This window comes from Musca autumnalis, unplaced genomic scaffold, assembly GCF_047663935.1.
Source record: "Musca autumnalis isolate F117 unplaced genomic scaffold, ASM4766393v1 scaffold_2, whole genome shotgun sequence".
NCBI lineage: Eukaryota > Metazoa > Arthropoda > Insecta > Diptera > Muscidae > Musca > Musca autumnalis.
In genome coordinates, this window is record NW_027411755.1 from 245,211,606 (window position 1) to 245,283,694 (window position 72,089).

The 72,089-nt window shown below is 34.9% G+C and overlaps 2 protein-coding genes and 2 long non-coding RNA genes across 4 annotated transcripts in view; 1 reads left to right on the forward strand and 3 right to left on the reverse strand.

The window, feature by feature from the left end:
- The first annotated feature begins 29,594 nt into the window (after positions 1-29,594).
- Positions 29,595-42,696, forward strand: Reph (Regulator of eph expression). The gene is made up of 5 exons (XM_073971266.1): positions 29,595-29,985; positions 30,070-31,726; positions 31,857-31,953; positions 40,349-40,686; positions 40,766-42,696. Exons 2-5 carry the CDS (start codon positions 31,550-31,552, stop codon positions 41,327-41,329), a joined length of 1,176 nt encoding a protein of 391 aa, XP_073827367.1. The 5' UTR covers positions 29,595-29,985; positions 30,070-31,549; the 3' UTR covers positions 41,330-42,696.
- On the reverse strand, positions 37,392-37,760 carry LOC141395426 (uncharacterized). The gene is made up of 2 exons (XR_012410632.1): positions 37,646-37,760; positions 37,392-37,582 (listed from the first exon to the last, which is right to left on the reverse strand). It is a non-coding gene; the product is annotated as an uncharacterized lncRNA (long non-coding RNA).
- Positions 42,697-48,739: 6,043 nt separating the features above from the next.
- Positions 48,740-50,831, reverse strand: LOC141395427 (uncharacterized). The gene is made up of 2 exons (XR_012410634.1): positions 50,200-50,831; positions 48,740-50,079 (listed from the first exon to the last, which is right to left on the reverse strand). It is a non-coding gene; the product is annotated as an uncharacterized lncRNA (long non-coding RNA).
- An 18,165-nt stretch (positions 50,832-68,996) lies between these two features.
- The window catches only part of LOC141393380 (uncharacterized), a 5,615-nt gene continuing 2,522 nt past the window's right edge, over positions 68,997-72,089 (reverse strand). The window contains exons 6-8 of the mRNA XM_073966378.1: positions 70,605-71,008; positions 69,465-70,546; positions 68,997-69,400 (exon numbers count right to left, since the gene is read on the reverse strand). Coding sequence (XP_073822479.1) covers positions 69,222-69,400; positions 69,465-70,546; positions 70,605-71,008 — 1,665 coding nt within the window. The 3' untranslated portion in view covers positions 68,997-69,221. The remainder of the gene's footprint in view (positions 69,401-69,464; positions 70,547-70,604; positions 71,009-72,089) is intronic.

Here is a 72,089-nt window from a genome sequence, read left to right on the forward strand (position 1 = left end):
AATTCAAAAAAAAACCAAAAGATTTAAAAAAGCTTTAAATTCACGCCTTGAAATAAAAATATAATTGTTAAAAACCAAAAATGAAAAACATATTTACGAAAATCACTCTTGAAATCAAAATTGTTAAAACCCAAAAATAATTAAAAAAATAAATCCACGCCCGAAAACATAAACATAAAAAAAATTAAAAAAAACTAAATCCACTCCTTAAAATAAAAATTTAATACGTAAAAAATCCATGCTTTGTTAAAAAAAATAATATCAAAATTCGCACTTTTAGTTAAGAGACAAATCACACTCATTCATTATAAATCAAAATTAAGAAACAAAATTAAAAACTTCTAAAGAATCCACGCCTTAAAATAACAATAAAATGCTTAAAAATCCAAAATTTTAATCAAATTTGTAATATCTACTCCTCCACTCCAAAAATAAAATTCTTAAATATCGAAAACTAAAAAAAATCTCTGAAAAATCCAAGCGTTAAAATATAAATTCTTAAAAATACAAAATTAAAAAAAGTCTGTAGGAAAATCAAAGCTTTAAAATAAAAATTTATTTCTTGAAAATCCAAAATTTAAAAAAAAATCCGCGGTTTAAAATAAAAATAAAATTCTTAAAAAGTCCAAAATTTAAAAAAAAAACCTCTAGAAAATATTTAAAAATTCAAATAAAAAATCGAAGCCGTATAATAAAATTCTTAAAAATTTAACTTTTTGAAATGCTAAAAAAATTAAAATTCTTCAATAGTTTGTTTGGCTCGAGGTCAGTAATAAATCAATGATAATTTTGCTTTATTATTTTATTTTACTTCCGATATTTCGATCGTCTTTGACGATCATCATCAGGGAATTCTGATTTTAAATAGAACATAAAACAGAAATTACATCACTCATCATCAACTCTATTTATAAAATTGGTCGCAGTATTTATCTTAATCCTTCTAGGATGTTTAGAGTAAAAATGTATAAGTCTTCCCGATGCAGTGGTTTTTTGATACCAGTCTAAGAGGAGAATATTGCCTTGTATATGTATTACAGCGTCAAGTTATGGTAATTGTCAATTCCATTGTGAATTTAATCTGTTTATTAAATTGGTTCAATATCTCTAATGTGTTATCAATTTGATTTTTCTTTATGACACAAAATATGTCGTCTACATATTTTGTTTTAATTCTGGGTTTTACTCTTAATTTTTGCATCGATTCGTCAAGTAATTTTTCCATCACAATATCAGCAATGATAGGTGAAATTGGCGACCCCATTGGCATCCCTTTCAATTGTTCATAAATTGTATCATTATAGACAAAGTATCGTGAGTCTTTTATACATATAGTGATGATTTCTTCAAATAAATTCATGGGGATGTCCGTATATTCCTTGATGAGAGACAATTTTTCCTTTATAGTATTGATTTTACTGGTACATTAGGAAATAGCGGTATGACATCGAAAGAAATCAGAAGTTCATCGTCGTCAATATGTTCGTTGTTCAGTCTTGATTCAAATTCAATCGCATCTTTTATATTATATTTTGATTCTTTGGTAAGAGCTTTTAAAATAGATGCCATATGCTTTGACAACTCATATGTTGGCGAATTTGTGCAGGAGCATATTGGTCTTAAGGGTATTCCTTCCTTATGGATTTTGGGAAGTCCATAAATCCTGGGAGCCATAGACGTTTTGTTTGTCAATTTCATAAAAATTCAAAATTTTAAAAATAGTTAAAAATCCACGCCTGCAAATAAAAATAAAATTCTTACAAATCGAATAAAAAAACTTTACAATATTTTGCCTTAAAATAAAATTAAAATTGAAAAATCGACGCCTTGAAATAAATAAAAATCTAAAATTTGAACAAAATAGATCAAAAAATCCACTCCTCAAAAAAAAAATAAAATTCGTAAAAAATCGAAAATTTCAAAACACTTCAAAAACAAGTTAAAAAATCCAATAATAATAAAATTCGTAAAAATTCAAAAATTAAAAAAGAATTAAAAAACCTAAGATTTTTTGGTTGTTTACCTCGACATATATTTTAAATATTCTAATTATATTAATTAAAACGAGCTCGAGGTCTTGATGTTGTCACTGTTGTGACGAAACAGATGACAGCGGCACTAGATCGACGCTTGGCAGAAATATTTTTATTGTTGTAATAGCTTTAAACATTATTTATCATGTAGTGCGATTCTGTAACTCATTTTTTGAGTTACCGGCAAATGTCGGTAAAATTAAAATGTTTATAATTTCGGTAATTAACGATATTTTTCGGAAAGTTAGCGACGAATAAAAAGTAGTCGTAAAGTTCTACCGATAGCAAGAGTGTTGTCAACTTTTATTTGAACTTTTCATTCATGATTTTACGTTTTAATTTTACCGATTTTTGTCGGTAACTCAAAAAATGAGTTAGAGAATCCCACTACTGATGATGTATTTCGAAGAAAGACGAAATATTGAATAAATAAATAAATAAATAAATAAAAACAACAACATCAAGACCTCGAGCTCGTTTTAATTAATATAATTAGAAGAGTTAAAAAACTTTAAAAAATCCGCGCATGAAACTAAAAATTTAATTCGAAAAATTAAAAAGAATTAGAAAATATCCAAAAACTAATTTAAAAATCCACGTCTGAAAATAATAATAAAATGTGTAAAACTCCAACAATGAAAAAAGAATTAAAAAAAAAAAAAACTTTAAAATACCACGCCTTAAAATAAAAATAAAATTTGTAAAAAATCTAAAAATTAAAAAAAAATTTAAAATCTTTAAAAACGCGTTGATATAAAATTAAAATTCGTTAAAAATACAAAATTAAAAAAAAAAAACTAAATCCACGCATAAAAATAAAATACCTAAAAACATTAAAAAAGATTTAAACTTTATAAATTTACGCCTGAAAATAAAAATTAAATTCGAAAAAATCGAAATATTAAAAAGAATTAAAAAAATCCAAAAACGAGTTTAAAAATCCACGTCTGAAAAAAATAATAAAATGTGTAAAAATCCAAAAATGAAAAAAGAATTAAAAAAGAATTAAAAAACTTTAAAATACCAAGCCCTAAAATAAAAATAAAATTTGTAAAAAAATCTAAAAATTAAACAATAATTTAAAAAAACTTTAAGAACGTCTTGATATAAACTTAAAATCGTAAAAAATACAAAATAAAAAAATCTAAATCCACGCCTAAGAATAAAATTCGTAAAAAAATAAAAAAAGATTTAAACTTTATAAATCCACGCTTGAAAATAAAAATTAAATTCGAAAAAAATCGAAAAATTAAAAAAATATCCAAAAAACCAATTTAAAAATCCACGTCTGAAAATAATAATAACATTTGTAAAAATCTAAAAATGAAAAAAAAAAAATTAAAAAAAATAATCTTTAAAAAAACACGCCTTAAAATAAAATAAAATTTGTAAAAAATCTAAAAATTAAAAAAAGAATTAAAAAAAAATCTTTAAAAACGACTTAATATAAAAAGAAAAATTCGTAAAAAATAAAAAATTAAAACATAAAAAAGATTTAAACTTTATAAATCCACAGTAAAAAATTAAAACAATATTTAAAAATCAACTCTTAAAAATATATGTAATTCTAAAAAAATCCAAAAACTAAAGTAAAATTTAAAAAATCCACGCCCGAAAATAGAAAAAATGTTCGTACAAAATCCAAATTAAAACTGAAATATTTAAAAATCAAGGCCTACAAATAAAAATAAAATTCATAGAAACTGAAAATAAGAATAAAATTCGTAAAAAATGAAATTAAAAAGTAAAAAAATAAAGATCCACGCCTCAAAATAAAAATAAAATCCATAAAAATTCATAAATTAAAAAAAAAGAATTTAAACAAAATCGTAAAAAATAACTTTACCAAATCCACGCCTTAAAATGAAAATAAAATTCGTAAATAATCCAAAAATTAAAAAAGAATTAAACAAAATTAAAAATCCACCTTTGAAAATAATAATAAAATTCGTAAAAATCAAAAAAATAGAAGAATATTAAAAAAAAAATCGTTAACAAATCCACGCCCGAAAATAAAAATAAATTTCCTAAAAAATACGAGATTAAAAAAAATAAATATCCACGCCTTCAAATAAAAATAAATTTCTTTAAACGTCCAAAATTAAAAAAAAAATTAAAAGTCGCCCATCCCTTAAAATAAAATTCTTAAAAATCCAAAATTTAAAAAGGTCTTTAATTGATCCTCGCATATAGTCTTAAAAATCGCAAATTTAAACAAAATGTTATACCTTAATTTAAAAAAAACTACACCTTTAATCTATTTATGTACAAAAATATTTCCTTAACCCTTTGAACCCTGCAAAATCGAAAAATTAAAATGAATTAAAAAATATCCAAAAACAAATTTAAAAATCCACGTCTGAAAATAATAACAAAATTTGTAAAAATACAAAAATTAAAATAGAATTAAAAAAAAAAAACTTTAAAATACCACGCCTTCAAATAAAAAATAAATTTGTAAAAAATCTAAAAGATATCTAAAAAATCTAAAAAAAAATAATTTAAAAAATCTTCAAAAACACTTTGATATAAAAATAAAATTCGTAAAAAATACAAAATTAAAAAAATCTAAATCCACGCCTAAAAATAAAATTCGTAAAACAATAAAAAAATTAAACTTTATAAATAAATAAAAATTAAATTCGAAAAAATTCGAAAAATTAAAAAGAATTAAAAAATACCCACGATTGAAAATAATAAAATTAATAAAAAATCAAACAAGAATTAAAAAAAAAAACTGTAAAAAAACTGAAAAAAATAAAATTTGTAAAAAATCCAAAATTAAAACAATATTTAAAAATCAACTCCTAAAAATATAATTCTAAAAAAATCCAAAAACTAAAGTAAAATTTAAAAAATCCATGCCCGAAAATAGAAATAAGTTTCGTTAAAAATCCAAATTAAAACTGAAATATTTAAAAATAAAAGTTAAATTCGTAGAAACAGAAAATAAAAATAAAATTCGTAAAAAAATTAAATTAAAAAATAAAAAAAATCCACGCCTCAAAATAAAAATAAAATCCGTAAAAATCCAAATATTAAAAAAGAGTTTAAAAAAAAAATTAAAAATCCACACCTGAAAATAATAACAAAATTCGTAAAAAAATAACTTTACAAAATCCACGCCTTAAAATAAAATTCGTAAAATAATGCAAAAATTAAAAATTCTCCTTAAAATAAAAATAAAATTTTTAAAAAATCTAAAAATTAAAAAAGAATTTAAAAAATCTGTTTTTCAAAATAGTCAGGCTTAATCCCATAGTCGTTGTTTTAATATTTTATTAAAACAACTTTAATTTATTAGTGGGAAAAAATTGGCGATGTTTACCAAGGGGTAAGGCAGGGAATACTATAGTTTCAGATCTCGCCACAGATCTTCATCAGTTCCCTTATTTCTTGTTTTTCAACAAGAAACTTTTTATACCCAAGCGTCAATTGCTAGCTCAAATAGATACGTGCGCAAAGAAACACTCTGATCGAGAATTTCTTTGGCACTACCTAAACTCTAGCAACTTCACTTGCAAACAAATCCAAATTTTTCCCACTGCTATGCGTTCGCCGATTCTCGACGAAAAAGCACATAACTAGTTTGTTGGTATTGCATACTACAGCAATAAACAACTATGGGATTAAGCCTGACTATTTTGAAAAACAAAATAGAAGTCGTCATCCCAAACAAAAAACGCCAACCCTCCTAATTGTGAGACCGGGCACCGTCAAAATGTTGTTTATTGCTGTAGTATGCAATACCAACAAACTAGTTATGTGCTTTTTCGTCGAGAATCGACGAACGCATAGCAGTGGGAAAAATTTGGATTTGTTTGCAAGTGAAGTTGCTAGAGTTTAGGTAGTGCCAAAGAAATTCTCGATCAGAGTGTTTCTTTGCGCACGTATCTATTTGAGCTAGCAATTGACGCTTGGGTATAAAAAGTTTCTTGTTGAAAAACAAGAAATAAGGGAACTGATGAAGATCTGTGGCGAGATCTGAAACTATAGTATTCCCTGCCTTACCCCTTGGTAAACATCGCCAATTTTTTCCCACTAATAAATTAAAGTTGTTTTAATAAAATATTAAAACAACGACTATGGGATTAAGCCTGACTATTTTGAAAAACAAAATAGAAGTCGTCATCCCAAACAAAAAACGCCAACCCTCCTAATTTAAAAAATCTTTAAAGACGCCTTGATATAAAAATAAAGTTAAAAATTAAAATCGAAAAAACAAAATCAACTCGTAAAAATATTATTCAAAAAATCCAAAAATTAAAAAAGAATTTAAAAAAATTAAAAATCTTCAAAATAAAAATAATATCCGTAAAAATTAAAAAAGAATTTAAAAAAATAAAAAATCCACACCTGCAAATTATAATAAAATTCGTAAAAAAAGAACTTTATAAAATCCACGCCTTAAATTAAAATAAAATTCGTAAATAATCCAAAAATAAAAAAAATTAAAAATCCACCTATGAAAATAATAATAAAATTCGTAAAAATAAAAAAATAGAAGAGAATTAAAAAAAATCGTTAAAAAATGAACGCCTGAAAATAAAAATAAATTTCTTAAAAAATCCGAGATTTAAACAAAATATTTATATCCACGCCTACAAATAAAAATAAAATTCTTTAAACTTCAAAAATTAAAAAGTCCATCCATTAAAATAAAATTCTTAAAAATCCAAACTTTAAAAAAGTCTTTAAAAGATCCTCACATTTAGTCTTAAAAATCGCAAATTTAAACAAGATTTTATACCTTAAATTAAATTTACTTATCTACAAAAGTATTTCCTTAAAAACATGGATTTTTAAAGAAGCCTTTTTAAAGATCGGCAGATCGTTGGTCATTACCTTTAAAGAGATTATTCTCATAAAATCATCGTTTCATAGTATGGTGGTCCTTCAAAAAGTCCAATCTTTTTGATCTGAATATCCCTGGAAATATATTCTCCAAGAATCCGCATAAAAAGTCTCTTCGCTTTTTTCAAAAATATTATTAAACATCTAATTCGGTAACCAAATTAAAAAATCCATCATTTAATTATTCCCAGGGTGCAGAACCCCAACTACCAATACCAACCAACGATTAACACTGAGATGATGACGTTGAACGTACGTTGGAAGTACATCCTAGCAAAAGTTGTTGCAAAACCCTTTTGGCTTGTTCTTATTAATATTGTTGTTGTTGTTCGCTTTTTCTCTGATAAGCTTACCCTTTTAAATCTATGGCTTAGTAAAAGAATAGGGAAAAATACTACAACAACAACTCCTTTTACTACAAACACTTAAGTTGCCATTCGTCTAACGTAAACGCCATACTTACCGTGCCACCTACCGACCAACCGACCGCCCGTCTGTCCGTACGTCATCAAACGTAGCAAAGAATAAAAAATCAAAATACTCGCAAAACACACACTCTCCTATATTCACTTAAATATACATACGCAGACACTTGAAATAAGAATGAAAAAAAGGCATTTGAATATAACAAAACAACAACAGCAGCAACAATAAAATAAAAGGAATGCTGCATTCATGTGAAATGGCTGAGAACTGATGAGGCGATAGCGAGGAGCAATAGCAGCAGCAGTAGCAGGGGTTTCTTGGTTGGACAACAAACAAACAGCACAAAGCTATTAACGAAGGGGGCGACGAAGATGTTGCCAGGAGGGAGGACACGACAAGTGAGGCAAAACTGACTGTCAGGCCAGGATAAAGATGTCGTCTATTTTTACATATCCTGGGCCTGTTATGTTGTAGTTTTTTCCTTTTTGTGTTTATTTTTTCCTTTTCTGTATGTTTTTTCTATTTTTTTTTCTTTTTTGGGAGGGAAAACAGCTCACGACGAACAACGGACGATAACCCAAAATAACAACAAAGCCAAAAATGCTGGTAATAAAAATCATAAACACTGAAGCTTAACTTGGCTTACACTCGTACTCTTCCATATATCCTTTCATTCTTCGTCCTGGGTGTCCTGTTGAAATAGCCAGTCAGTCACAGCACAGTTTCACTCACTTCAGCGCATGGAGAGGGTTCCTTCCTTCCAACTTAAGTATTGTGTAGCCAATATTGTCGTAGAATTTTTTCCTCCTGAATTTGCAATTTTGTTGCTGTTGCTGTCGTTGTTGTTGTTGCTCTGTTTGGATTTTTGTGAGTTCGTTCGTGCATCATCATCGTTTAACTTTATTTACTATACAACAACACGCGACATAATACCTTTAAATATTTACTATAAGCTAACATATACCACCACTTGAACACGCACGTACACCTATAAACAGACACACACAATCGCACACACACAGGCACACACCCGCGCACACTTATGTTGTGTGCCAGGATATAGAAACGAACACTCGGGCTGGTAATATGCATAGCATAGCTGTAGTCTAGTACAACACAAACACACCCACGCACAGGACAAACAACAGCAGCAACAACAACAACATCAAATCTTGCCAAAGGGAAATCTATCCAACCAATTTATCCTTCGTCTCTATGCTGTACTGTGTGATGTACGTCGCACGATGTTGCCTTGCATTCTTCGTTTTCAACGCCCCCACATGCAAATCGGTGTTCGTTCGTTCCAAACTAACGATGTCGTTTGTCCTTTGAACGAATTTTGTTGCACACCCACGCTTATTTTTGGCTTGCACTATGTCTGCTCGTTGTTATTTTTGTTGTGCCTCCTGCAAGCGTCCTTATGTTTGTATCCTTGTTTTCGTAACGTAAATTGTAAAGCGCATGTTTCGATGCTGTTTTCTCACACTTTCCTCTTTTTCAATCGCCTTGCATTTAACTACTCTCTGAGGAGCATCCGAAGTATAGTTCGAGAGAGAGGAAGCATTTTGAGAGAGAAATAATTTGCATATAGAGATGGAAAATTTTTGTTAAAATGTACGTTTCTGTGCTGTTTTAAAACTACGCTTATGGATAATATAATTATCCACCATTTTGCGGATAATATAATATTCTCGATTTTGTGGATAAAATAATTGTCCTTGTGGATATTATTATCCACGCTTGTGGATATTGTTATCCACACGTATGGATATTATTATTATCTACGCTTGTGGATATTATTATCCACGCTTGTGGATATTATTATCCACGCTTGTGGATATTATTATCCACGCTTGTGGATATTATTATCCACGCTTGTGGATATTATTATCCACGCTTGTGGATATTATTATCCACGCTTGTGGATATTATTATCCACGCTTGTGGATATTATTATCCACGCTTGTGGATATTATTATCCACGCTTGTGGATATTATTATCCACGCTTGTGGATATTATTATCCACGCTTGTGGATATTATTATCCACGCTTGTGGATATTATTATCCACGCTTGTGGATATTATTATCCACGCTTGTGGATATTATTATCCACGCTTGTGGATATTATTATCCACGCTTGTGGATATTATTATCCACGCTTGTGGATATTATTATCCACGCTTGTGGATATTATTATCCACGCTTGTGGATATTATTATCCACGCTTGTGGATATTATTATCCACGCTTGTGGATATTATTATCCACGCTTGTGGATATTATTATCCACGCTTGTGGATATTATTATCCACGCTTGTGGATATTATTATCCACGCTTGTGGATATTATTATCCACGCTTGTGGATATTATTATCCACGCTTGTGGATATTATTATCCACGCTTGTGGAAATTATTATCCACGCTTGTGGATATTATTATCCACGCTTGTGGATATTATTATCCACGCTTGTGGATATTATTATCCACGCTTGTGGATATTATTATCCACGCTTGTGGATATTATTATCCACGCTTGTGGATATTATTATCCACGCTTGTGGATATTATTATCCACGCTTGTGGATATTATTATCCACGCTTGTGGATATTATTATCCACACTTGTGGATATTATTATCCACACTTGTGGATATTATTATTCACGCTTGTGGATATTATTATCCACGCTTGTGGGTATTGTTATCCACGCTTGTGGATATTCTTATCCACGCTTGTGGATATTATTATTCACGCTTGTGGATATTATTATCCACGCTTGTGGATATTATTATCCACGCATGTGGATATTATCATCTACGCTTGTGGATATTATTATCCACGCTTGTGGATATTATTATCCACGCTTGTGTATATTATTATCCACGCTTGTGGATATTATTATCCACGCTTGTGGATATTATTATCCACGCTTGTGTATATTATTATCCACGCTTGTGGATATTATTATCCACGCTTGTGTATATTATTATCCACGCTTGTGGATATTATTATCAACGCTTGTGGATATTATTATCCACGCTTGTGGATATTATTATCCACGCTTGTGGATATTATTATCCACGCTTGTGGATATTATTATCCACGCTTGTGGATATTATTATCCATGCTTTTGGATATTATTATCCACGCTTATGGATATTATTATCCACACTTGTGGATATTATTATCCACGCTTATGGATATTATTATCCACACTTGTGGATATTATTATTATTATTATTATCCACATTTGTGGATATTATTATCCACATTTGTGGATATTATTATCCACATTTGTGGATATTATTATCCATGCTTGTGGATATTGTTATCCACTCGTGTGGATATTATTATTATCCACGCTTGTGGATTCTATTATTATCCACGCTGGTGGATATTATTATCCACGCTGGTGGATATTATTATCCACGCTGGTGGATATAATTATCCACGCTGGTGGATATTATTATCCACGCTTATGGATATTATTATCCACACTTGTGGATATTATTATTATTATTATCCACGCTTATGGATATTATTATCCACATTTGTGGATATTATTATCCATGCTTGTGGATATTGTTATCCACTCGTGTGGATATTATTATTATCCACGCTTGTGGATTCTATTATTATCCACGCTGGTGGATATAATTATCCACGCTGGTGGATATTATTATCCACGCTGGTGGATATAATTATCCACGCTGGTGGATATTATTATCCACGCTGGTGGATATTATTATCCACGCTGGTGGATATTATTATCCACGCTGGTGGATATTATTATCCACGCTTGTGGATATTATTATCCACGCTTGTGGATATTATTATCCACGCTTGTGGATATTATTATCCACGCTTGTGGATATTATTATCCACGCTTGTGGATATTATTATCTGCGGTTGTGGATATTATTATTTACGGTTGTGGATTTTATTATATACGGTTGTGGATTTTATTAATCACGCTTGTGGATATAATTATCTACGGTTGTGGATTTTACAATCTACGCTTGTGGATATTATTATCTACGGTTGTGGATAATATTATCCACGCTCGTGGATAAAATTATCCATGCTTGTGGATATTATTATCCACGCTTGTGGACATTATTATCCACGCTTGTGGATATTATTATCCACGCTTGTGTATATTATTATCCACGCTTGTGGATATTATTATCCACGCTTGTGGATATTATTATTCACGCTTGTGGATATTATTATCCACGCTTGTGGATATTATTATCCCGCTTGTGGATATTATTATCCACACTTGTGTATTATTATTACTTTTACTTATATATATATTATTATCCTTGTTTGTTGATATTATTATCCACGCTTGTGGATATTATTATCCACGCTTGTGGATATTATTATCCACGCTGGTGGATATTATTATTCACGCTGGTGGGTATTGTTATTCACGCTTGTGCATAAAATTATCCAAGCCTGTGGATAAAATTATCCACGCTTGTGGATAAAATTATCCATGCTCGTGTATAAAAATATCCACGCTTGTGGATAAAATTATCCATGCTCGTGGATAAAAATATCCACGCTTGTTAATAAAATTATCCACTCCTGTGGATAAAATTATCCAAGCTTAAAGATTAAATTATCCACTCTTGTGGATAAAATTATCCAAGCTTGTGGATAAAATTTTACACGCCTGTGGATTGAATAACCCACACCTGTGGCTAAAATTTCCCAAGTCTGTGGATAAAAATATCCACGTCTGTGAATAAAATTATCCACGCCCGTGGATAAAATTACCCACATCTGTGGGTAAAAATATCCACGTATGTGGATAAATCTATCCACGCCTGTGGATAAATTAGAATTATCCACGTCTGTGGACAAAATTATCCACACTTGGTGATAAAACTATCCACTCGTGTGGACAAATCTATCCAATCTTGAGGATATATCCTACTCATGTGGATAAATCTATAGACTCTAAATATATCCACCCTTGTGGATATATCTATTCACTCCTGTGGATAAAATTATCCACTGCAGTGGATAAAGTTATCCATTTTTTGTTGAAAAAGTTATCCATTCTTATGGATAAATTTATCCGACTCTTTTGGATAAAATTATCTACATACTTTTGGCGATTAAACTGTTCACTCTTGTGTATAAAATTATCCATTTTCGGGGATAAAATTATCCACTTCTGTGAATAAAAATATCCACACTTGTAGATTAAATTGTCCATGCAACGGATAAATTGTACAATTGTAATAAAACAAGTAAAAAAGTATCAGTCGGCTTTGCCGATAGAGATATACCCTCAGCCTATGTGAATTGAAACTGTGAGCCAACTTTTGGACCAAATCCGTTGACCACTTCGAGTGCTATAGTGCGCTCCAGCCACTACACATGGTGTCATAGGGATTTTTACAACTTTCGGGCTATTTTCTCAGAAAGTATTTACTTGCCCTTTAAAAAATTGTAAGTGGGTCAGTGAATGGAAGTTGCTTCAACAAAACTCGAAGTGATTATCCGAAATTTTGTGTGGGAGGTACTCGAAGGAGTGGATAAATATAGTCGAAATTCGAACCTGATCTACACCTGCCAGATATATTAGGATGTGTAAAGTATGGACTAAATCGGTCACTCCCTTCAAGGGTTGTCGTACGCACAATTTTCCCGAACATTTTTGAACTTTTTCTGGAGGAGGTACCTGAAGGAGTGGACCGATATGGCTTATCTTCAAACTTAAACTAAGTTTGCACAAAATATTGCGAAGGCCAAATGTTGGACCGAATCGGCATACTTGGAGTCTAAACCCATTATTTCGATGAGGCACATTTTTAGTCGTATCAAAGTGTAAATACCCTCTTTAGCTTAAAGGCTGAGGGTATAATTATTAACACTTGTGGATATAATTTATCTACTATTGTGGATAAAATATCCACGCTAGTGGATAAATTAATCCACGCTGTTGACTTTAATCTACTATATATTGGACCTGTACATGGTCCGTTTTTCACAATCCTTTCCTTTACCCATCACTGATGCAAAATATTAGAGAACTTAGAATTACAATTGGAGAGAGAGAGAGAGAGAGCAATCAGAGAGTAGTGTTGCAAGTATGACGTATATTCGACTTACCGTAATATTTTTGTTTCATCCATCGTCCTTGTTCAAGGTATACACCGCAATTGAGTATTGAGGTATAGTAAGTTTTTACGTGCTACAACTTTTGTTGTTGTTCTTGTTGTTGTTGTATTTTGTTGTTGTGGCGTATTTTCCGATTGTGTTATCGGTTTATCTCAGAGACGACATATCGTTTTTACTTGTTTCTTCAATTGAATGGAAAATTGTTATCGATTTTGAATAATGTGGATTTTGTTTTCAATTGAGGAAAATTTATGGGAAAAGGAGTTAAAAACAACGCATAGCCGGTGGAAAGATCTTGAGAACCATGAAATAATATCCAGAACTGCAAGAATCTGCTAATTTTGAATATATTCCTGTTTCAGAACCTGCAAAAATCTACACATATTACTTCGATAAAAATGTTTCCTTTATGTTATCGAAAAAAAAGTTAAAATGTATAGATTCTTGCAGTTCTGGAACAGGCATAATGTTTTTAAGGCTGATAAGGCGGTGATCAATTACAGAACCCCCATTGGAGGTATTTATCAAAGTCTTAGTTCTTGAGGAATGACCTGCAAGAACCTACAAATTTTACTACGATAATAATTTTTCCTTTATGATATCGAAAAAATAGTAAAAGTTAGTAGACTAATATATAGCTCATAAGCTTTAAGTCTATATGTATTTCTGTCTCCTTTGGACCCTTTTTGTGATATGGACTCGAGCTGAAATAAACACAAAGATGTATTTTTCATTTTCAAAAAATCAGTTCCCTTTGATGCTAGTCTGGCTCATCACTTTCCTTGCTTTTTTTGAAACATTCATAAAATTCTGGTTAAGCCTCAGCAGCACTTCATTCAAAAAAATATTTGAAAAAAAAATACAAAAACAAAATATTGGTGGTTCAGTCACTGGCTAGCTACCACTAACAGCAAACAGCTACCCAATGCCGATGATGAAGGTCGTTATCATTAAGAATAGTAATAATGATATGTTCTTAACCTTGCATTTCGATTGAAAACTCATTCAAGGCAGCCAACAGCGACAATGGTTGGTGATGGAGATGATGGTGGCTGTCGACAAAAGCAGCAGCACCAGCACCATTCGTAGCAGAAGTCAACGTGTGAAACACCACAGCTCCACCATAAACACCAACTAACAACTACATAAGCTGCAGCCAGCCAGCAGGCCAACCAACCAAACAACCTACCAGTGTGCAGGCCAGTCATTCATTGAGTATCCCGAACAAACTTTTTGGCGTTAAATAACCCCTTACCCGATGTCATTGCTGCAATCAGACCACTCACTCCCACCCTCCCTGACTGCCAACATAAATATGTACTCGTACATGCATGCTTACGTACAAGGCAAGCAATAACCGCGTCAACTTCATTCTGTGTTTGAAAAATTGTGCTAGGACTACTAGCGGTTTTCAATTTCCCCCCGCCCGCATTGTTATTGTTGTCGTTGGTCGGTTGTCCGTCCTCCATGTGATAAGGAAATAAGTGTGGAGAAGCAACATTTCATTTTTTGGCGCTCATTCTCTGGTTTTGATTTTTGTTTTACTACAACACATCACAACTACTACTCAATTAATAGTGTTGTATTGGTGGTATCGGCAATGGTTGTTGTTATTTCTGTAAGGAGTCTGCGCCAAAACAAGGATATGCATTTCGAGAGAGTGGAGAAAATAAAAAGAGATTAAAAGTCGTAAAAAGAGAGTTTTTATGGAGATTGCGCATAACATTTTACTATAAATAACGGTAGATATTTTTTGACAGATATTTGAGAGATATTATTTGAGAAAGGGAGAGAGGGCATAATGTAGAGAGTTTCCATAATGGTGAGAGAGGACCTGCAATTGCATTGGTTGCATTAATTATGTTGCTGATAATAAAGTTGCTAACGAAAAATTCTTTTAAAATTTGTCTACAGTTTTTTTTCGAACGTTGTGGGAATTTCTACTAATTACTTAGAGGATTCTTTAAAATCCTTTAGATTTGTATTATCAGGATTTTTCTGTTATCTCTTTTGAGATGCAATTCTCTCAACTTGGATAATGTCAGTGATGGCAAATTAGTTGGAAATGTACGGACATGTCTTAAAAGTAGATTCGTGGAAAATCCACTAGAGATTAACTGAAGTGGCCTATGTGTTTATTTTGGTGACAAAAGAGTAAACTTTAAGGGGTTTGTGGGGTAGGGTGGATCTAATTAATTCACAAGCAGATCCAATCAACACAGTCTACATCCACAGCATCAAATCCATAAGGCTTCATATATACAACAAGATTGCCACTTGGGCGCGGGTTTTGGAACTTTTGGGGTATTACCAAAGAAAATGTGGAGACTATACTACAAAGACTACCTGCGGAGACTACATGCGTGGAAGGTGTAGGATTCATTGGTCCTAAATATTGCGCCATTTCGGGGATAATACATATCACGATAATGACCACCCGTCATTAAAATTTCAACACGATTGAAAAATAAGTTTTAAACTTTTCCGGAGGTACCTGAAGCAATGGGCCGACGGAATCCACCTTGGAACATGATCTCCATTCGATAGTTGTCTTGTCCATCATTGATTATAGTCGGTAATCGTAGCATTTTTTAAAGCATTGTTGACCAGCAGATGCAAATTTGTGTGATTAGCGCTGGCGCAGCTTGTGTTAGTAGAGTTTGCATGTAAAACCAATGGTGGTGGTGGTTTTGTGTCTGCTGCTAATTGCGTAAGGTGCTATGTCTTGGCCAACAGGGTTTTAATTTTAAAGCTTTCGGGACAATATGTTAGGACGAATGATCTAGCCCATAAAATACATTATATCGCTATAAACAGGACCACAAGGACTATCTTCATTACAAACTTTAAATGGATCCTCGAACAGTCTTAAAACTACACTTAAAGGAAAAATTTTAAGATGTTTTTATTACACTATGCAACCGGAAAATGCAACCAACTTCTAGTATGCATTTTTATAACCTCCACCATAATATGGAGGGCAGGGACGTAGCCAGGATTTCATTTCGGGGGGGGGCCCACCTGACCAAAATTTTGAAAGTTCATGTTAGCGAAAATGTCTTATTTATCAAAGACGTAAACCTTATTTTAGACTTATATTACTGATAAAATAATGTTCATTACTATATTTTAATTAAAATGACGTAAGACTTCTTGGCCAATGTCCCTTGTCTTTTTGACAATATATCAGAGTTAACACATGTTCCAAACAATGGATATATTAATAATCGCATATATTTTTGGGTGTATCATTTATCAAATAACTCACAACTACAGTGAATGTTATGTAATTCAGTGATATCACTTCGGTAAGACCAAAATAAGGAGTATACAATCGGAAACCCTAAGAAATATCTTAAGGTTTAACTCTTTTGTTTACATGGAATACTGAGGACCTTTCCTTTGTTTCCTACTTCACAAAAGTTCAAAATCACGGCCTTAATTTTCTACTCCAATTTTATTGAGTAATTTATGGAAGGAAAATGAGATTAGTAGAGAATTGATTTATGCAGAGGGAACGTTCGGATATCATGACGTTATCCAGTAGTATTTTTTATATTCACAGGTATATTTAGCAGTTATATAAATAAAGGAGAAAACGCCGAGACACGTGTCTTCTTCTTTGTCTTTTATCACGCTGCCGTGTCAGAATATGGTCAATTTCGGAAATTCAATCGTTGCTGTTGTCATAAAGAAACCGATTGTACTTATTTGGTGTCCAATCGTAGATCTTATCGCAAACAATTTCTGAAGGCTGATAGTGGTTTTCTTGATAGAAAACTAATGCTGAGCAATAGCGAGTCTATCCATTATGAAATTCTAGCACACAATCTCGGGACAATCGTCGGACTTCTCTTATGGAAATTCTGGTTTCCTATCGTGGATCTTCTCATAAGTTGATCAGGAACTAGGAAAACCCTCGCAACCAGTCTATACATGTATACATTATTTTAGCAAAAATCCATAAACACAATTATCCCCAATCTACATTTGTTATACTCTCAGCCTTTAGTCAAAATGTGTCTCATCGAAATAATGATTAGAAGGGCAAAGAGTGTTTGGAAAAAGTGTGTTTCAGAAAATTTGGAGTCCACTTAGCTATGTTCGTCCATCTGGGTGTATTGAGTAATAAAACTACAACCTTCTCGTTGGGTTGTAAATTCTATTCTGATTTTATTAATGTTAAAATGAACCTTAAGAACTAAGTTACAAAATAATTTTTAGCCTAGACTATCACTAATTCTTATCTCTAAACCCTTCATTGACCAAACCAAACAATCCGTTGATCAATGAAGAATTTTCCAACATCATGTGTGTCATAAAAAGAGCCATAAAACCTTAAGTGCGACCGCTCGTAATGCACACACAACACTAATGATAGCAGCTCCCGCTGCATGTGGTATCTTAAACGCTATCTTCTAAGTGCCCTGAACATAATTTACCACTTATGACTAGTGCTCATAAGAATATTTATTGATTTACTTAGGCTGCTGGAAATTCTAGTGAAAGATTTATTTTTAATTATCAAATTTTCCAGCGCCTCGAAATGAGCCGAAAGTATGTACAAAAGTTATTTGTACATTCTCGCGGCCGGCTAAAAAAATAGTTTGGAGTTTAATTATTAGTATTGAGATATGTCTGTATAAATACATGAAATTAAGAAATTAAAGATTATTTGTGCACAGTTTAACAATTAGAAGAAATTTATGTTTAAGGGTTAAATATTCTGGGGCGGGCCTTAAAAGTAAAAAATGTTGAAACAGATGTAGAATAAAAAGATATGATATAAAAATTAAAAAAATATATATGGATAATAAACTACGTGAAAAAATCTGCCTCTGCATTTACGTGATAGCACCTGTCAATCGCTGCAACCAGCTCTCCAAGGAATCTCTGCTGCGTATCCCTTCACTTCTATCGGTCAACCTTATTCTGCAGGCATCTAAATTTGTCGGCCCTTTTTCTTTGCAAGATTTAAGACCGTCATACCTCTCTGTCTCGTTGCTCAGCGCCCGTTGTCGTCTCAATTTTTCACCAACATCCGCTCTGCTCACTTCACGTCTCGGCATCCTCTCGTTTTTAGAATTAGATTTGATGGTATCGTCTTCTTGAAATTGTTCTTGATTCTTCGTCAGGGTAGTAATGGAAGCTGTTGTTACCGCTGTTGATGATGCATGCTTTCCTTTCTTGCCATTTAGATTATTTGATGTCTCATTGAAAATCTTATCGGAAATAGCCTCGAACATGTTACCGTTGTCAATATTACTTCCCTTGTTGTTGTCACTATTCAACGACTTTTTTTCAAGTGCGATTTGGGTAATTTTCAAGAACTCATCTTCGGGTTTATTATCGTTGAAGGCGTCCGACATCGTATATGCCACTATGGATTCTTGCCATTTTCCATTATTGCAATTCTCCTTCTTTACTAAAGTGTTCGTACATTTAATGGAATCATCTTCCTCAGGCGATAAAGTTGAAAGATGCTGGTCACTTGTTGCTGCTGCCGCTGATTCATGTTGTGATGCTTGCTGTCCCATGGGTTGTTTTAGATGTTGTTGCATCGTTGTTGGACTGTTGTTCGTAGAATTCAGGTTCATATTGAGTGTGGGATTCTTGCTCTCTGATGAAATTTTTCGTGCTTCGTTTACTGACCACTCCTGCACTTTTTCTTCCACCATGCAACTTTCGTTGCTTATTTCGTTAGATTGATTACTGCACATGGATGATGTTTCCGGTGCTAGTGACCAGGAGTATCTTTGTTTCTTGCTGTTCCCATAACTAAACGATTTAGATGATGTTTCAGCTGCTTGTGACCAGGAGTATTTTGGTTTCTCCTGCACTTTTTCTTTCACCATGCAACTTTCGGTGCTTATTTCGTTTGATTGATTACTGCACATGGATGATGTTTCCGGTGCTAGTGACCAGGAGTATCTTGGTTTCCAGTTGTTTGACTTCCTCTCGAAATCGGCATCGAATTCTTTTAAAGCACCTAACTTTCTCATTATCGATCTTTGTTTCCAGTAACAACTTGCTCGTGCTTGTTCCAACTGCTTTTCCATAAAACTGTTTCCTCCTCCTTGACTCAAAATTATGTCATATGTGTCCTTAAGTTTCTCCTTATAGCGATCCAAGGAATTATATGTTCGTCTCGTTGCTTCCCCTGATTGTTTTTTTCTCGACGTCGATCGTCGCAGGTTTTTGTTTTTCTTCGTCGTTCCACTTTCTCCGTACGTTCTTTTACTCTTTCGTTTCCTCCACCGGTCTCCTTCGCCTTCTTCGTCGTTTCGCTTCTTCTTCGTTCTCCTTCGCTTCGTTTGATTTTTCCTTGACGTCGATCGTCGCAGAATCTTCCTTCTTCTTCGTATATCGTTCGTTTTTCGCTCCTCCGTATTGTTTTTCCGTTGCCCGCCGCTGGTTTACCCACTTTCACAAAAGTGACGGTTTGAAGGACCAAATATTGAGTAATAAAACTACAACCTTCTCGTTGGGTTGTAAATTCTATTCTGATTTTATTAATGTTAAAATGAACCTTAAGAACTAAGTTACAAAATAATTTTTAGCCTAGACTATCACTAATTCTTATCTCTAAACCCTTCATTGACCAAACCAAACAATCCGTTGATCAATGAAGAATTTTCCAACATCATGTGTGTCATAAAAAGAGCCATAAAACCTTAAGTGCGACCGCTCGTAATGCACACACAACACTAATGATAGCAGCTCCCGCTGCATGTGGTATCTTAAACGCTATCTTCTAAGTGCCCTGAACATAATTTACCACTTATGACTAGTGCTCATAAGAATATTTATTGATTTACTTAGGCTGCTGGAAATTCTAGTGAAAGATTTATTTTTAATTATCAAATTTTCCAGCGCCTCGAAATGAGCCGAAAGTATGTACAAAAGTTATTTGTACAGGGTGGCTGCCTGGAGAACACGATAATTCTCGAACAGATCAACCGATTCTGTCCAAAATTTGGCCATCGTGATATTTTGTCAAAATTTCGATCAACTTCGAATATGGACAATATCGATCCACTCTTTCTATATCCTTCCACTGAGTATTTTTAAATTTTCAGAGAAGTGCAGTTTAAGACCTCTCTGGGTAATTAGTAAATATGGTTTCACTTCCTTTATGCTAATAATTTAGTTATAAGTAAAAATATGAAATAAATAAACGCTTTGCTTTTTTGCAACAAGCGTTCTCGGGTCCCCTATTACTACAGTACAAGTTTTTTCAGGGGCAAGTCCATACTTTCAGAGAAAATGGCCCGAAAGCTGTAAAGATCACCAACGACACCTACCATGTGCACACGACAACTTTCGAACTGGATACTGTGTTGGTCCAAACATTGTTTATCGCGATATTTCTGCGAGCCTTATATAAATTTCGAAGATGGTGATTTTCGGTCAATCCTTCTGGTATTTTCCCGCAAATTTCAAGAATTTTATCTAAATCGGTATGTGCTATTTTTCTTGAATGGGGCAACAGATTTGGACCAAACTTTGGATTTAGTAATATTTTGTCCACATTGGTGAATAACTGAAATGACTGGTGGGCGCAATATCTTTTAAAAGGAAATATCTACTTCCAAAATAAACTATGTTGGTCCGGTCCATTTCTTCAGGTACCTTCTCCGCAACATTTGTGATCAATGATGAAATCTATATTTTGTTGGCAAGTTTATAAGTCGCAAATGGCTACACAATTCTGAAAATCTCCTAATACATACCTTTGGGTTAAGGGATTTTGGTTGTGTAGCCGTTGTTCGATCTGGCCATAATTGAAAGTTTCAGTTCACACAGGCTTAGGGTATATTCCTGTCCGCAAAACCGACTGATATTGTTGAGATTTTGACGAATAAGAATCTGTTTCCGACCAGTTTTTTTATACCCTACACCACTATGTGGGGAGGGTATTATAAGTTGGTTTTGGCCAAAAAGTTTGTAACGCATCGAAATAATGGTCGTAGACCCATACTTATATACATGAATGTCTCGACGAGCTGAGTCGATCTGGCTATGTGTGTCCGTCGAAACGTCCGTCTGTCCATCTAAACCTTTTAATCACGCTACAGGTCGTAATTTTGATCGGATGGTCACGAAATTTTGGTTGCTTTTCGTCACAAAGTCCTTTGCCGAAGAAGGAAAACGGAACATTTCTAGAAATGTGTATCCATTGAAAGTACTTCCCAAAATACAATTCAATGAGTAATCGACAGAAAATCCCTAAAGATGAAATTCAATGTAGTTTCGAAATATTGGAAATAATATGCAATAAATAAAATATAAACTTTAACCTCAATAATCTTGATTTTATTATCATTCGAAAGGTCGAACAAAACATAAAAATACGAGAGAAAAATCCTTTTTTTTACAATAGGCATTTACTAATTTGTAGCAAGAGACCAGTTTCAAATAATCTCAACGGGCGACACTGCGGTAGAACTGAATTATATGATAAAAAATTGTTGATATAGTTTTTTTGCAAATTTCAAACATAATAGAGAATTTGTAATTGTTATGATGTTCAAAATAGTTCATTACAAAAACGTGTTAGAAACTATATACAAAAATTTAAAACCACAAAACTAAGCAACGATTTTATCTTTTATTGTTGAATTGCTCTTATCAAAAATTTCAAAAACAAAAGATCGCAAGAATGTTTTTTCTAGATGTTGTTTATAAGCCTAAGTATTGGACGTAATATGCAACAAACGTTTAACAAATACAAATAAACATCTTGTTCTGAACTCAGTAACACATGCAGTCAGCCTAAAATTACGAATAAAGGCTTAAACAACACCTTAAAATTTAACAAAAACTATGCGGGAAATTGCTCAAAAAGTCTAACGTGTTCATTAGTCTTTATACTTTCAAATATGTTGGACAATAAGTATACCAATGTAGTTAAATTATTCTCTGTAATACTTCCTCCAAATACTTTACATATTTCTTGAAACATTTAAAACATTTTAACATTTTATTCAAAAATTAAAAAATGTGTAGCATAAGCTAATATCCTATGGGACCGAAAATCATTTCGGTGGGCCCGGGCCCCCCCCCCTGGCTACGTCGGTGATGGAGGGTATAACTAAATTTGTCATTCCGTTTGTAACACATCGAAATATTCATCAGAGACCCTATAAAATATATATATTCTTGATCAGGGTAAAATTCGAAGTCTATATAACCATGTCCGTCTGTCCGTCCGTCCGTCTGTTGAAATCAAGATACAGCTCGCAATTTTTAAGATAGAGCTTTGTAATTTGGTATAGAAGTTTCTATTACTTCTAGGATGTTTGGTATTGCAAATGGACTATATCGGTCCAAATTTTGATATAGCCCCCATAGAACGCTACCACCCGATTTCCGGTATTTTTAAGCTGTTAGCCTCATTATTACTCCGAAATGGCTGAAATTTGGTATTTAGTCTTCGTTTGAAGAAGTTATTGAAAAATAACTTCGGTGGAGAATATCCACAAACAAGAAACAAAGGAGCTGATGAGATCCAGTGGCGTGGATCGAAACTAGTCTTCCCTGCCTTACCCCTTGGCGAACAATGCCAAACCTTTTCCACTAATAAATTAGTTGTTTTAAAATAACAAAACAACAATGGGATTAAGCCAGACTATTTTGAAAAAACAAAATTGTATTAGCTATCCCAATAAAAAACGACGCCACCAATGTTCAATTATGATCAGTATCAGCTAAACTATTGGGAGCTGAACCAATTAACCCTTTGCAAAAATATTCTAGGCAATTCTTCAGAACATTCTAAAACTGTAAAAAGCTTACTTCATGTTATTACATCCGTATTTTGCATAATATCTTTTACAACACCCATTGGCCACAAATAAAAAAATAAATTTCAAAATTTTGGTACAACGTCTGGCAACACTGACAGCTATGACATGGATCTTTTTAAAAATATGTTAGTTTTTGTTTCATTCGAACGCGATCTTCTTAAGAATAGCTTCAAAAGTCGGAACATTTGACTAATATTTTTGTTGTGAGTACAACCTATATTTTAAGTGCAAGTAAATATATTCAAACTATCGCGAAACTAATACGTATAGCAAAATATTATAGTGGATTTTGGAGGAGGTAATAGCTTAATTTTCATTAAAAATAGTGTTTTCTTAGTGTATTTTGTAATGCCAATTCGATCATATACTTAAATTTGACCTAAGGTTTTAGTCATGATGCCCACCAGTGCCCACCTCGGGAATAATTTTCCAAAGTAGCTCATGGGTTTAAGATTATTCAGTATTAAAATCAGCTGCCATCTAGTGACAGACTATAAATGGTGGATCGCTGACTAAAGTTGCCCTAGAATAGGGTTTCTATGGATATATTAGCGTATAACTCTGTTATCTGACCACGTACATTAACATAATTGGCATCAGTGGCAAGATGAAGAAATCTTCTTCCAAATTTGTCTTAAGTTGGCGGTACGTGCCTTCCAGGAAGAACGCTATAAGATCTATATTAAAAAATTTACCAATTTTCAGACAAAAATGTTGATTTTTTAATCCACTAAATTGGTTGGATTTTATGTTGTTTTGGAGATTGTTTTGTTTCCCCAAGTCTATTTTTGCGTCATAAGATAATCGGGACCTTTGTTCATGTCATTTTGTATTAACAGCATAAAGCAATTCTCATCGTATACCCCTTCCAGAGGGGAAAGGGGGGGATAATCTTACGTTCGTGGTTTCTTAAACACTCTTCGCAGCAGCACAAAGCTGTTACCGGCATATTGGCTTGATTTTTACACTCTAAATATTTTTGGCCACTTTCTTCATACAAGTGGATCCACTGTGCTACAGTTTATTCTCGCATTTTTGATTTCACCACATTATTGACATACATATTTACTAAATCGTCGTTGAAAAATATACTGAAAGCAACGTGAAAGAGCCATTCTACTACAATGCCATTCTGCAGAGTTGTGAGTTATACTCCAGCGAATATTTTTCCAAAAGAAAGAATTAAGAAAAAATAACGGTTTTGGAGATATGGTGCGGAAGGTATATAAATTATGACAATGTTCGATATTTTATAAAATTTGAGACAATAAATGTCGTTTTTTGAGCAACTCTTCAGATGATTTAACCACTTGTTCCACTTAACTTTCAATGTCAGCTCCCTGACTCTGGAGTCACTGGGGTTGGCACGACAAAGCTCATCACGCTCATTCGCTAATCCCGTCGCCTCTGCTGGGAAGTTTGGTCTCACTTCGGGTAATCGACCAGCAGGTATATGGCGTACGGCCGCAGCATTGATGATGACATGAAACGTTCTTTCTGCTACCCGAACATCAGAAGGGTTGGGTAGATCTCTGAATACAGCTTTCCCACGATTGACGAAATACTGCGTTCAAAGGTGATGAAATACGGCGATCTGCTGATGGAGACAATTATGGGGAGATGGTATGAACCAAGAGAAAAGGCTGATTGCCAGGTGACACGATGGTTATGTCTGGCGAACTGTGACACTGTCCACTAATTTTGGTAGAGGCATCCTTGTCGACAGTGCAAAAAAATAGAGCTATCAATCTGCTCAACCAGCACTATACCCCTCTAGTCGTTTCCGAACACTGAATGCCATAACGGTTATGACCATCCAAAAGCGGGCTAATGATGGTCCTATAACCTGGAGAACATCTATTTATCGGCGGGATGTATACATTCAGCGAGTCTATCTCGGCAGTATTACACCTGTAGTGCGATTCCCTAACACATTTTTTGAGTTACCGACAAATATCGCTAAAATTAAAACGCAAAATTATGAATCAAAAGTTCAAGACCACTGTTGCTATCGGTAGAACTTTACGACGACATTTTATGGGTCGCTAACTTACCGAATAATATCGTTAATTACCGAAATTATAAGCTCTTAATATTTAACGATTTTTGTCGGTAACTAAAAAAATGAGTTAGAGAATCGCACTACTGACTGCTACCCTCATTCATTTCACGTACGAGCCATTAGAGTCAGAATCAAGCGAGATAGGCCAGTATTAAACAGACTGGTGCAATATGAAAGCCACATCCACTTCTGGAGCGATCCTTCCTCAGTACATTGTAGCCATCACAACACTGTAACCAGGGGCTCAATTCTTGTTCTATGAAAAATTGAAATGAAAAGTTTTATAAAGGGAATAAATGTCAAATGAAAAATTGTATAAGGCAAATATTTTTCATTTCAAATTTCCATAGAACAAGAATTCAGCCCCTGCAGTTGTTATTGAGCTTGGTGAATGAATTCAAATATTTCCTCGATTGCATTTAAATTGCAAAAAGGATATACAGTCGCAGATTGAGGGTATTGTTTTAGACGCCTGCACCTGTTCCAGTTTCCATCTTAGAGCCATCGGTATAAATCTCTACATCATCTAGAGATGGGGGTATTGTAGGTCCAGTCATCTTCGTGGCTTATATGCACACTCATTTAAGGTAGTATCATGGTAGAATTATTACAAGGTAGGACATAGCCATTTCAACAGGTTCTGAAATATTCGACATCATATTCCTTGGAATCCTTGCATTTTAGGTATAAAATGTCTTTGGCAATATTACTGACAACAATACAGGGTATCTTTTTATGTAAAAAATTAACCCACATGCGAATCACTAAAGGGGTCTTTTTCGTGCATTTTTTCAAAAAAGTTTAAAAACTCCTTTAAAATGAGATCGTATCAAATCAAAATATTCCACAAAATTATTTGTCATAAAATTTTACTATAGGTCCCCGAATACACCAAAACTCTAAATCGTACCTAAACGCCAGGAATCTATCAAAAGTAAAATCACGTTGTAGGGTTAATGATGTACTTTATCTGAGTTTATTATGTTTTGTCCCACAAAACTTCATTCTAGATAGAAGACGTCAAAGACAAAAATATTCTCCATCAAATTTCAATATAAGTCGCCAAATAAATGAAATATGTATTTACAATATATATCAAGATAATGTATACATCAAGCTTGCCAACAAAACACCCAAATATTTTTTGAATAAATTTTATTTGTTCTTTTTTCGAGATGGTGCATGAAAGTAACATGAAATTTAGTTCCAGACTAAAATATTCCAGACTAAAATATTCTATATTAAAATATTCTACACAAAATTTCACTGTAAGTCCCAGAACAAACTATATATCTAAGTAAAATACTTTGTTCAGAAAATTACGTTACAAAATTAGATATTATATAGGTAGAAATTATTTGCTAATCATAAGAAATTATTTCAGAAGATTATGCGTTCTCGATCCAAACTGTGTATTTTACTTAGACATATAGTTTGTTCTGAGTCTTATAGTGAAATTTTGTGTAGAATATTTCTTCTTTTAACACCTTTCGTCTAGAACTAAATTTCATGTTACTTTCATGCACCATCTCGAAAAAAGAACAAATAAAATTTATTCAAAAAATATTTGGGTGTTTTGTTGGCAAGCTTGATGTATATATTTTTTGATATATATTGTAAATACATATTTCATTTATTTGGCGACTTATATTGAAATTTGATGGAGAATATTTTTGTCTTTGACGTCTTTTATCTAGAATGACGTTTTGTGGGACAAAACGTAATAAACTCAGATAAAGGACAACATTAACCCTAATACGTGATTTTACTTTTGACAGATTCCTGGCGTTTAGGTACGATTTAGAGTTTTGGTGTATTCGGGGACCTGTAGTATAATTTTATGACAAATAATTTTGTGGAATATTTTGATTTGATACGATCTCATTTTAAAGGAGTTTTTAAACTTTTTTTGAAAAAAATGGACCCCTTTAGTGACTCGCATGACGGTTAATTTTTTACATAAAAAGATACCCCGTATTGTTTTCAGTAATATTGCCAAAGTCACTTTATACCTAAAATGCAAGGATTTCAAGGAATCTGATGTCGAATATTTCAAAATCTGTAGAAATGGGCGGAACTTGCCACGCCTATTTAGGTTACTTCCCGACGTAAACTTTCAAAACGCCGATACACGTGTCTTCTTTTTTTCGGTCCTCTTTCATAATCTGTGCGGGGTTTCTTATAATTTTAAAAAAGTTCAATTTTGTTGTACAGTGTTATTTATATTTGTCCCAATTTACATTAGGCCATTTTCCTTGCAGCAATTGCCAGTTTGATGTAGAGAGAGGTGAGGCATATGGTAACCCTTTGCCTCTCAATACCCTCTCTCACCTACAAACTGACAATTGCCGCAAGGAAAATTGCCTAATGTAAATATGGACTTTATTACAACAGAAGCTGACTCTGTAAAGAAAACTTAGCCTCCCACTCATTTTTCGCGTTTTTAGTTATTGATCCAAAAATCAAATAAACAGTACAACCTGTTGCATATTCAGTTATGGTTATTCTGACAGAATAAGCAAATACACCCAGGCCTTGCTTTTCACAATTTGTTCGAACCTGACCTACCTTCCAAATTATTGTACCATGGGTAGTATATTATTATTACTGATTTGGTAGTTCCAGTCGAAGTTGGAATGCATATTTATGTTTAAATCTTTTAGCCGAATTGAAATCTTGGATACCAGTTCCTGCACTACCAAATCTGGTATATCATGAAGTCGCCTTATCAGTCTGCTATTAAAATTAGTATTCGATACTCTCTAAATATTGGACATATGCCGATGAAGTGTTGCGGAGGTTGCAAAGCGTACAGTTATTTGAGTCTGATTCTGATATAATACGACTTCCATTAAGTAAGATAAGGTCACACCTAGCCTTAAATATCCAGGAAATCACTTGGCAACTGTAGATCTTATCAAAATATAATACTCCTCGTGTTAGGTCTAAGTTCTTATAGATACAGAAATCACCTTAAACCACCTGTAAATCTTTAGCTTTATTATTTTCAATTAATCGATCTATTAAAGTTGACTCCATAATATTCCAATAATTTTGTGAAAGATACTATTCTACTGTTTGCATTTGCACTGTATTAAGGAGATTATTCCATTTGACCCAGAAGATTTGCTTCCGCAACAATATTTTGCTCAGTTTACAAGGTAATCTGTCTTGGGTATATCGGAAGTAAGTCCTCCATATATATATTATAGATGCAATTTGAGCCCTGCCTCTAGGCCTGTGTCGATTGAAAGGGCATAGTTTGGTGTCAATCTGGTAATTTAAAGACGCGTTTGAGAAAGAAACGTTGAAGCCTATCCACCTCATCATACTTGCGCCGCATACGATTGAATTGCTCTACAGACTGCTTGATAACGTTCCATTTCTGAGGCAATCCAATCTATTTTTTTACTGTTACTTTCAATACACTCTTTGCTTGCTTCCAAATAGTTTCGAGACCGAAAAATTTTCATCCATTGATAGATATATTTCCAATATTTCCTTGTTTGAAATAGTTTCTTGGAACTAGTTAGTTCCGGAACTACACAATTCTAGTCGAAAGTATTATTTAAACAGTTCGATATGATATATTTTTACTTATTTTTAGTTCCTGGTTATTAAGTTCCTTTACAACCTTCCAGCATTCTTTGCCATTCCTAATATTGTTAATTTTTTCATTTATCATGGAGTAATACCTGTTTTTGCATATCTTAGTCCCAATTTACATTAGGCGAGTTTACTTGCGGCAAGTCCCAGTTTGTAGAAGAGACACGTAAGGGAATGGAAATGGAAAAAAACTGCTCGTACCGGCAATTTTCAGGCAATTCATTTTATATTTTTCGTATTTGACATTATTTTCATTGTTTTGAAAACAAAACTTGTCGGAACAGAATTGCCTTTTATAAACGCAAGAGGAAAGTTTAAAAAGGAACGAGAAAAATTGCCGCAAGTAAACTTGCCTAATGTAGTTGTTCAAACACTTTTCTAGCCCAATGATATGTTTCATTCATTGTGATTGCTTTATCCGATGCTGAAACAATAATCCCGACTTTTCTTGATCGATTTTCGTAGCAACTGTTCTTCACACTATCGAGAGAGCGATATACACGATAAACTCTAAAATTCTTATTAAACATTTGTATCCTTAGTACACTGGTACATTTTGTTACACCTTCAACGTGCGTACTTGTCCCATCACTGGCATGTGTGTATTTGGTTACCATTGCTGCTTCTTCCTTTAGCTGATTGAGATGTTGTTACTCACAGTCGTCGTCGTGTGAAATATTTCACCGAGAGAGCGTCATTAGTTTGTGTGAAACGTTTGCCGGTGACAGGCGAAGTTTTGTAGTATTTTTAGACAAGCCACCAGATAAGAAGAAAAAAGCAGGAAAGAAATTTTGTGTGGATACAAGTGAAAGAATCCAGAAAGGATTTGTGGAAAAAATGGATAACAAATTTTCAAGATAAAAAGTGGAAATTCTGAAATAAAAATCACAAAATCCTGATAACATTTTACTAAAAAATATTTACGACTCGGTTACGGATGTGGTAAAACGTCGCCGCTAACGAAAATAACAATTCATCCAACTGGGAAATGAAATGAAAAATGTCTACTAATTATAAAAAATACTGCCTAAAGTGGTCGAAAAACTTGCCAAATTTGTAAGTGCCGCAAATTTTATGTCTTCCGTGGTGCGGATTTTTAATAAATTTATGGAAATTTTCGTGTTTTTTGTGTTGTTGTAGAATTTTGACTGCCAAGTAAGAAAATCGATAATTCAGTACTGTATCTTACGGTAAAGGTGATCTGAGGCTGCTTGCCTTCCTGCCTGCCTGCCTTCCCGATTGCTGCCTTTCACAGCCTTCTTGCATTCAACACAAAACGAGAGGACGAGAGGTTCCACGACAAATAGCACCAAGCACCACCAACCAACCAACAGCAGCAACAACAATTAGTGACGGCAGCAACAGCAAGCTGCTGCAATCACACGGACACACACACCAGACACATACTTCTAACCCGATACGGCGGTAAACATTGTCGAAAAAATTCGCTGTGGAAAACCATATCGTTGTCGTCGTAGTATCTCTTAGTCGGTTCGTTAGTTTGAACCGCCTCGGTTTAGTATTTTTAAGAATTTTTTTCCTGCTGCTGAACAAGTTACTGTGTATTGGTAGTGTGCCCTGTGTGTGGGAGAGTGCGTGTGAGTTTTGTCATTTATTATCCTGTTTATGGGAGAGGAATTGTCACACAATTGTTTATTCTGCAGAGAGGTGTTTTCAAAGGATTTTTGCTGTCGTCTGCACCTCTTTGTCATTCATCACCACAACCAGCAGCAGCAGCCAACAACATCACTGTCATCATAATCATCACTTGTTAGTTTTGCATTTCCACAGAGAGAGAGGGTGAAAATATCTCTCCAACAAAATTAACAATAAATCTGTGATTACTCTCAGCATCATCATCGTTTACTCACATTTAAAGTGAGCGGAAGAGAGTTAATTTTGACAGAAACGTTACAAGTAACAGAAGCAAAACAAACGAGATATTGTGAAATCTCACATCGAATGAGAGATACCAAAAATACAGAGAGAAGGAGTGAGAGAAATCAAGTGTTAGTGTGATTAATTTATGATGCCTACACAATGATGAAATTTCATTGTGGCTGAGCGTAACTAGAAGGAAAAAAATACTACGAGAATACTCACTCAACGTACTCTGTTTTTGTTGTTACTCGTTGTGTCGCGTATTGCCCGTTACTACTATCGGCAATTGGACATCATCGTCGGCAACATTTACTCCCGGTATTGGGCTTTAATTCCTACTTCAACTCTTCTTATTTTTAATCATCGTCATCATCATCACCGTTATCGCCCTCATCAACATCATCGTCATCATCATTATAATCCAACCAACCAGCCAACCTACCAACCAAAAAACGACGACGAAGAAGAAGCAGCAGCAAAAGCGAAAAAGCCGAAATAGAGATACAAGAAATTGTCATAGACAAAAGTGTCTGGCTTTTTCTAGGATGTGTATTTAAGAAAAAATTACTGGATATATGTAAAAATTTGAAGAAATACACAATTTGCTTTTCAAAAAATATTGAAAAAAGTCCCCGATTGCAACATCAACAACAAAACAGGTTTGTCTCTCCTCTCTATAAGCGGAAACAAAGTTTTCCATTCATTTACCAAAATCACTTTTTTAAAACGTTGGCCAATAATGATAAAGTTTGTCAAACATAAGCAGCATCATCAACAACGGCAACAACTACTCCAGCACCAGGAACACCAGCAGGACCAGCAAATAACTGCATCACCACAAGAGACACACTTTTCTTCCACCTTTACGTCGTACTCTTCCTCGTATAAATCGGCCAAGAATTTTTTCAAGAAAAAGGTTGTGTTTTAGACAAAAACAACACCCCTTCCCCTCCTTTTAAACATTTTGAAATTAGTTAAAATATCCTCCCATTTGCTTAGATTTGATTTTATTAACCAGTGTTCCTTTTTTCCTCATTCTCTTACAGGGCGAATCAAATGACTCGGGTACTGAATCTGATGGCGACATCTTAGATGTGGATACAAAACATCATCAACATCACTTAGAGTTGGATATGGAAACTAGTAAGTATGACGAGTTATGTCTGTGTAAACCAATGATGAAATTGTGCAACAGAAACATATTGGTATTGAACGTGATTATTGCATATTTCCAAGTCCTAAGTCCAAATTCCGTAGGTGGATAACTTACCTTAATATAAAAATTGTTCCATAAACATACCAGAAGGGAGGATAAGGGAGACTTCTCTCATATCAATAAGTGCAACCTGATTCATATTAAGCTCAATGATATGGGACATACTGTTTATCGCCGATTCCGAATGGCATGTCTTACGACACCACTTGGCTGAAATACTCAGGAAATATCGCTAACATGCCACCGTTAAACATTTGATGTTGCCTGGCCTGGGAATCGAACCGCCGTCCTTATGAGTGCAAGGCGGCAGTGTTGTTGTTCCAGTGGCTATATTTCAATATTTCCACACTCTGAACGATTTATGAAGTTATTTTCCTTGTTGCATTCACGTTGGGCGCCATCGTTTGCAATTGTTGTTGTTGTTGTAACAGTGTTTATTATTATGTTTGTATGTTCGTTCTTCTGTTCAATCTGGCTCTGGGTCTATCTCCAGTTCCAGAAAAGTGGCTGCTTCGATGGGATGTAACCATAGATCCACTGGAGTTAGATGAGTAGGTTTGGCTGGGCAGTTGAAAAGGTGTTTTGTGTCGTGCGGGCCCATGCCAAATACTGGACAGATGTCTTGCACGGCGTGGTCGATTTCCGCCCAATAAGAATTTAGGCGACTGCAATATCCAGAGCGTAGTTGAGCCAAAACTACTCTAGTTTGTCGTGGCAGCTGATGCTCCTCAGCTGCTATAGATGCGGTATGTACTCCGAAGACTTTACTCACACTATATTTGCTTATGGCCTTAGCAACTCCATCTGTGTGAATACTATTTAAACCTGCTTGATATGCCTGTTAATCTGGGGATTCTCTCCTATATTGTTGGACCTCCCTCTCTAGAGCATGAATATCCTTCCTGATCTGCCTGATTGTGTCGGGCCTACCCATAAGATGGTGATTGAGATGGCTCTCACGGTAACACCCAAGCAAGTACTGCAACGAAAGCATCTCATTGTGTTGCTTTATTGGAAGAAGCTATGCCTCCTCATGTAGATGGCCCACTGAAGACTTGTGGAGGCACCCTCAGGGCGGCATTCTGGCAGGTTTGAATCCTTTTCCAATTCGTATCACATAATCCCGGGGACCAAACTGGCGCCGCATATCTTACCACATTCCGACATATCGCGTTATATGTGGTCAACAAGGTTTCTTTATCTGCACCCCAAGTGCTGCTGGCTAGGGAATTAAGGACCTTGGTCCTACATTTCAATTTGTCCCAGATACCTGTGACATGTCCGGACGAAGTGTCAAATGTGACCCCTAGAATTTTGGGACAGTTTGTGGTCGACCACGACATTCAATTCTCTTCCAAACTGTGCTGTCCATGTGGTGAACAGAGTGGCTGTAGATTTTGTGGCGGAAATCTGCATATTCCTGGCGGGGAAAAAAGTGGTAAGATCGGTTACATAGGAGTTCAGTTTATCGCAGATGACATCAGGATAAGTACCTGACGCCAGGATCGTACAATCATTCGCATACGTTACGATCTCGATGCCGTCTGAGGGGGCGGAATACAGGAGAGGTTGAGGTTAAACAGTTCCGGGGGACTCCCTGTTTCACTCTACGGGGTTTGGACTTCTTATTCCTGAATTCCACGTACGACTGGCGTCCACACATTTAGTTGACTATCCAACGATTCAAGCTTGGCCGAAGGGTTGTCTGCTCAATGTCCTCAAACAGCGTGGAGTGCCTGACTTTATCGCACGGTCGTCTCTGGTTGAGTCCTTGACAGATATATGTGGTAATGGCGTGCAGCGCTGTTGTCGTGCTCTGCCGCTTACGGTATCCATGCTGCTGATCGGCAACTTGATAGCTATTTCTGATACTGGGGACGAGCAAGGCCTTAAGTGTCTTTGCTACGGGCGACAATAGGGAAATCGGCCTGTACGATGCACTTTTACTGGCACCCTTGCTTGGCTTCCGTAGTGGGACCCCCCTGCCCATTTTCCAGACTTCGAGAACAACGAGGGTGGCTAGCGACAAGTTGAGAAATTTAGTGAGATACTCCACTCCCGGCTCATCCAGCTGCTTCAGCATTATCACGGAGATTCCATCAGGGCCCAACGCTTTGGATGATTTAGCGTTTCTGATGGCATTGGCAACATCATCCATTGTAAATTGCGGTGGCTCATCCTCGGCAGGAAGAGATCTGATGCGACGTAATACTCTTCTCTTCGCCCTGTCACTCTCGGGATGCTCGACAAACTGTCGATTGAAATTACTTGCGCACCTCTTCGGGTCAGTCAACGTAACGTCGCCAAACGTGACTGAGGTCCTATCTTCCATCCTTCCAGGGTTCGAGAGTGACTTAATCGTTGCCTACAATTCACTTATACCGGCTCCAATGTTGCAACTCTTCTTCTTCCCCCGATACCTTTCTCGTGCTACTGATTGTAGAGTAGTCCTATGCCGCATCGGTTCCTTCGTGGAGGTCTCTGGTATCCAAGTATGGATTTTGCGGCTGTTTGCATGGAGTGGGCAATGTTTTGTCACTGTCGGGACGAGGAGTGCTTTCATTAAGCAATTGGGCTAGTTGAGTGGAATATGCTGTGGCTATCTGTTGTTTTTGCAGCCTATCGATGTCCAACTTCCGCTTTGTATCTATTCGTGCTTTATTTGCAACGTTTAGAAGGGGGCCGTACCTTTGCTGCAACAAGGTAGTGGTCCGAATCTATGTTGGCGTCTGACCCGGAGACAGCCAGGTACCCTTGTGAATATCGAGATGCTTTAATCTGGTACTGCTAACTACAGTTGAACCTCGATTATCCGGGAACCTCCATTATCCGTGATAGAAAAGAAATGTTGGACTTTTTTCCATTTCTTCTATTTTTCGTTATAAACTTCATTACCCGGGTGTAAAAACACACTTTCCAATTAATTTGGTTAAGCAAACAAAAGGTAAAAAACGAAAACTGGAAATTCTCCCGTATTACACAATTTGTGTATTTATGGTATCACAAAAACCATGGGACAAAGTCAATTCAGATGAATCTGATGATGATGATATTATGTGTCCTTCTAAAATTTGGTGGATTGCCGTAACAAATGTAATAAAAATTGTATATTTTCATATTATTGTACAATATTATGCCATTTTTACTTCAAAATATGTTCAAAAAATGCATAAAAGCATTGCCTCCATTATCCGGAAAAATCGATCGAGGTCCGACTGTACCATGTTTTTTGCCGCAGCAAAGTCTATCAGCCTCATTCCGTTGACAGATGCTGTGGAGACTGAGTTTCCCGACAATTGGGCCAAAGATATTCTCCTTTCAAATTTTGACATTAAAATCGCCTAGAATAATTTTAATGTCATGGGCAGGGCAACGGTCATAAGTTTCTTCTAAGCGCTCGTCCTTGTCTTCAGTAGGAACATGAGCGCAAATAATGCTGATGTTGAAGAATTTAGCTTTTAATCGAATTGCAGCAAGTCTTTTATTCACTGGGGTGAAGCTGGAGACCAGATGTTTTAACCTCTGACCAACTACAAATCCGCAACCAAACTCATGCTTTGTGTCATGGCAGCTATAATACAGTGCGTCACCTTTAGCTGTTGTTGTGACGCTTTTCCCAATCCATCATATTTCCTGTATGGCAGTAATGTCAGCCTTGTACTTTTCAAGTACATTTGCCAATGCGTAAACAGCACCTTCTCTATAAAGAGTGCGAGCATTCCAGGTGCAGATTCGCAGACCATGGTCCTTAAAACGTTTGCGGGGTTCGTTAACTTTAGAGGGGTTTGTTTTTCTTTTCTTTCGTTTTTTTCATAGTAGGCTGCTTTTTCTAGGGGAGGGTTACTAACCCGACGCCCAAACCCAAGTGTTTAACGTTCTTATGGGTGAACGCGCGGCACATGTTAGCTCACTAGCTTTAACGGGTGTTAAAGGCAGCTCCCCAGGTGACACCACGGGGAGGTTAGTGTCCACTTTAGGTGAAAGAACATATGTAGCGTGTCGTGTGGTCCCGTGTGCAGGACATGTGTTGGGTATCATGCTATCAATTCGGACCCAATACGAATGGATGCGTATGCATCATCCGAATGTTAATAGGCATTGGCAGCTGTCTTTCTTCTTCGGCGCTGACTCCAATACGAGCAGCCTTGTGGAACTCTTTGTTTCAAACGACTGACTTCCACACATATATTTGATATTTGGAAGGAATTTGTATCTATGTCCTACAACAACTTATCATGGTGGACGGGATCGAAGGCCTTCTATAGATCAACAACCACCATGACTGTTCGATCGCACAAGCTGTTCCTGTTAGGTACTCGACTAATATGTGTGGAAATGGCGTGTAATGTTGATGTGGTACTTTGCTTTTTCCGGAACCCATGCCGATTTAGAGAGATGTAAGGATCCGCCTGTACGATTTCCCTCTGCTGGCTTCCTTGCCTAACTTCAGTAGCAGAACCACTCTGTCAACTTTCCAGGCTTCTGTAGTGCGATTCTGTAACTCCTTAACGACAGAATTAACGACAAATGTCGATAGTTAACGACAATTTTCGTTAAGTGCTATTCTGTATACCAATTTTAACGATTTTTGTCGGTAAATTTTGTCGTTAATTACCGAAAATGATTGTTAAGTTAACAACCAAAAAAAAGTAGTAGTTAAATCTTAACGACAGTACATTATTGCAATATTTTGCTGAATTCTTTTAACAACGGCGTTTTTATATGAACATATGTTATGTTAATAAGGAGGGGACACACGGTAAATTCCGCCTTATTGAGAAAAATCTTCTTAAGGCATTTACATAAGGGTTAACTATGTAGGATAACATGGGGCAGCTTCGCCACTGTTGTGCTTTCGCCAGCGCCGATTTTATTGAAGCTGCATAAAGATCACCAAAGAGAAAGTTGTAGATCTTCGATTAACTCATAACTTTCCCTTGGACGATCTACATGTAGCATCGGCGCTGGCAAAGGCGCAAAAGTGGCAAAGCTGCCCCATGCTACCCTATCCTTATTATTAAAGGCAAAAAACGTTAGCTAAATCTTCAAAAGAACTCAAGTGTGGTACTGTTATATAAGACCTATACCAATGCCCTTAACACCATCTTTCTGAGAGGCCAAAACGTGTATAGTATTCCTATAACCTACTTGGTTCTGTGATAATATTATAGATTTAAACTCAGCATCACTAATAACCAGAATGCTAAAAATGGCGTATATGTTTCCGAACTTTTCATAATCTCCGCTATAAGAAATTCTATTTGATGTGGGCGTGAGTTGAATATATGAATATATAAACTCAAATGACGGTAACGTGGATCCACGTACATCATTTTAGGGGCTTAAGTAATTCCAAAACTCAATATTCATATGGCAAAATTAACTCTTCGTTTTATTGCGGTGTTAAAAATGTCTTGATCTGTACATGCATAATGACACAATTCACTCCAAAGTGACCTTTTGACCAATGATTCTGATTACACTGTCCTACCCACTCCAAACATATAATGCCTTGTCGAGCTATTACTTGGATGCGAATGACTGTTTATTCATATCCTGGAATAAAACCACGAAAACCTATGAGATTTATTTGACTCCTAGAAGTTCATACATACATACACACTTGACGTTTTAGAAGTTGAAATAATACTTGTGTTTCGCATTGTTGGGATACTTGCAGATACTTATGTTAGCGCATTTCTTCAAAAAAACTGACCTTTTTACCTCCTTTACGCGTTTTATGCCTTTATTTGCGAAGAAATAACATTTTTAATTCAAAAATACATTAATAAATATCAAAATATAATATTTGACAATTTGCCTTTCCATCGATATTCGTCGGTATGTGCTAACGATTTCTACAATCGTTAACATAAAGTTACAGAATAACACATTCGTTAACTCAACCGAATATTTTTGTTAACTACCGATGTCGGTTCGTTATTAAAAAAAGTTACAGAATCGCACTACTGATGCAATATGAGTAGGTAACGACAAATTGACACATCACTAATCATAGGTTGTGGTGGCACCTCCTCGGCTGAAAGGTCTCTTATACGGCGTAGCACACTCCTCTTCAGCTTATAACTCTCTATAAATTAAATAAAAACAATAAATATCACGAGCACCTCCTCGGATCTGCCACAATCATGGCCTTGAAAGTAACAGAAGTTTTATCATCCGTCATTGTCGGATTCCTAACTCTTCGGCCTTCACGGTTCGTACGACAAATCTCATCACGCTCATTTGCTAGTGCAGTCAGCTTTGCTGCGACATTTGGTCTAATTTAGGGTAGTCGACCAGCAGTTACATACCTGCGGCTGCAGTTGTGTCTGAGTGTCTGAGGGAGCGGACAGGCCTGAAGTGGAGATTGGTTAATTCTCTGAACCCTTGCCAATCAGCTTTTCCATGGTTCAGAAAAGTGTGGCCGTCAGATATTCTGATAGGGAGGTGGTTTTAACCAAGGAAAATGAAAGGTTGACCAAGGAAAATGAGGGGTTAACTATTCATTGGCTGTACCACACTTTACTGCTATTTCCATACATGGAATGTATGTGTCACTATATATCAGGTCAAGTTTGTGTTTGTGTTATTTGGTAACGGGTAGGACTATTTTTGCGGCGCAATCTCAAGCTATGTTGTTGTAACCCCTACAGGTAATGTTGTGTCGGTAGTAAAAGAAAAGAAAAAAGAAAAAGAAGCAAAATTGAAATTAATAAATAGGCATCTAAGCATCCACATCCAGCCCCAGTAAGCGGGCCGCTTAGACTGAATGTGTCCATAGTGACTCCGGTGTCAGATCCGTCGGATTTGCAGGACATGCGAAGAGGTGTCGTGCGATTAGCCATATTTTGGAAATGTGTCTGTTATCTTAGAATTCAGAAGGGAGAGATAGCCGAAGTTGGGGTAGTATAGTTCTGGTCTCCCTAGGTAGTGTCCTCTTATCCTCACTTATGGGTGGGGGTCTCCCGCCGAGCACAACACTGCTTGTGTAAGATAAGATATGGTCCTCTACCACCCTTGTATCAGCCTGCCTCAGGGCAATGTGAATATCATCATTCGTTGGGTTTTTGAGGGATTTGAGGAAGGTTTGGGAAATCCTTACGAAAGTCGTGTCTGATCGGCACATGTCTTTAAAGGGAGGTCTGGTGTAACTTCCGTTATTTGGGCGGTCCCGTTTAATTGCGCTTTGTCTTGTTAATAGTGCATTGGGACCGGGAGAAGCTTTGCTTCGTGGTTTTCGGGGACCTTGGAGTGGCACCCTTTGGCGATGCGCAGATTTCCCCATTGTGTGTCGCTTAGTCCTGCTGACCACATCGGGACTACGTAGTCAATAAGGGAAGACCTATGGCTTTGTAGGTGGTCAGGATGGTCTCCTTGTCTTTTCTCCAGATACTACCAACAAGCGCTTTGAGTATTTTCATTCTTTGAAGTGAAGTACGGTAAGAGGATGGACTCGAGGACCTTCACGACTGGCCATAGAAGAGTAATGGAGCGGTAGGAACTGCCTACTTGGACAGGTTTCTCAGGTTTTGGAACTGGGACTATTTTTCCGACCTTCTACATGTCGGGGATCTCGAAGGTGCTGAGGCAAAGGTACAGGCAAGATTTTCAACATATTGCCCAATGTGTTTCGGCATCTTCGTTGCCAGGCCATCCGGACCAATTGATGTATTTGGTCTCAGAGCACGGGAAGCTCGGCGTAGTCTTCTTATATCGCGGGTTTGGTGTTGGCAGGTGTTCGACGAATTGTATGCAAAAGGCAGCTGCTGTCTTCGATGTCGTTTTTGGTGTGTTGTCGCCAAAAGTTATTTTTATGTTGTCTTTGCGCCTGGGGTTTAAAAGGTTTCGCATCGTGTTCCAGAGACGTTTTGGGCCTGGATCCGATTCCTCTAGCTGTTTCCGCCATATTTCTTTTTTGTGGCTAAATTTGGAGGCTTCAGTCGGATAATATGGTATTATGTTTTTCATCCGCCCAGTTGATATGCAGCATCTTCCCCCAGCAGGTGCCGAGGTCGGTGGAGGAGCTTGTGAGAACTCGGCTTCTGTCAGTCTGATAAATAGCTCCCAGTCGGCCTCGTTAAAGTTGACGAAAGTTCTGCGTGTGAACGTTTTTCGTGACATTAAGACCACTTCTCGGATCGTGTTAAAACTTTAAGATGCGATCACAGTGAAATTTTTCGCAAGGGGAAAACTAATACTTTCCGAGATATTGCCTCCGAAATATCCAAATATTTACCACTCCATCGTACACAACATCTCATTGCAAATTTCCTGTTTGACTTTTATACTAATTTCTCCTCCTTTTGCTTTTGTTCACAGGTTTTAGTTCCTGCACAGATGCAAACTCTCCGACCGATACAATTTGTTCATCAGAATCTTCTGCGATGATGTGTAAATCCCACCTTCAGTACGATCAGCATAGTTCCGAAGAAGAACTTGAAGTTATTAATGGACCCTCATCTGTAGCGGCTGCTGAAGCGGCGCATGCCGCCAGTAATGTATTGACAGTGCGTGGCACATCATCACTGATATCAGAACGTGGGACCTCGTCATTGGACCCCGATGAGTTGCAGGGAGAAGCAGCGGCCTTAAAAAGGTCCAGTTCAACATTAGTAGAGAATCGTAAAAGATCACTGGCACACAGTTCCGATGATGATGTAAGTACTTGTGAATTTCCATTAATTCCTTTAATTATTTTTTATTCTCTTCTTCGTCTTCCGCATGCCTTGGATATAGTTACGAAATTTCTTGGAACCGATTTTAACGCCTGTCAACTTTCGCACATCACCGCCTTTGGAGGCTTTCAAGCCGAATCGTAGCCACATGTATCGTTCGACAACGCCACTCATACTACAGGAGGCGCGATGCGGCATTGAAAATATTAAGTTATGTGATAATAGTGTTAATGATGAAAACGGCGGATCATCCGCCGTTGGCAACAATGGCGACTCCTCGAATTGTGCCATGGGCACTGAGGAGGAGAATGCCGAAAATAATGAGGGTGGTGGTGGTGGTAGCAGCAGCATTATCAAAATGAAAATGAGCGGTTCGACCAGCAGTCATCACATTTATCAACCTCAAGCCAAGCATAATTTTCATTTTAATAGTTCGCGCAGTAGTCCTGCCTCCACGACTGGTCTCGATGTTGAGGTACGGTCGGTTAGTCCACCGGCGAAACTCTTCCATTGTGCAATATCACCTAGACGCCGACCCATGCGCACACCCCACAATTCACAGCGGCTGCAGAGACCGCACAGGCCATGTTTAGATTTTGATAAAATGCAGCAGGTTAGTTTGTAATGTAGCGCCAAATCAAAGACAAAATTTCAGAACAGCAACAACAACAACAGCAGTAGCAGCAGCAACAAAAACTATCACTATCATCATCATCATCATCGTCGCCACCACCAACAACAACACCACTACAATCATCACAGCCACAATAATAACAGCAGCAACAACAATAATTATCACCACCAACAGCAGCATTACTATCAACAACAACAACAGCAGCAGCAGCAAACAATGTCAAGCGGGAGCATTTCTGCTTCTTCTAATTTTCATGGAAATCTCACTGAAATAGCAGCAGCAACAACAATAGTACCGGATAACAACTACAACAACTATAATCACAACTATTTCTATTTCTACAACAAGACTACAACAACAGAAACAACAGCAGCAGTATCTACCGCCGCTACAATAACAGAATCACCAATAACAACAGCAGCAACAATCCCATTTGTGGCCACCCACAAACTTTCAATAGAAAAATCCACAACAACAACAGCAAGCGAATGTGTACCTAAAATTCTGCAAATGCATACAGATGCAACATCGTCGTCGCCATCATCATCAGCATTGCCATCAACAACTGGTGCAGCAGCAACATTTTTTGGAGCAATCAAGGAAGAGGTTGGTGTTTGACAACCATTAGAAGGAAAGAAACGAAAATCTTCCTCCAACAACAACAATTCACAACAATAGGATCAAGAAAAAAGCCCGAAAACATTTTTAAAATTTCTTTATTAGGCATTTTGAAAATTCATTCTACTTTAGGATTATTATAATGCCGATAGATTCGAATATTCTAGGAACTAAGACGTAAATTTTGTATCCTCTTTGAGCTGTTAAATTGATGATGAGTATGGCAGGTAATAGGAAATATGGAAATATTACTGAGTAATATTAGCTCATATGTATGTTTACAAACATAAATTTGTAGAAACACTAAGGCACACAAAGAAATTGGAAAGGAAAACACTTTTTTGAGAAACAGTTGAATATGTTATTGTAACAAACGGATTCCGATTGTTATATCTCAATCAGACTCTTGGGTTTACACCCACTTCAACTGTTATTTTTCTTTCATTTTTGTACAATTTGAATTCTTGTTTAAAAATTTCTTCAACAAATTTAACTGTTTAAAAAAAACTAGGAATATAAACATACATATTTCAATGTTTAAGTGAAAATAATGGATTATAAATCTAATACATAATTCTAATATACATATATGTAAAAAAGCATACATACATAAACTCACTCACACTTAGTAAGGCACTAAAATGTTAATTCAAAATCCAGAATATTTCACATTTCGCCCAGAAAACAAAATCAATTTCATTTAAACAAATTACTGTGATTTTATAGATGCTAATCTTAAAGAAGAATTTAAAATTGGACTTTAAGTAAAGAACTGGAGACGAATTTAAGGAAGATTTATACAATGCTCCTCTTTTAATGGTCCCAAAAAAATCTGCCCAAAAGTGTGATTTAAAATATTAATTGTGATATTTTTTTGTTCGATATGAAATATTCTGTGAGATTTTGAAATAACATTTTATTGCCTTTATTTGTTTTAAGTAACATTTAACAAATAACAAACAACAAATTTGATCTCAATTTATAATATTATTTTAATGTTTTTTGTGTGTGTACAAAACGTTTCAATGTTTTAAGAACTTCCCCTATAGGTGACATGAAAATGAAACACTAACCGACAGGCTAGGAGGGCAATTATAAAGTGATTTTAGATATTCCATTAACATATCTTTTTTAGGCTAGGAAATGTAGTCATTGATGACAATGAAGACAGAAATACATTTTGTGGCCATTTCGTTTGAGTACGTGGCTTAATACAAACTTTTCACTTGGAAAATGTTCCCCCACTGAACATGGAAAAGATTACACTGTACAACACAAAAAAAATACAAGGTAATTCGACCAGATTATGAAAGAGGACCGAAAAAAAGAAGACACGTGTATCGGCGTTTTGAAAGTTTACGTCGGGAAGTAACCTATGTAGGCGTTGCAAATTCCGCCCATTTCTACAGTTTTTAAAATATTCAACATCAGATTCCTTGGAATCCTTGAATTTTAGGTATAAAGTGTCTTTGGCAATATTGCTGACAACAATGCGGGGTATCTTTCTATGAAAAAAATTAACCCTCATGCGAGTCACTAAAGGGGTCTTTTTGGTCCTTTTTTCAAAAACGTTTAAAAACTCCTTTAAAATGTGATCGTATCATATCAAAATATTCTACAAAATTATTTGTCATAAAATTTTACTATAGGTCCCCGAATACACCAAAACTCTAAATTGTCAATTCAGTCAATTTTATCAGTGCAGGAGTAGCTGCCATCATTATAGTATTTAGTACCATGCCTAAACCATGGATGTTAGGACTCGTATGTCAGATATATATTCACATGTGTCTTCTTTTTTTCGGTCCTTTTTCATAATCTGTGCGTGGTTTCTTGTAATTTTAAAAAAAGTTCGATTTTGTTGTACAGTGTTATTAGTCGAGATTTTCATTAGCCAATGTTCCTTACAGTAGTTGTCAGTTTGTCGCTTTAACTTTTCCATACTTTATAAACACATTCTGTTCTTTCAAAACACAGTGAGTTAGATGACATTTGCTTTGACATAAATCAAGTTTTTTTGAGGTTATGAAACACTAAGACACTTCCCATCATGAATGATCTTGAATTTACCACTGATATTGGTAAGCTCGCCTTGCACTCTGTATCCCCGGGTTTTGATTCCCAGGCCAAGAAACAGCACATTTTCAACGGTGGCAAAAATAACCCTCAGTGCAATATTGGCGACATTTCTTGCGTATTTTAGCCATGTACATAAAACTTCTCTACAAAGTGGTGTTGTAAGACACGCCGTTCGGACTCGCCTATAAAAAGTAGGTTCCATATCGTTGGGCTAATATGTATCGGGTGAACTCATTAATATGAAAGAAGTCCCCTTGTCCCTTATTTCATATTTTATTTTTTGAGCAAAAAACTTTTTAAATTGTAATGTCATCTTTAAATTGGCTACATAAATCGCGTTTTCTGCAAAATCGATTTTTGGAATATAACAATCTTTGAACAATGTTTGTGATGTTCTTCACAGGAATGAACCTGTGACTTTCGGTGTACAAAGCTGAAATGCTAAACATTGCTCCAGCTGTCCTGAAAGTTGGCCAGAGTCTATAGAAATTATGCAAAGGTCAGGATAGGTTGTAGGATGGGCAGCTGTCGTTATTGTACACCGCTACACAACCCGATGACCCAGCGGTCCATTCTGTTCATCCTGACAAGAGAGAGAGAGTGATATAGGAAAACGGGGAAGGAGAAGGTGTGGAAAATGGAAATTGGACAGATAGAATAGTCAAGGAAAAATTGAGAAAATAATAATCGATCTTAATAAAATATAAGAAGACCCGCTTCACAGCTATTTAAGGCTCCCGCATTATATGCGGTTTCTTCAGAAGAGAAGTAATAGAGTGATATAATCTCAAGTGCACCAAACAGCCTGTGTCTTTTGTTCACCATACAATGACACCGGTAGAAAAGGTGTTCGCTCGACCCAGCCCCTCGGGTCCCTCCCCCACAAAAGTTAAAAATGCTTACGCAAAAGCTATGCGCACGATAACTCTCAAAGGGACAAGCCGATTTGATGCATACTTTGAACATCGTAATATTTCTACAAGACATATATTAAGTTCGCATAAGGAATATATCGATCCACTCCTTCGGGTACCTCCCACACAAAATTTCTGAAGAATGCAGTTTAAGACCTCCTCTCGAATCGTTTTGATTTTTGTTGTAACAACTTGTATTCACTGCCCCTATTACGATGGTACAAGCTTTTTTCGGGGGCAAGTGCATACTTCCTGAGGAAATGGGCCGAAAGCTTTAACTCTCGAACGGATAAACTGATTCGGTCAAAAAGTTGCCAGTCTTAATATTTTGCGCAAATTTAAATAAAGTTCTATGATGGGCCATGTCGGTCCATTCCTTCGGGTACCTCCCACACATCCTCTCGAATCGTTTTGATTTTTGTTTTAACAACTTGTATACGCTGCCCCCATTACGAAGGTACAAGTTTTTTCAGGGGCAAGTGCATACTTCTTGAGGAAATGGGCCAAAAGCTTTAACTCTCGGTGTATCGATTCGGTCAAAAATTTGCCACAAAAACTCAAAACTTTTCACTAAAACTGTTGCTGTGCGCACGATAAGTGTAGAAGGCATTAACCAATTTTATCCATACTTTGTACATCGTATTATTTCTACGAGACATATATCCGGTTAGAATATTGACTATATATAAATCAGCTCCTTCGGTTACCTGCCACAAACAATTTTCAAAAAGTGCAGACTAGGACCTCCCACTCAAATCGTTTTGATTTTTGTTGTAACAACTTGTATTCGCTGCCCCTACTACGAAATTACTCCATCGGCAAAGCCGACTGATGCTTTTTTTACTTATTAACTTCTCATTTCCCTTAGCAGTGTCCTGATACCCAACAAAAACTTTAAGAAGTCTACAACATGTTTTTAAAACGGATCTGCAATTTTGAACAGTTTTATATTTTATGGCGAAGAACACGTATAAAGGGTTATATCGGGTCTGCGTAGACAAACCATATTGGTCATATTGGTGATATACTCTTTGATAAATAAAATATTTAAATAATGAGTTTAATAGGCCGTTTATATATAACAAGGTTAACCCAGTGGGTCTGGGTTTCAAATGTCATTTCCATTGTATATACTTCAAACAAATCCTCATAAAGAAGGTTAACCCTGCAAAAAACTATAATATAAACGCCGTATAAAACCAGCATATGTAAGGTAAAATCTGTTTGAGACAATTTTGAGTCAATCTAAGTTTGTCCGTTCGTCTGTCGCACGATGACTCTCGAATAAAGTAATCGATTTGTTCAAAATTTGAACATCGTAAGTTCGGAAATGGGCACCTCTCACACAAATTTTTTATTAGGTACAGGTTAAGATCATCTGTTCGATTATCGTTTTGACAATTTTCATCGTATCCTTGGTGTCGTGTTCATAACGGAATATTATTCGGGTATGTTCTGAGACACACTTCACCTCTCACTTCACGCCTCAAGCATTTTGTTTACGCCATTTACTCCATTTTTTGCGAATTTATTGGGGCTAAGATTCATTAGGCTGTTTAAAAAGAAGAGTACACCCTAGCCCCTCCATAAAATACTCGAAAAATAAGCGAATATATGGTGAACAAAATGCTTGAGGCGTGAAGTGAGAGGTGAAGTGTGTCTCAGAACATACCCCATTATTTTCGAGGACACGTCCATACTTTCTTCCCCCAACTAACATGACTTATGTGCACTAAAACTCTGAGACTGAATGCCCGATTTGGTCCAAACTTAACACATCGTAATATTTCTTGCAGACTTACACTAAGTATCCGTCCACAACTTCTGGTACCAATCCCTCAATAGTTAAAAATTTTCGCCTAAGTGCAGTTCAGGGATAGTACAATTTTCGCCGTAGTTAGAGTCCTTGTTAACGTGTTCACAACGGAATTTTATTTTCGTGCACTTGTCTATACTTTCTTCCCCCATCTAAAATGACTTATGAGCACAATAACTCTCAAACTGAATGTCCAAACTTCACGCATCGTAATATTTCTTGCAAACTTACATTAAGTTCCCGGATGGTCAATATCTGTCCACAACTTCTGGTACGAATCCCTCAATAGTTACAAATTTTCGGCTAAGTGCAGTTTAGGGATAGTATTAAATTTTTGACTGAATGTAGTTCTTGCGATTCTGATTACAGTGGTATAATTTGATTCGTGTACTAGTCTATTTTAACTGACATTATGGCATGCAAGTTCTAAAAAACCCTATCATGACCAACTTAAATTATCCAAAAACTCCGCCCGTGTGGTGATAGATTCAGCAATTTGTTCGTGTAGACGGTGTAGATTGGATCTGTCAGTTGAATAATAAGGTCCACACTTCATATAAATGCCCGATCTAAGATAACTTTGAAAATGTGCACCATTTGTAGTCCAGCTAAAATATATTTGGTCATCTACGCAAATTAAATTAATTTCTTAAAATTAGGGATCTTTTCACAGCAAATCTAAAGCCGATTGATTCGTTTTTACTTCCACATTTTGTAGCATGTTTGGCCGCCATAAGCCAATTTTCCAAACGAATAAGCTTCAGCTTCTTGTTTTCGAGTTCCTTGTGGACAGGAAATATCTTATTAAGGGATTGTAGTTATTGGTCCATGAGGCTTTAGTTATTAGACGATTTTAGCCACATTTTTCAAACAAAAAAACCTATCAAATTTGTTGACAAAGGTCCACATTTATTCGTCGATATAAAGGCACTAAAAGTTCCAACAACCTGTATTTTTTCGGCAAATTCATACTTCCTGAAAAAAGCTACAAAATTCTCAAACCCCCTTAATTCTGAAAAGCCTCAATATCTTAATAACTCCTTAAATAACAAGTAAGAAAGTATCAGTTAGCTGTGCTGACGGAGATATACCCTAAGCCACTGACAAAAAAAAAAAAACATTTTGGAAATTTTTTTTTGAAAAGTTTTAAAGTAACCTTGCACAATAGCCATATGTGCGTGCCTACAGAGTTTTGGAGCCTTGGGTCATTACCGTAGAATGTATTTATTTCCTCCCGAAAAAAATTGTATCGTTGTAAATGAGGCCGCTAGAAAGAAAAAAGAATCAAAACGATGCGAGAGGAGCTCTTAAAGTTCACTTTTTTCGAATTTTGTGGGAGATACCCGAAGGAGTGGACAGATATAGCCCAAATTCCAACCTGATAGATGACTGGATAAAACAATATGATGTGCAAAGTCTGCACCAATCAGAAACTCTTGCGAGAATTATCTTTCGGATTTGCCTTTTTGGTTGGTGCCGTCAAGGTTTCTTGGAACATTAAGGCCATTATCTCAGGAAGTATGGACTTGCGCAAGAAAAAAATTGTACCGTCATAAAAGGAGTCGCAAGGGCAACTTGCTGAAAAAATAATCAAAACGATGCGAGAGGAGCTCTTAAACTTCACTTTATCCGAATTTTGTGTGGGAGGTACCCGAAGAAGTGGACCGATATGGTCCATATTTCAACCTGATACATGACTGGATAAAACAATATGATGTGCAAAGTCTGCACCAATCAGAAACTCTTGCGAGAATTATCTTTCGGATTTGCCATTTTGGTTGGTGCCTTCAGGGTTTCTTGCAGCTTTTAGGCTAATATCTCAAGAAGTGTGGACTTGCGCAAGAAAAAAAATGTACTTTCGTAAGAGGAGCCGCAAGGACAACCTACTTAAAAAGGCTGAGCGTATAAAAAGGATTTCTTTCTCCTACGAAAACGGTAAATGCTGGCTTAAATTTCGACGAAATTAAATGTAAAAAAACACATTAAAACACTCCAATTATGTATGTCGGATAGTGTTTTCTTCATTAGAATGAATTCGGTAAATGTTATACAAAATGTAAATGATAATTATTACAAAAACTACATACAGATATATGTAGATCAAGTGTCTATATGTTGTAAATCACATTACGCCCACCCCATTCATTCACTGACTATCATCATGCATTCAAAACCATAGAAATATCATCTCAAAAAAACTGAACAGAACTGGCCAACAAACTGCAACAATAACAAAAATTCAAAATCTAAACCGATAACCAAAAACAAAACAATGGAAACAAATATGGAAAAACTAATCCAATAACGAAAAGAATGAAATATTTTCAAAAAATGAAACATTTTAAAATAAAATAAAGAAGAAAAAATACCACAAAAAAACACATTTTTACTTAAGAAATGAAAAACGTAAGGAAGGATGGAAAGGAAGTATATCTTGGTGACGAAATAAGAAATAAACAAAAAACCAAACACCTCTATTCAAAAAACAAAAAAACTAAAAAAAATAATAATTTTATAAAGAAAAACGAAAAAAACTGATATGAGGAAGGAAGGATACGGAACAAAACAAATCATTATTTAAATACAACTCGTAAAGAGAAAGACAGTCGACAACCAAAACCAACCAACCAACCGATATTTAACGGAACAAGGAATGCAAACAAAAAAAACAACAAACAAACAAACCATAATTACAAACAACAATAATAACAACAAATAAAAATCAATAATAAAATAAATTATGCAAAAAATAAAATACAAATAAAAAAATATTAAAACAAAACAAAAAATACTAAGGAAAACAAGTAACATACAATACAACAAGAACAACAAACAAATTTGTTTTTACACAGAAGAAGAAAAATTAACAACAACAACAAATAACAACTCATACCAACAACAAACTAAAATAACAACAAAAAAACATATTTTTTCACCATTATATAAAACAAAATAACAATAACAACAAACCAAAAACGAAAAAACAAAAACAAAATATAATCAATAACAATAAACATATATTTCACATACCGACCACCACCACCCATATTCAAAAAAATAAAAAAACATAAAAAGAAATATAACAAAAAATACAACAACAATATCATCATTATAAACCAAAATCCAAAATCATCATCAATAACCAGAAAACACAACCACTCACACACACACACTCATATACATATGTATATTTTGTCCTTTCTGTTTCATTTGTTTCAATTGTCCTTGGAAGAACAAGAGGTGTTGCAGTTTTAATTTTTCTGTAATTTATAATACATGATCTGGGAAGAAGAAGATGAAAACAGGGTCTAAAACTATGTTTATATTTACGAAATCCACTCGATTTCAATTGTCAATTCCATTACTCAAACGTTAAATGAAATCCAGTCGATGTCAGATGAGTTTTCATTTGACGTATAGGCAAAGGAATTGACATTTGTAAACATAGTATGTATAATAGTTTTTTTTGAGATCTTCGAAGAGTTTGAATGTGGAGACTTTTTCCAAAAACCATGGACTGATTCCATGTAACGATATTTGATTTGAATTTTTATGTATCATTATTTTTTTGAAAATTACTAAACTTATCACACTTTTAACACAACCTCTAAAGATACAAACGTGAAATCCTTACATCTATTCTTTTTTGAGATAAATCTTTGACTTAAATCCCTTAACTTTTTAGTCCATGTATTATAAATCTTAAAAAAAAACTCCCTCCCTCCTCCTCCAAGGAAAACAATTTGTATGTTTCTTTTTTATCTTCTTTAAAAAAAAACTAAAACAAAAAATATTACACTAAACCAAAAAAGTCTGTGGTGTCATGCTGATGAACAAAAAAACAAATAAAATTTAATTTAAAAAGAAATACAAATGAAAAATATGCCAGAAACTGAAGATGTATAGGAAAGGGCTCAAAAAAATCCCCCCCGCCCATTCCAAAAAAGCAAAAAAAGAAAATTATGAGGAAGAATTAAAAACAAATAACAAATTATATTTAAATTTTAAGTAGTTGTACATATTTGTGAAAACAAAATAAAAAAACAAATCGAAATAAAAAAATATTCAATAAAGGAAACAAACAAAAAGAGAAGGAAAGAAAACACACAAGAAAATCAATGTAATTTTAATTTATATTTATAAACACAACAGAAAAAAAACAAGAACAGCAACATAAAGGAATTTAATTTCTTTTAATTTTTCAAAATCAATACCTTTTTAACCTTACAAATCCAATTTACAAATTCTGTTTAAAATTGCAATTAGCTTTACAAAATGTTTTGTTTTATGAACAAAAAGGAAAAGGCAATAGAATAACACAAAAATCCATAACCCTACTTTTATCCTTTCCAAGGCCATAAAGTCCCATTCTCGAAAACATATACTTTTTTTAATATTTACGGATAATAAGTCCCTATTTACATTAGGCAATTTTTCTTGTGGCAATTGTCAGTTTGTTGGTAAGAGAGGGTGTTGAGAGGCAAAGGGTTACAACATGCCTCACCTCTCTCTTCTTCAAACTGACAATTGCCTCAAGGAAAATTGCCTAATGTAAATATGGACTAAATTTAAAACACAGTGGTGATCATAACTGTACACAAAATTACCAATTTAGATATTCCCTTTTTGGAGTAGAGTCGAATGTTCTATGATTTTTTTGCAATGATTTCCGCATTTTTACAATTACCCTGACAACACAAAAAAATAATTACAAGATAATTCGGCCAGATTATGAAAGAGGGCCGAAAAAAAGAAGACACGTGTACCGGCGTTTTGAAAGTTTACGTCGGGAAGTAACCTAAATAGGCGTGGCAAGTTCCGCCCATTTCTACAGGTTTTGAAATATTCGACATCAGATTCTTTGGAATCCTTGCATTTTAGGTATAAAGTGCCTTTGGCAATATCACTGACAACAATGCGGGGTATCTTTTTATGAAAAAAATTAACCCTCATGCGAGTCACTAAAGGGGTATTTTTGGGCCATTTTTTCAAAAAAGTTTAAAAACTCCTTTAAAATAAGATCTTATCAGATCAAAATATTCTACAAAACTATTTGTCATAAAATTTTACTATAGGTCCCCGAATACACGAAAACTCTAAATCGTACCTAAACGCCAGGAATCTGCCAAAAGTGAAAATCACGTTTTAGGGTTAATGTTGTACTTTATTTATAGTATTTAGGACCATGCCAAAATCATGGATGTAAGGACAGGCGACTTATATTGAAATTTGATGGAGAATATTTTTGTCTTTGACGTCTTCTATCTAGAATGAAGATTTGTGGGACAAAACTTAATAAACTCAGATAAAGTACAACATTAACCCTAAAACGTGATTTTACTTTTGGCAGATTCCTGGCGTTTAGGTACGATTTAGAGTTTTCGTGTATTCGGGGACCTATAGGAAGATTTTATGACAAATAGTTTTGTAGAACATTTTGATCTGATACGATCTTATTTTAAAGGAGTTTTTAAACTTTTTTTGAAAAAATGGCCCAAAAAGACCCCTTTAGTGACTCGCATGAGGGTTAATTTTTATCATAAAAAGATACCAAGCATTGTTATCAGTAATATTGCCAAAGACACTTTATACATAAAATGCAAGGATTCCAAGGAATCTGTTGTCGAATATTTTAAAACCTGTAAAAATGGGCCGAACTTGCCACGCCTATTTAGGTTACTTCCCGACGTAAACGTTCAAAACGCCGATACACGTGTCTTCTTTTTTTCGGTTCTCTTTCATAATCTGTGCGGGGTTTCTTGTAATTTTAAAACAGTTCTAGTTTGTTGTACAGTGTTACCTTACTTAGGGCCCTACAACACAGGTCCGTTCTTAAAGCCGATTTAAGTGAATTTTCCATGGAACGTCAATATTTGAAGTCGAACGTTACATTACAAACGCTGCTCCAACACTAATTTGAATGTGAATTCCTTCACTGGAGCCTACCTTTGATATTTTTGGCCTTTTCATTCCACGTGTAATATTAAAATGTTGGTATTCAAAATCATATTCAGTTAGAAAACATTCATCCATATTCACAACATGACCGAACTCTTAAAATGATTTTGAGACTTATGTCGGTCAATGAACTCGGACATAATTCCCAAAAATCTGTTGGAAATTGTGTTGTGATGGAACTTTTGTAGGCGCAGCCCGTTTTTATACCCTCAGCCTTTAGGCTAACAAGGGTATATACACATTGACGTCTGTCTGACTGACTGGTGAGCACAATAACACTCCACCGATTTGTTTCAAATTTTGCATTTGTAATATTTTGCCAAAGCTTAGATCAACCTCCACGATACCTCTTGAAGGGACAAACCGATTTGATACATACTTTGCAAAGTTTCAGAATTTTTTCGCAAAGGTCCATTTTAGGATCTGCTTTCGGATCGTTAAGAAATATTTTTAACAAGTTTTCCTCTATTTCCACTAATACTACGGTAAATTTGTTTTGGGGGAAAGTCCCTAATAAATACCTGAGACAATTGCCCAAAAGCTGTAAAAAACTCTGAGTGATGAGCACTTTGCACATTGTAAAATCTCTTCTAAACTTACATCAAGTTCTAAGTACGTCTATATCAGACACCATTAGCGTACCCTCTCACAAAACTTCAAACATTTTAATAAGGCCGGGCTGTTCGAACATCGTTTTGAAATGTTTATCGAAGGCATTCCTTATGGATCTGTTTGCAGCGATTTGCTATTTGTCGTGAGCAAGTCTTTTTTACCTGCAGTTTAAAGGTTGAAGTCTCAAAACCCAGCCGTTCCGAAGTTTAACAGTTCTGATAGAGTCCACACTATTGTTGACAAGACAACATTTTAAAGGCTTAGGTCTTACCTATGTCCTTGAACAGCTTAGTCAAGAGCTTCGATCGCACGTGGTGTTCTGGTTCAGTCCTCGACTGATACGTGAGGAAACATAATGCCGTTATAGTGTCTTGACAAATCCGCCTGAAACTTCGGACATTCATTTTTAGATCATGAAGATTTTTCCTGACGTTCCTAAGATTGTGGCAACAGCACCTTTATGTACTTATGGAGCGATATAATTCTCGTCACATCATGAAGATTACCTCTTAGTGTCATGAGGAAGGATGCGCAGCTGCCATTGTCATAGACAGCAACTCCACTCGGTGACCTAGGAGCGGTCCATTGTGGTCTTCCTTAAGACAGAGAGAAAGAAGAGCACAGGGAAGCAGGAAGAGAAGTGGATAGTACAGTCGAACATATTTGGAGTAAAATTTTGATTTAACTTAATTAGATCTAGAAAGACTATCGCCACAGCCATTTGAGGCTGCTACATTATCTTCTATGGCCGCGGAAGAGAAGTTAGAGACATATGCGATCTCAAACGTTCGTATCGTTTGTTCATCCGCCTGGAAACCACCGTGGTTCAGTGGTAAGCACGTCCGCCTTGCACTCAGGAGGTTCAATCCCTGACCAGAACATCAACATTTTCGGCGGTTTCAAATCTTCTCAGGGTAATGAAAGTGACATTTCCGGAGTATTTCAGCCATGAACAAACTTGTCTACAAATAGTGTTGTTGTAACAGTGTTTTATATTATGGGTTTGTATATTCGCTCTTCTGCTTAATCTGGCTCTGGGCCAATCTCCAGTTCCAAATGTTTTGCACAGTGCAGTCGCTTCTTTGCCAATAGGAGTTTAGACAACTGCACTTTCCCGAGAGTAGTTGAGCCAAAAATACTCTGGTTTGTTGTGGCAGCTGACGCTCCTTAGCTGCGATAGATGTGAGGGGATGTGCTCCGAGGACCGCATTTACTCAATAGTTGTATGAATGCTTTTTAAACCTACTTCATAAACTTCTTGATCTAGGGGTTCTCCCTTGTAATGTTGGACCTCTCTTTCTCGATCATGAAGATCCCTCCTGACATGCCCAGGTCCTATCTGCCTCTTCATGCAGATGTTCCACAGAAAACACTAGGAGACAGCCTGTTGCACTCTCAGGACGGCATTCTGACATATTCGAATATTTTTTCCATCGCGCTGCACTTATATTCGCAGATCAAATTGGCACCGCATAGCTTGCTGGTCAATAAGGGTTATTTATATGCACCCCAAGTGCTTCGGGTTAGGCACTTGAGGACCTTGCTGCTACATTTCAGCTTGTCGCAGATAGCTGTGGTCTGCGCGGTCGGCATGAACATGCTGTTGGATGTAACCACTAGAATCTTGGTATAGTTTTTGGTCGGAATCCAGTACAGTCGACTATGATATTCAAATCTGTTTTCACTTCTGCCGTCCATGTGGTGAACAGAGTGGTCGTAGATTTCGTGGCGAATATGTTAATATTCCTCGCGTGGTAAAATCACTCAAATAGGAGTTCAGCCTTTCACAAATGACATCAGGGAAGCTTTTTGACGCCAAAATCGTGCAATCATCAGCATACGTAACAATCTCAATACCGTCAGGAAAGGTATAGGATAAACAGTTCCAGTTCCCCATCTTGGGGAACTCCCTGGTTTACTCTACAGAGTTTGGAAATTTTGTTCCAGAATTCCACGTCCGACTGGCATCCACCAATATAATTGATTATCCAACGTTTCAAACTTGGCCGGCTCAATGTCCTCAAACAGCGTGGAGTGCTTGACAGTAACAAAGGCTTTTGATAAGTCAAGCGCCACCATTACTGTTCTATAACACGGCTTATGCTGGTTGAGTCTTCGACAAATATGCGTGGAGATAGAGTGCAGCGCTGTTGTCGTGCTGTGCTGCTTATGACCGGCAAATGGATAGCTATTTCTAACACTTGGGAGGACTAAAGCCTCAAGAATCTTTTCTACGGATGACAAAAGCTAAGTCAGTCTTCACGCTTCACCATTGCTGGCATCCTTGCCTGGCTTCAGTAGCCAGACCACCCTGTCCATTTTTCCGACTTCGGAACGATGTGGGTGGCTAGCGACAGGTTGAGAAATTTAGTAAGCTAGTCGATTATTCCCGGCACATTCCGCTGTTTCAGCATTACCATCACTGCCCAACGCTTTGGATGACTTAGCGTTCCTGATGACATTCGCAACATCATCCATTATAAATTGTGGTGGTTTATCCTCAGCAGGGAGAGATAAAATTCGACGTAGTACTCTTCGGTATTGAACACACAGGTGCAATATGAAAGTTAATCACCCACTTCTGGTGCGATCCTTCCTCAGTACGTTGTAACCATTACAACCTTGTCAGCTGCAGTTGTTGTTGCTCATGGTTTCCTACACCACCGCGACCATGACATTCTTCCGATTCATGAAATCCACTATTTCCTCGATCTTACCTCGGAGTCCATTGCAATTAAATAGGAAAAAAGGATGAATTTTCAGGGATTGGAACAACAACGGCCGGTGTTAAGTGCTGCTTCTATGGCTGCTGTTGGGAAAGTCGCGTATTCTGATGACGACGACTAACTGGGGGTGTGTTCACGCAGCATACAGCAACATAGTCCCTCTCGAAGTCCCTGGCATGGACGAGTCCAGAACAACCCCTGAGATGCAACCACTCCCGACATCAATTGCATCTCACCGAGTGGATGCGAATGTGAGAAACTGAGCACAAATAAATTGGTCCTGGGTTTACTCCGTCCCGTCAGGGACCAATACAATACGGAGCAGTGAGATTTTTGTTGATGATTTGTGGATTTTCTCAATGTTTGCCTCTCAGAATTTCAAAATAATGGTTTTGAGAGGAACGTCATCTTAGGTCCTCATGTCTTGGACACAATTCATTTTCAGTTAATTTTCCAGGCATTGTGGAAAAAATTCCAACTTTTTAAGCGCCTTTATCAACCGAATGGATTTTTTTTTAATTTTATTTAATATTTATCTAGAACCACTGTGCATCCTTGCCTTATGTTATTGTTTATTTAACCAAACTCAAAAATTGCGATAAAAAAATATTTTTAACCTCATTTCCCTGCAGAAAAAAAATCTCACACATAGACCCACCATCTTTTGCAAAAATCCAAAGAGAGATATTATGAAAAAAGTAAATAAAACAACAACAAATCAAACCCTCACCAGAGTACGAGTATATCATTGTAACATTTTTTTTTAAATTTAAGTGTAACGGAACAAAGATCCAAAAAAAAACTATGGACTCTCTATATTAACAAATAAAACAACAAAAACAAAAAACTATTATCATTATTACATTAACCGCCCCCATATGTCAGCAGCAGAATTCTCCAACCGCCCCTCCCCCCATAAATACCTAACCTAACAATATTCTAACAATAACCAGGCATAATTATTTGCAAATTATTAAACAATAGAAAATATTTTTAATAAATAAAATGTATGCAAAAAAGAAGTAATTTCTAAAACAAAAGATTTTTTCAGATTTTCAGTTGACAACCACAAACGACAACAACAAGAACAGGCAAACCAAAACCCAATTTTTTTCTTCATCGCCACGAAAATAAAACTCAAAGACACATTGAAACGCCCACAAAAAACAACAACAAAAACATTGAATTTCATTGACTGAATTAACAAAAAAACAAAATGAATAAATAAATAATAATAACAAATCAACAAAAAATAATAAAAAATGAAACAAGAAAAAACAAAGACGAAACCAACAACAAGTTTAAAATGTAGATTTTAAGTCTTAACAAAACAAAAAACAAGGATGAGGAGTAAGAAGAAAAAAAAAACAAACAAAAATTATATATAAAAAAATAATAAATTATAATAATTGTAAAACAAACAAAAAATAATGTGTGAAACAAAAAGAAAAAATGAAGAAAAAATAATATTTGAAATAAAAAACAAAAACAAAGAAAACTCTCATCTACATTGTACATATAATTAAGTACAAGTGCAAATAATAAAGGAAGCTCTGCAATAGCGAAAAAATCCAAAAAAGTTCGTTGTTTTATTTATATATTGTGGGTAGATCTAAGGTCTGTCTCTCCCAGCCCGGTAATGAATATCAACTCCCAGTGAGTTTTCTCACTCTTTCCTATAAAATGAAACGACAGAAAGGCACAACTCTGGGGGAGTTCATATTCATGATCGGACTGAGTGTTTCAGAACAAAAAATAAATTTTTCCTTTGGCTTACCTTTTCCGAGAACAACGTATTTATTGGTCTGATGGTCCATGCAAAAATATTCTTTAAAAATCCACGTTTCTTGCTGTGATGGTCATTGAAAAAATATTCTTTAAAAATCCACGTTTCTTGCTGTGATGGTCATTGAAAAAATATTCTTTAAAAATCCACGTTTCTTGCTGTGATGGTCATTGAAAAAATATTCTTTAAAAATCCACGTTTCTTGCTGTGATGGTCATTGAAAAAATATTCTTTAAAAATCCACGTTTCTTGCTGTGATGGTCATTGAAAAAATATTCTTTAAAAATCCACGTTTCTTGCTGTGATGGTCATTGAAAAAATATTCTTTAAAAATCCACGTTTCTTGCTGTGATGGTCATTGAAAAAATATTCTTTAAAAATCCACGTTTCTTGCTGTGATGGTCATTGAAAAAATATTCTTTAAAAATCCACGTTTCTTGCTGTGATGGTCATTGAAAAAATATTCTTTAAAAATCCACGTTTCTTGCTGTGATGGTCATTGAAAAAATATTCTTTAAAAATCCACGTTTCTTGCTGTGATGGTCATTGAAAAAATATTCTTTAAAAATCCACGTTTCTTGCTGTGATGGTCATTGAAAAAATATTCTTTAAAAATCCACGTTTCTTGCTGTGATGGTCATTGAAAAAATATTCTTTAAAAATCCACGTTTCTTGCTGTGATGGTCATTGAAAAAATATTCTTTAAAAATCCACGTTTCTTGCTGTGATGGTCATTGAAAAAATATTCTTTAAAAATCCACGTTTCTTGCTGTGATGGTCATTGAAAAAATATTCTTTAAAAATCCACGTTTCTTGCTGTGATGGTCATTGAAAAAATATTCTTTAAAAATCCACGTTTCTTGCTGTGATGGTCATTGAAAAAATATTCTTTAAAAATCCACGTTTCTTGCTGTGAAGGTCCATGAAAAAAATATTCTTTAAAAATCCACGTTTCTTGCTGTGATGGTCCTTAAAAAAATATTCTTTAAAAATCCACGTTTCTTGCTGTGATGGTCCTTGAAAAAATATTCTTTAAAAATCCACGTTTCTTGCTGTGATGGTCCTTGAAAAAATATTCTTTAAAAATCCACGTTTCTTGCTGTGATGGTCCTTGAAAAAATATTCTTTAAAAATCCACGTTTCTTACTGTGATACGTCCTTGAAAAAATATTCGTGAAAAAAAATATTCTTAAAAAAATACACGTTTCTTGCTGTGATATGTCCTTGAAAAAATATTCTTTAAAAATCCAAATTGCTTGCTGTGATATGTCCTTGAAAAATATTCTTTAAAAATCCACGTTTCTTGTTGTGAAATGTCCTTGAAAAATATTCTTTAAAAATCCACGTTTCTTACTGTGATATGTCCTTGAAAAAATATTCTTTAAAAATCCACGTTTCTTGCTGTGATGGTCCTTGAAAAAATATTCTTTAAAAATCCACGATTCTTGCTGTGACGGTCCTTAAAAAAATATTCATTAAAAACCCAATTTTCTTGCTGTGATATGTCCTTGAAAAAATATTCTTTAAAAATCCACGTTTCTTGCTATGATGGTCCTTGAAAAATATTCTTTAAAAATCCACGTTTCTTGCTGTGATGGTCCTTGAAAAAATATTCTTTAAAAATCCACGTTTCTTGCTGTGATGGTCCTTGAAAAAATATTCTTTAAAAATCCACGTTTCTTGCCGTGATGGTCCTTGAAAAAATATTCTTTAAAAAACCACGTTTCTTGCTGTGATATGTTCTTGAAAAATATTCTTTAAAAATCCACGTTTCTTGCTGTGATGGTCCTTGAAAAAATATTCTTTAAAAATCCACGTTTCTTGCTGTGATGGTCCTTGAAAAAATATTCTTTAAAAATCCACGTTTCTTGCTGTGATATGTTCTTGAAAAATATTCTTTAAAAATCCACGTTTCTTGCTGTGATATGTTCTTGAAAAATATTCTTTAAAAATCCACGTTTCTTGCTGTGATATGTTCTTGAAAAATATTCTTTAAAAATCCACGTTTCTTGCTGTGATATGTTCTTGAAAAATATTCTTTAAAAATCCACGTTTCTTGCTGTGATATGTTCTTGAAAAATATTCTTTAAAAATCCACGTTTCTTGCTGTGATATGTTCTTGAAAAATATTCTTTAAAAATCCACGTTTCTTGCTGTGATATGTTCTTGAAAAATATTCTTTAAAAATCCACGTTTCTTGCTGTGATATGTTCTTGAAAAATATTCTTTAAAAATCCACGTTTCTTGCTGTGATGGTCCTTGAAAAAATATTCTTTAAAAATCCACGTTTCTTGCTGTGATATGTTCTTGAAAAATATTCTTTAAAAATCCACGTTTCTTGCTGTGATATGTTCTTGAAAAATATTCTTTAAAAATCCACGTTTCTTGCTGTGATATGTTCTTGAAAAATATTCTTTAAAAATCCACGTTTCTTGCTGTGATATGTTCTTGAAAAATATTCTTTAAAAATCCACGTTTCTTGCTGTGATGGTCCTTGAAAAAATATTCTTTAAAAATCCACGTTTCTTGCTGTGATGGTCCTTGAAAAAATATTCTTTAAAAATCCACGTTTCTTGCTGTGATGGTCCTTGAAAAAATATTCTTTAAAAATCCAAGTTTCTTGCTGTGATGGTCCTTGAAAAAATATTCTTTAAAAATCCACGTTTCTTGCTGTGATGGTCCTTGAAAAAATATTCTTTAAAAATCCACGTTTCTTGCTGTGATGGTCCTTGAAAAAATATTCTTTAAAAATCCACGTTTCTTGCTGTGATGGTCCTTGAAAAAATATTCTTTAAAAATCCAAGTTTCTTGCTGTGATGGTCCTTGAAAAAATATTCTTTAAAAATCCACGTTTCTTGCTGTGATGGTCCTTGAAAAAATATTCTTTAAAAATCCACGTTTCTTGCTGTGATGGTCCTTGAAAAAATATTCTTTAAAAATCCACGTTTCTTGCTTTGATGGTCCTTGAAAAAATATTCTTTAAAAATCCACGTTTCTTGCTGTGATGGTCCTTGAAAAAATATTCTTTAAAAATCCACGTTTCTTGCAGTGATGGTCCTTGAAAAAATATTCTTTAAAAATCCACGTTTCTTGCAGTGATGGTCCTTGAAAAAATATTCTTTAAAAATCCACGTTTCTTGCTGTGATAGTCCTTGAAAAAATATTCTTTAAAAATCCACGTTTCTTGCCGTGATGGTCCTTGAAAAAATATTCTTTAAAAATCCACGTTTCTTGCAGTGATGGTCCTTGAAAAAATATTCTTTAAAAATCCACGTTTCTTGCTGTGATGGTCCTTGAAAAAATATTCTTTAAAAATCCACGTTTCTTGCTGTGATGGTCCTTGAAAAAATATTCTTTAAAAATCCACGTTTCTTGCTGTGATGGTCATTGAAAAACTATTCTTTAAAAATCCACGTTTCTTGCTGAGATGGTTCTTGAAAAAAATATTCTTTAAAAATCCACGTTTCTTGCTGTGATGGTCCTTGAAAACATATTCTTTAAAAATCCACGTTTCTTGCTGTGATGGTCATTGAAAAAATATTCTTTAAAAATCCACGTTTCTTGCTGTGATGGTCATTGAAAAAATATTCTTTAAAAATCCACGTTTCTTGCTGTGATGGTCATTGAAAAAATATTCTTTAAAAATCCACGTTTCTTGCTGTGATGGTCCTTGAAAAAATATTCTTTAAAAATCCACGTTTCTTGCTGTGATGGTCCTTGAAAAAATATTCTTTAAAAATCCACGTTTCTTGCTGTGATGGTCATTGAAAAACTATTCTTTAAAAATACACGTATCTTGCTGTGATGGTCATTGAAAAAATATTCTTTAAAAATCCACGTTTCTTGCTGAGATGGTTCTTGAAAAAAATATTCTTTAAAAATCCACGTTTCTTGCTGTGATGGTCCTTGAAAACATATTCTTTAAAAATCCACGTTTCTTGCTGTGATGGTCATTGAAAAAATATTCTTTAAAAATCCACGTTTCTTGCTGTGATGGTCATTGAAAAAATATTCTTTAAAAATCCACGTTTCTTGCTGTGATGGTCATTGAAAAAATATTCTTTAAAAATCCACGTTTCTTGCTGTGATGGTCATTGAAAAAATATTCTTTAAAAATCCACGTTTCTTGCTGTGATGGTCATTGAAAAAATATTCTTTAAAAATCCACGTTTCTTGCTGTGATGGTCATTGAAAAAATATTCTTTAAAAATCCACGTTTCTTGCTGTGATGGTCATTGAAAAAATATTCTTTAAAAATCCACGTTTCTTGCTGTGATGGTCATTGAAAAAATATTCTTTAAAAATCCACGTTTCTTGCTGTGATGGTCATTGAAAAAATATTCTTTAAAAATCCACGTTTCTTGCTGTGATGCTCATTGAAAAAATATTCTTTAAAAATCCACGTTTCTTGCTGTGATGGTCATTGAAAAAATATTCTTTAAAAATCCACGTTTCTTGCTGTGATGGTCATTGAAAAAATATTCTTTAAAAATCCACGTTTCTTGCTGTGATGGTCATTGAAAAAATATTCTTTAAAAATCCACGTTTCTTGCTGTGATGGTCATTGAAAAAATATTCTTTAAAAATCCACGTTTCTTGCTGTGATGGTCATTGAAAAAATATTCTTTAAAAATCCACGTTTCTTGCTGTGATGGTCATTGAAAAAATATTCTTTAAAAATCCACGTTTCTTGCTGTGATGGTCATTGAAAAAATATTCTTTAAAAATCCACGTTTCTTGCTGTGATGGTCATTGAAAAAATATTCTTTAAAAATCCACGTTTCTTGCTGTGATGGTCATTGAAAAAATATTCTTTAAAAATCCACGTTTCTTGCTGTGATGGTCATTGAAAAAATATTCTTTAAAAATCCACGTTTCTTGCTGTGATGCTCATTGAAAAAATATTCTTTAAAAATCCACGTTTCTTGCTGTGATGGTCATTGAAAAAATATTCTTTAAAAATCCACGTTTCTTGCTGTGATGGTCATTGAAAAAATATTCTTTAAAAATCCACGTTTCTTGCTGTGATGGTCATTGAAAAAATATTCTTTAAAAATCCACGTTTCTTGCTGTGATGGTCATTGAAAAAATATTCTTTAAAAATCCACGTTTCTTGCTGTGATGGTCATTGAAAAAATATTCTTTAAAAATCCACGTTTCTTGCTGTGATGGTCATTGAAAAAATATTCTTTAAAAATCCACGTTTCTTGCTGTGATGGTCATTGAAAAAATATTCTTTAAAAATCCACGTTTCTTGCTGTGATGGTCATTGAAAAAATATTCTTTAAAAATCCACGTTTCTTGCTGTGATGGTCATTGAAAAAATATTCTTTAAAAATCCACGTTTCTTGCTGTGATGGTCATTGAAAAAATATTCTTTAAAAATCCACGTTTCTTGCTGTGATGGTCATTGAAAAAATATTCTTTAAAAATCCACGTTTCTTGCTGTGATGGTCATTGAAAAAATATTCTTTAAAAATCCACGTTTCTTGCTGTGATGGTCATTGAAAAAATATTCTTTAAAAATCCACGTTTCTTGCTGTGATGGTCATTGAAAAAATATTCTTTAAAAATCCACGTTTCTTGCTGTGATGGTCATTGAAAAAATATTCTTTAAAAATCCACGTTTCTTGCTGTGATGGTCATTGAAAAAATATTCTTTAAAAATCCACGTTTCTTGCTGTGATGGTCATTGAAAAAATATTCTTTAAAAATCCACGTTTCTTGCTGTGATGGTCATTGAAAAAATATTCTTTAAAAATCCACGTTTCTTGCTGTGATGGTCATTGAAAAAATATTCTTTAAAAATCCACGTTTCTTGCTGTGATGGTCATTGAAAAAATATTCTTTAAAAATCCACGTTTCTTGCTGTGATGGTCATTGAAAAAAAATATTCTTTAAAAATCCACGTTTCTTGCTGTGAAGGCCCATGAAAAAAATATTCTTTAAAAATCCACGTTTCTTGCTGTGATGGTCATTGAAAAAATATTCTTTAAAAATCCACGTTTCTTGCTGTGATGGTCATTGAAAAAATATTCTTTAAAAATCCACGTTTCTTGCTGTGATGGTCCTTGAAAATTTTTCTTTAAAAATACACGTTTCTTGCTGTGATATTTCCTTGAAAAATATTCTTTAAAAATCCGCGTTTCTTGCCGTGATATGTCCTTGAAATATATTCTTTAAAAATCCACGTTTCTTGCCGTGATATGTCCTTGAAAAATATTCTTTAAAAATCCACGTTTCTTGCTGTGAAGGCCCATGAAAAAAATATTCTTTAAAAATCCACGTTTCTTGCTGTGAAGGCCCATGAAAAAAATATTCTTTAAAAATCCACGTTTCTTGCTGTGAAGGCCCATGAAAAAAATATTCTTTAAAAATCCACGTTTCTTGCTGTGATGGCCCTTGAAAAAATATACTTTAAAAATCCACGTTTCTTGCTGTGATGGTCTTTGAAAAAATATTCTTTAAAAATCCACGTTTCTTGCTGTGATGGTCCTTGAAAAAATATTCTTTAAAAATCCACGTTTCTTGCTGTGAAGGCCCATGAAAAAAATATTCTTTAAAAATCCACGTTTCTTGCTGTGATGGCCCATGAAAAAAATATTCTTTAAAAATCCACGTTTCTTGCTGTGATGACCCTTGAAAAAATATTCTTTAAAAATCCACGTTTCTTGCTGTGATGGCCCTTGAAAAAATATTCTTTAAAAATCCACGTTTCTTGCTGTGATGGTCATTGAAAAAATATTCTTTAAAAATCCACGTTTCTTGCTGTAATAAAAAACAACATTATTCCACAACATCCCATACGGGACAAGGGAGACTTCTCTCATATCAATGAGTGCACCCCGATTCATATTTAGCTCAATGATATGGGACCTACTGCTTATCGCCGAGTCCGAACGGCGTGTCTTAAGACACCACTTGTGGAGAAGTTTTTCAAGGCTGAAATACTCAGGAAATGTCGCCAACATTACTGAGGGGTATTTTGCCACCGTTGAAAAATGTTTGATCTTGCCTGGCCGTGGAATCGAACCACCGACCTTTTGAGTGCAAGGCGGGCGTGCATACCATTGCACCACGGTGGCACGGTGCTGTAATGGTCCTTGAAAATTTTTCTTTAAAAATACACGTTTCTTGCTGTGATATTTCCTTGAAAAATATTCTTTAAAAATCCGCGTTTCTTGCCGTGATATGTCCTTGAAAAATATTCTTTAAAAATCCGCGTTTCTTGCCGTGATATGTCCTTGAAAAATATTCTTTAAAAATCCACGTTTCTTGCTGTGAAGGCCCATGAAAAAAATATTCTTTAAAAATCCACGTTTCTTGCTGTGAAGGCCCATGAAAAAAATATTCTTTAAAAATCCACGTTTCTTGCTGTGAAGTCCCATGAAAAAAGTATTCTTTAAAAATCCACGTTTCTTGCTGTGAAGGCCCATGAAAAAAATATTCTTTAAAAATCCACGTTTCTTGCTGTGAAGGCCCATGAAAAAAGTATTCTTTAAAAATCCACGTTTCTTGCTGTGATGGCCCTTGAAAAAATATTCTTTAAAAATCCACGTTTCTTGCTGTGATGGCCCTTGAAAAAATATACTTTAAAAATCCACGTTTCTTGCTGTGATGGTCCTTGAAAAAATATTCTTTAAAAATCCACGTTTCTTGCTGTGAAGGCCCATGAAAAAAATATTCTTTAAAAATCCACGTTTCTTGCTGTGATGGCCCTTGAAAAAATATTCTTTAAAAATCCACGTTTCTTGCTGTGATGGCCCTTGAAAAAATATTCTTTAAAAATCCACGTTTCTTGCTGTGATGACCCTTGAAAAAATATTCTTTAAAAATCCACGTTTCTTGCTGTGATGGCCCTTGAAAAAATATTCTTTAAAAATCCACGTTTCTTGCTGTGATGGCCCTTGAAAAAATATTCTTTAAAAATCCACGTTTCTTGTTGTGATGGTCCTTGAAAAAAATATTCTTTAAAAAACCACGTTTCTTGCTGTGATGGTCCTTGAAAAAAATATTCTTTAAAAATCCACGTTTCTTGCTGTGATGGTCCATGAAAAAAATATTCTTTAAAAATCAACGTTTCTTGCTGTGATGGCCCTTGAAAAAATATTCTTTCAAAATACACGTTTCTTGCTGTGATATGTCCTTGAAAAAATATTCTTTAAAAATCCACGTTTCTTGCTGTGATGGTCCTTGAAAAAAATATTCTTTAAAACTCCACGTTTCTTGCTGTGATGGTCCTTGAAAACATATTCTTTAAAAATCCACGTTTCTTGCTGTGATGGTCCTTAAAAAAATATTCTTTAGAAATCCACGTTTCTTGCTGTGATATGTTCTTGAAAAAAATTCTTTAAAAATCCACGTTTCTTGCTGTGATATGTTCTTGAAAAATATTCTTTAAAAATCCACGTTTCTTGCTGTGATATGTTCTTGAAAAAAAATTCTTTAAAAATCCACGTTTCTTGCTGTGATATGTTCTTGAAAAATATTCTTTAAAAATCCACGTTTCTTGCTGTGAAGTCCCACTGAAAAAAACATTCTTTAAAAATCAACGTTTCTTGCTGTGATGGCCCTCGAAAAAAATATTCTTTAAAAAAACACGTTTCTTGCTGAGATGGTCCTTGAGAAAATATCCTTTAAAAATACACGTTTCTTGCAGTGATGGTCCTTGAAAAATATTTTTTAAAAATACACATTTCTTGCTGTGATATGTCCTTGAAAAAATATTCTTTAAAAATCCGCGTTTCTTGCCGTGATATGTCCTTGAAATATATTCTTTAAAAATCCACGTTTCTTGCCGTAATATGTCCTTGAAAAATATTCTTTAAAAATCCACGTTTCTTGCTATGATGATTCTTGAAAACATATTCTTTAAAAATCCACGTTTCTTGCTGTGATGGTCCTTGAAAAAATAATCTTTAGAAATCCACGTTTCTTGCTGTGATGGTCCTTGAAAAAATATTCTTTAAAAATCCACGTTTCTTGCTGTGGTGGTCCTTGAAAAAATATTCTTTAAAAATCCACGTTTCTTGCTGTGATGGTCCTTGAAAAAAATATTCTTTAAAAATCCAGGTTTTTGCTGTGATGGCCATTGAAAAAATATTCTTTAAAAATTCAAGTTTCTTACTGTGATGGCCATTGAAAAAATATTCTTTAAAAATCCACGTTTCTTGCTGTGATGAACCTTGAAAAAATATTCTTTAAAAATCCGCGTTTCTTGCTGTGATGGTCCTTGAAAAAATATTCTTTAAAAATCCACGTTTCTTGCTGTAATGGTCCTTAAAAAAATATTCTTTAAAAATCCACGTTTCTTGCTGTGATGGTCTTTGAAAAAATATTCTTTAAAAATCCACGTTTCTTGCTGTGATGGTCCTTGAACAAATATTCTTTAAAAATCCACGTTTCTTGCTGTGATGGTCTTTGAAAAAATATTCTTTAAAAATCCACGTTATTTGCTGTGATGGTCCTTGAAAAAATATTCTTTAAAAATCCAAGTTTCTTGCTGTGATGGTCTTTGAAAAAATATTCTTTAAAAATCCACGTTTCTTGCTGTGGTGGTCCTTGAAAAAATATTCTTTAAAAATCCACGTTTCTTGCTGTGATGGTCCTTGAAAAAATATTCTTTAAAGATCCACGTTTCTTGCTGTGAAGGCCCATGAAAAAATATTCTTTAAAAATCCACGTTTCTTGCAGTGATGGTCCTTGAAAAAATATTCTTTAAAAATCCAAGTTTCTTGCAGTGATGGTCCTTGAAAAAATATTCTTTAAAAATCGACGTTTCTTGCTATGACGGTCCTTGAAAAAATATTCCTTAAAAATCCACGTTTCTTGCTATGATGATTCTTGAAAAAATATTCTTTAAAAATCCACGTTTCTTGCTGTGAAGGCACATGAAAAAATATTCTTTAAAAATCCACGTTTCTTGCTGTGAAGGCCCATGAAAAATATTCTTTAAAAATCCACGTTTCTTGCAGTGATGGTCCTTGAAAAAATATTCTTTAAAAATCCACGTTTCTTGCAGTGATGGTCCTTGAAAAAATATTCTTTAAAAATCGACGTTTCTTGCTGTGAAGGCCCATGAAAAAATATTCTTTAAAAATCCACGTTTCTTGCTGTGAAGGCCCATGAAAAATATTCTTTAAAAATCCACGTTTCTTGCAGTGATGGTCCTTAAAAAAAATATTCTTTAAAAATCCACGTTTCTTGCTGTGATGGTCCTTAAAAAAATATTCTTTAAAAATCCACGTTTCTTGCTGTGATGGTCCTTGAAAAAATATTCTTTAAAAATCCACGTTTCTTGCTGTGATGGTCCTTGAAAAAATATTCTTTAAAAATCCACGTTTCATGCTGTGATGGTCCTTGAAAAAATATTCTTTAAAAATCCACGTTTCTTGCTGTAATGGTCCTTGAAAAAATATTCTTTTAAAATCCACGTTTCTTGCTGTGATGGTCCTTGAAAAAATATTCTTTAAAAATCCACGTTTCTTGCTGTGATGGTCCTTGAAAAAATATTCTTTAAAAATCCACGTTTCTTGCTGTGATGGTTCTTGAAAAAATATTTTTTAAATATCCAAGTTTCCTGCTGTGATGGTCCTTGAAAAATTATTCTTTAAAAATACACGTTTCTTGCTGTGGTGGTCCTTGAAAAAATATTCTTTAAAAATACACGTTTCCTGCAGTGGTGGTCCTTGAAAAAATATTCTTTTTAAATCCATGCTTCTTGCTGTGGTCCTCAAAAAATATTCCTTTTAAATTCACGTTTCATAGTCTGACGGTCGTTCAAAAATATTCTTAAAAATCCACGTTCCTTGCTGTGATGGTCCTTGAAAATATATTCTTTAAAAATCCACGTTTCTTGCTGTGATGGTCCTGAAAAAATATTCATTAAAAATCCACGTTTCTTGCAGTGATATGTCCTTGAAAAAATATTCTTTAAAAATCCACGTTTCTTGCTGTGATGCTCCTTGAAAAATATTCTTTAAAAATCCACGTTTCTTGCTGTGATGGTCCTTGAAAAAAATATTGTTTAAAAATACACGTTTATTGCTGTAATGGCCCTTGAAAAAATATTCTTTAAAAATCTCCCATTTCTTGAAAAAAAAAATTATTTAAATATCCTCGGAATGGCCTTTAAAAATACTCTATGAAGTTTACACTAAAAATAAATATTATTTATTTAGTTCATTTATAAAATATAAAATTTTATCTCCTCATTCTTGGCTTATAAAGATAAAATTGTACAATTATTTGTGGCCTAATTCTTGAATTAAGGCTAATACTACGTAAATATTTATACAACATACATACATAACTATGTAAAAGAAACTAGAAAAAAAAAATAAAAAATTAAAAACCTTGCTTTGTTTCTAAATGACTAAGTGGTGGGAGGCGATGCCGAAGTCTTATTAAGTGCTGGAGTATTTTGTTTCTCTGTGGCAAGAACATTTCCTTTTTGTTTGAGTTGATTGCGTTCGTGGACACGTTGATGACGCCGTAAATCACCAGAAACACGAAACTTTTTCCCACAAACTTCGCACTCAAAGGGCTTTTCACCTAAAAAGAAATAAAAATTTTATATTAATGTCTTGTTTTATATAAAAATACTTCTCAAACCCACCTGTGTGAATTTTCCTATGATTTTGTAAATATGTTGAAGCACGAAATGACTTGGTGCAAAATTCACATTTATAGTTCCGCTCGCTGGTGTGTATACGCACATGAACGACCAGAGAATATTTACGTGAAAATGACTTGCCACAATATTCACACTGATGATTTTTCATATTGCTGTGAATGGATACGGTGTGGTATTTCAGATCACCCCATTGACGAAATTTACGATCACAGTGTGGACATTGAAATGGTTTATCTCCGGTATGGGTTCGTATGTGGGCCTTAAGAGCACCGACTGCGAAAAACGATTTACCACAGATATCACAATGATGAGGCCTCAACCCCAAATGCGTACGATGATGATATTTGAGAGCATTGCAAGAGTTGAAGACACGCTGGCATTTATTACAAACGTAGCGTTTACGTTTGCCGGTGCCATCTTCATTATTTTCCCCATCTTCAACATCCTCATCACCAAGTTCAGCCTCATAATCACCATCTTCCGTTTCATCAGCTTCTTCATCTTCTTTGGCCACATGAACATTTTCATGATTGGAGTTGGGTGACAGAGATCTGTAGTCATCACTGTGACAGTCATCATATACCTCGTCATCCACTTGATTATGGACAACAAGGGCATTTTCTGTTTGATAGGCAGGAAGTTCGGAATTGTTTTCCATTTTTATGTGCTGCTGCTGAGGTTGTATGTGGTCCAAATTATTGCTAAGTATAGGCTGCGAATGGGTTTGAGGAATATGAGGTTGCTGTGTTTGTATTTGTTGGGGTTGTGGTTGAGGTGCTGTTACAATAGAAGGCTGCGATACTGCTGGTGTTTCATGACTGTGGTTCATTCCATCATTGGTTTGAGGAAATTGCAATCTTAAATCGGTTGGATGAGATAGCATCTGTGGCGAAGTATCTATCAAATCCTTGGGCATCAATTTCCCACCCATACCCATAGAATGATTATCTTGTGGCAACGTTGTTGGTTCCGCATTCAGCATAGGAGCAAATTGTCCGGAAAACAAGACATCACAAAATGGTTTGCCTTTCGAATCGATTCCAGTGAAACAATTGTTGTTGAACCTAAATGAAGATCAATTCGATTACAAAGAGTCGTTAGAACCAACATACATTGACTTACCAATGAGGCCTTACACCGTTTGAGGTTGGTGTCATTAAGTCCATTGCATCACAGGTGTCTTCTATGAGTACCTTATCCCTAATACCCTCCAGCATATCTTCTGTATCACTGAATTCTTCAGGCACTAGATTTTGTGAAGGCTGATGGGTTTGTGGCTGTTGCACTTGTACCTGCACCTGCTGCTGATGATGGTGTTGCTGCGGTTGCTGCTGATGTAGGTTGTTCGTTGGATTTTCATAGGTATTATTGTAGACAACTTTCATATCGACAACACGTTCTACATGGGTTTGCATATCCATACCGACGACAACTCGTCGATCAGTGGTGTCGACCACGGTATCAGTTTGTGTGAAATTATCAAATGGAAAATGTACATCTTGGAAGACTTGATCAAGTCCATCAGTCTAAAATGAAAATATATAATTTTTACAAAATATTATTTCGAAAGACCTTCAGACCCAGAAACGTGGATTTTTATAGAATTTTTTTCATGGACCATCAGACCAAGAATCGTGAATTTTAAAAGAATTTTTTCTCAAGGACTATCAGACCAAGAAACTTGGATTTTTATAGAATTTTTCTCAAGGATTATCGGACCAAGAAACGTGGATTTTTAAAGAATTTTTCTCAAGGACCACCAGAGCAAGAAATGTGGATTTTTAAAGATTTTTTTTCAAGGACCATCACAGGAGGAAACGTGGATTTTTAAAGAATTTTTTTCTCAAGGACCATCAGACCAAAAAAGGTGGATTTTAAACACTTTTTTTCTCAAGGACCAACAGACAAAAAAGGTGGATTTTAAAGAATATTTTTCTCAAGGACCATCAGACAAAAAAAGGTGGATTTTAAAGAATATTTTTCTCAAGGACCGTCGCACCAAGAAAATGGATTTCTAAAAAATTTCCCTCAAGAACCGTCGGACCAAGAAACGTGGATTTTTAATGAATAATTTTGTCGGCCCATCACAGCAAGAAAAGTGGATTTTAATGAATATTTTTCTAGGACCATTACAGCAAGAAAAGTGGATTTTTAAAGCATATTTTTTCAAGAACCACCAGAGCAAGAAACGTGGATTTTTAATCGATATTTTTTCAAGAACCATCAAAGCAGAAAACCTGAGTTTTTAAAGAATATTTTGAAGGACCATCAGACCATGAAACGTGGATTTTTAAAGAATTTTTTCCCAAGGACAATCGCACCAAGAAACGTGGATTTTTAAAGAATTTTTTTTCCAAGGACAATCGCACCAAGAAACGTGGATATTTAAAGAATATTTTTTCAAGAACCATCACAGCAAGAAACGTGGTTTTTTAAAGAATATTTTTTCAAGAACCATCACAGCAAGAAACGTGGTTTTTTAAAGAATATTTTTTCAAGAACCATCACAGCAAGAAACGTGGGTTTTTAAAGAACATTTTTTCAAGAACCATCACAGCAAGAAACGTGGATTTTTAAAGAATATTTTTTCAAGAACCATCACAGCAA

Bases quoted from the DNA above. Each gene is read 5' to 3' on its own strand.
- Reph (XM_073971266.1), top strand. From the start codon at position 31,550: ATGATAAAGTTTGTCAAACATAAGCAGCATCATCAACAACGGCAACAA. The intron at 31,727-31,856 runs GTTGTGTTTTAG...ATTCTCTTACAG, and splicing joins AGAATTTTTTCAAGAAAAAG to GGCGAATCAAATGACTCGGG. The intron at 40,687-40,765 runs GTAAGTACTTGT...CCTTGGATATAG, and splicing joins CACACAGTTCCGATGATGAT to TTACGAAATTTCTTGGAACC.